The sequence below is a fragment of the Fundulus heteroclitus genome, chromosome 18 (genome assembly GCF_011125445.2).
Source record: "Fundulus heteroclitus isolate FHET01 chromosome 18, MU-UCD_Fhet_4.1, whole genome shotgun sequence".
In the NCBI taxonomy this organism is placed as follows: Eukaryota; Metazoa; Chordata; class Actinopteri; order Cyprinodontiformes; family Fundulidae; genus Fundulus; species Fundulus heteroclitus.
In genome coordinates this window covers 5,955,127-6,027,215 of record NC_046378.1, presented here as the reverse complement: position 1 = coordinate 6,027,215, position 72,089 = coordinate 5,955,127, and the positions used below count along the sequence as shown (strand labels likewise).

The 72,089-nt window shown below is 41.4% G+C and overlaps 3 protein-coding genes across 3 annotated transcripts in view; 2 read left to right on the top strand and 1 right to left on the bottom strand.

Annotated features, from left to right (window-relative positions):
• LOC105933185 (histone H3.3A) overlaps nucleotides 1–3,764 on the bottom strand; it is a 9,501-nt gene extending 5,737 nt beyond the window's left edge. The window contains exons 1-2 of the mRNA XM_036149930.1: nucleotides 3,755–3,764; nucleotides 2,693–2,698 (exon numbers count right to left, since the gene is read on the bottom strand). The gene's annotated coding sequence lies outside the window, so the exon portion shown is untranslated. The remainder of the gene's footprint in view (nucleotides 1–2,692; nucleotides 2,699–3,754) is intronic.
• The window catches only part of nop53 (NOP53 ribosome biogenesis factor), a 13,328-nt gene extending 3,457 nt beyond the window's left edge, over nucleotides 1–9,871 (top strand). Inside the window, exons 5-13 of the mRNA XM_012872608.3 lie at nucleotides 2,386–2,582; nucleotides 2,818–2,873; nucleotides 2,979–3,074; nucleotides 3,793–3,894; nucleotides 3,980–4,147; nucleotides 7,449–7,624; nucleotides 9,203–9,269; nucleotides 9,598–9,674; nucleotides 9,772–9,871. Coding sequence (XP_012728062.3) covers nucleotides 2,386–2,582; nucleotides 2,818–2,873; nucleotides 2,979–3,074; nucleotides 3,793–3,894; nucleotides 3,980–4,147; nucleotides 7,449–7,624; nucleotides 9,203–9,269; nucleotides 9,598–9,674; nucleotides 9,772–9,832 — 1,000 coding nt within the window. The 3' untranslated portion in view covers nucleotides 9,833–9,871. The remainder of the gene's footprint in view (nucleotides 1–2,385; nucleotides 2,583–2,817; nucleotides 2,874–2,978; nucleotides 3,075–3,792; nucleotides 3,895–3,979; nucleotides 4,148–7,448; nucleotides 7,625–9,202; nucleotides 9,270–9,597; nucleotides 9,675–9,771) is intronic.
• A 7,961-nt stretch (nucleotides 9,872–17,832) lies between these two features.
• LOC105933218 (gap junction delta-2 protein) lies at nucleotides 17,833–51,732 on the top strand. The gene is made up of 2 exons (XM_012872655.3): nucleotides 17,833–19,203; nucleotides 50,509–51,732. The coding sequence occupies exons 1-2, from the start codon at nucleotides 19,133–19,135 to the stop codon at nucleotides 51,356–51,358; spliced, it is 921 nt and encodes a 306-aa protein (XP_012728109.1). The 5' UTR covers nucleotides 17,833–19,132; the 3' UTR covers nucleotides 51,359–51,732.
• Nucleotides 51,733–72,089: the final 20,357 nt, after the last annotated feature.

Here is a 72,089-nt window from a genome sequence, read left to right as displayed (position 1 = left end):
AGGTGAGGTGGGTGCCTGCTGTAGCAAATTAAGAAATTAAGCCAATAGGTGCTGTTCACTATCAAGGGTAAAACGCTGGCGCAGAGTCCGCGGCTCACTATTTCGGTCTGAAAGGTAGGGATTGGTTAATGTTTACTGGCCTGCAGCTCCCACAGAGATCAATATTTTTACCTCCTTTTTCTGTGTATATATATATATATTAAAATGTACAAACTCTGCTGAGTTTGCCCCCATATAGTCCACGGAGTCTTCTACACTAAGATATTCAGTGGTTCTGAAATTTTCATGGACGATAAACATATTGGACATTTAAACATTTTGTTTTGCAACAGCAGAAAAACCCTGAGGTCAGCATAATAAACCATGTTTGCTTACTATAACTGGATTCCCTCTACTTTAGGTTCGCTCTCTCCTGAACCAATTTGTAACGTCTTTTTGTACGGTTGTTCTTCTGTTTCTTCTTCCATTTCCGCAGCTGTTAACAACCATCTCATACCCGTGTAGTTAAACTACACATCTGTTTATCTGCAGTATTTTCATGGATCTTAGAAATAAGCTAATTTTGTGCATCGTGTATTTTATTGAATGTTTTTTCTGAAAACTTTTCTTTCACGCTGCTTCCATTGATTGTGTTTCTGGTCCCAGTTTCAGCAGATCTTTGATTTGACTTTGGTTGATCAACCCACAATAGCTCTGAGCCACCCCCTGTTCACATTTCCTTACTGTGTAATATAGAAATGTACTACAGGTATGAACTGACACGTGGTCAGTATGAAACGTCCCACAGTAGACGGCTCCATTTTGGGTCCAATAAAGGTCTGAAACAACCCAGACTGGAAGGGATAGTATGGCATTGAGAAACGCCTACAGAACATGACGGACTTGTCTCATACAGCCATCCTCGTGGATACGTTTGATGACACAAAAACTCGTCAAATCAAATTTAAATGGTGGCTTACCTTTTTAAAAGTCTCTGAGCAAAGTCTTCCCTGACTGCAGTTGTCAGCAAACAGCCTTAAATCGGAGGCACCCGGACGTTCGCTCAGTTCTTTCCTGAAAACCTTTCAACACCTGTGTGGGAACTTTGTCCATTTTTAGCGGCTCATGCTTCAGCTGTAAATACCGTATTTTTTAGACTGTAAGGCGCACTTAAAACCTTTAAACTTTCTCAAAATTTGATGGTGAGCCTTATAATCCGGTGCACCTTATATATGATTAAAGTTGTGCTTACTGACTGATTTTATGTGGTACAATGCACTCAAAAATGTCAATGTGTAAATACGATTTGGTAAGCAACAAAGCTGCTCTGCTCAATGGATATTCAAAGCATTACGGTACACTGTGTCACTACCTGATCAGACCCCTGAGCTGTCTACAAGACTGCCTGACTGGAATGTCTAAACTAGAAGTGCATTAACATAAGGCAGCCTGTGCCCAGAGTATATGTTAGCAGCAATAAAGTAGGTTAATTCAATTTAAAAGTTGCATTTATTCTGGCTTTATGTTAGAAACAGGGCAGTGTCGACCAACTACTCTGTCCTCCAGACAGAGATGGAGAGCTCTCCCTCTCAGGAGAGAGTGGTGTTGGAAAGTGCAGCAAAGCAGCATACGTGTGTCCTACGCTCTGGTTAGCTTTTCATTTTAATAAGTCAATAAATGCACACCAGAAGCATAATATGGGCGTACAACGCATGTATTTATGCTACGCGACAGGTAAGAAATATAATCCGAAAAATACGGTACATATAACAGTAGTTATCGGCTGAGATGCCTGCCATAGAAGAAAAATCACAAATTCTTTTTGCTGTTTGTGGACTGTGTGCGTTTGTAATTGACGTCCAATAAGTCCACACGATGGGAGGATCTGTCATGGCGGCATGTTGTGCCGGCTGATTTAAACGTGACGGTGAAAATTTTGTTTTCAGTTCCACAACTCAGGACGTTTTATAGATTTTTTGATCAACCAGCCCATCATGAATCAAACATTTTCAGTTTATAGTAAATAATCCAGGTTTTCCTTTTGTGCTGATCTTTAGAGCTTCTAAAACAGATAAAGCTGCTTTTCTACTTTCAACTACTTTTATTTTTAGGACCGTTGTGATTTTGTTTAAAATGTTTTAAAGGGTCAAAAGACATGAATACTAGAGGGCTGAGGAGTGGTGTGTCCCGTGATGATCTCATCCTTGCACTTCCAGTATTTCCTTCTGGGAAATGTGAAGACAGCAATCAGAAGGCTCAGGAGTCTGTTGTGTGAACAGCATCCTGGGATCTGAGGAGTTAAAAACACAACGACCTCGTAGCTCTGCGCCTTTCTCTCTGCTCACAGCTTCTCCGCCCCGTCCTCAGGCTTCACCGACTAAACGTGTCCCGCTTCTCCCCCGTCAGCATCCTGGCCTACCAGCAGCCAAATGCCAAGAAACTGCGTCGGATCGCCCAGAAGGCCGAGCAGCTGGCAGCCAAAGGTGTGGTGCCGCGGCGGCAGAAACGGCTGCTGAACAGACGGCCCGTCGACAGGACCGCCAAGAAGGCAGAGGCCAACAACAACCCAGACCGAGAGTATTATGACATATGGGAGCAACAGCGTGAGTGTGTGTGTGTGTGTGTGTGTGTGTGTGTGTGTGTGTGTGTCCGTCCAGTGATGATCCCATCCTTGCGCTCCCAGTATTTCCTTCATGGGAATGTGAAGACCAACCTGGAGCTCAGAGTAGTGTTGTGTGAACTCTCCTCTGGGATCTGAGGACAGAAAATGATGCCATGAAGTTTAGTTTTAGGGTTAAATGTTTGAACGGGAGCGTTGAACTTCTCCTGTCTGTGCAGCCAAGGTTACTGCTGATCCCTGGTATCTGCAACAGACTGGGAAGAAGCTGGTTAAGGTGAGACTAACCAGGGATTGGCTTTTAACTCTTCATGCGGTTCCTCTGCTGTTAGTCACATGTGTGTGAATGTTGGTGGTAAATGATGGCCGTATGTCCGACCAGCGGCCAGAGAAGCTGAACGAGAAGCCGTCGGTGCTGCCGGCTGTGGAGGTGATCGCTCCAGGTGGATCCTACAACCCAGACTTCTTTTCCCACCAGGTAACCCAAAACTTATAGTTCACCACTAGGTGCATGATTACAGCGACGTGCAAAAACTTTTACACCCTTTGAACCTTTTCACATTGTTGTTGTGTTAGAACCGACTTCTCAGATTACATCATTGGTACTTTGTTGTTGCCATTTGTTTGGTTTTTAATTTTGTAAGATTGACCCCCCCCCAGTCAAGGTTCACTGTGCAAAGTCTTTGTTCTTTCCACCATAATTTTCCAGACATTAAGGTATAAAGGTCATCCTAAGGTCTCAGTCACCCCCTGGTGGTCACAGGCATATTACACATCAGAACTTTACACGTTAATATGTTGTATTTATATTCACACTGGATGTCTTTATGGTGGAACAACCAAAAAACTATTTCCCATTTTACACCATATACTTTAATTGGTGTCAGCTGATCTTTGATGTCCTACCCATAAACTTGTATTCCTTCTTTAAATGACAATTTATGTTTTTGGCTGCACAAAGCAGCACTATGGCAGTACAAACATTTGACATTATTTTTGTTAGATTTGACGAATGTGGCGACTGACAGCGAGCATCTCTTTGCAAAGCTCAGCGTTTTAGTGAGACTAGCTTCTTCCTCCTCATATTTAGCTGCGACATAATCTTCTGTTAAAGTGTAATTAGAACCGGTATGATGCTGTAAATGCTTCACTGCTGACTAAAAGTGAACCACCTGGTTATCACCCTGTAAACCCAGGCGCTGCTCCAGGAGGCCCATGAGGTGGAGGTCCAGAAAAAAAAGCAAGAGGACAAATTAGAGCGACAGCTGGCTGTCAACAGAGAGGACAAAGCTACAGAGGTGGGTCTTATAATCCTGCTACCAGTGGGTTTTACTCTGGCTGAGCTTTCACCTTTTTATTTTAAATTTATTTTCATTTTTTTAGGAGACAAATCTTCGTGAGCAAGTGGAAGGTTTGGTGGAGGAAGAGGAGAATAACGAAGAAGAGGCGGCTCCTTCAATGGAAGACGATGAAGCGGCGCTGGCGGCCATCGCAGTGACTCAGAAGAAGACGGAAAGACAGATAAAGAAGGAGAGGGCAGAAAAAATAAAGGTATATCAGTCATTGATGCTTTATCTGCTCCTCCAGTGAGGTATCACGCTGATTAATGACGGGCTGGAATGTTTATAATCATAATCAATTTATGCTTCATATGTGATAAATGCAGCGAGGTGATGGAGTAAAGTGCTTTGTGCAGCTCTTTCTAGCAATAAAGTAGATATTCAGTGAGAACTTTTCTCATTTATTCACAATAAATACCCAAACTCAAATTAGAATGCCAGAACTTCTCTGCGCTATTAAAGCAAGGTTTTTGTTTTTATGTGAACCGCATTCCATTCTTTGTTTTGCATGTTATGTTTTTTGTCCCTAGAAAGGTGAAACATTGTCAAATACCTTGCAAAGGTGCTCCATGTTCTGCTGAACCACCGCACCTTGTTCTATTTGTGAAAGCTGGTTAATAGTCGCTAAATGTGGAACTCTTTGGTTGTTGATTTGTTGAAGTAAATTTCAGTCATTCAATAATTACATTACATTATCCTGTTGGACTAGTATATAATGTCAGGATGGACTAAGGGGAATCCAGAAAAAGACGAACTGAATCTGGGAATTTTGAAAAAAATGCATATAGGGCCTTAGGTGTCTGTGCTGAATATCTGCAAAATACTGCAAAGCTTAAAAGTACGCTGCTCAAAAAAGAAAGGGAACACTTAAACGACACAATGTAACTCCAAGCCAGTCACACTTCTGTCTCCTAAAGAAGCAACACTGATCGACAATCAGTTTCCCCTGCTGTTAGACACCAGGTGAAACTAGAGGCAGTTAGCAAGACCCCTTCAGTAAAGGAGAGGTTCTGCAGGAGGTGACCACAGACCACTTATCTGATGTTTTGGTCACTTCTGAATGCTGGTGCTGCTTTCACTGTAGTGGTAGCATGATATGGAGTCTACAACCCCCACAAGTGGCTCAGGTAGTGCAGCTCACCCAGGATGGCACATCAGTGCAAACTGTGGCAAGAAGGTTTGCTGTGTCTGTCAGCGTAGCGTCCAGAGCATGGAGGCGCAACCAGGAGACATGCCAGTACATCAGGAGACGTGGAGGAAGCCGTAGGAGGACAACAACCCTGCAGCAGGACCTCTACCTCTGCCTTTGTGCAAGGAGGAACAGGAGGAGCACTGCCAGAGCTCTGCAGAATGACCTCCAGCATGTCTACTGAGGGTCATTGATTTCCATTGATCATTGTTTGTGATTTTGTTGTCAGCACATTCAAGTATGTAAACAAACAATGTATTTAATGAGAATATTTCATTCTTTCAAATCTAGGATGTTATTATAGTGTTCCCTTTATGTAAAAAACCCTATAATATGGCTCGATTTTGAATACTATTCTACGTTTTTTTTCATTTATGCTTTTCCCAATTCCTGTGAGTCATTCATATGTTCTATGATTTGTAGATCTGACTAAGAAATTTATTATACTGTAATAACCCTAAACTCCCAGATGCAAAGAGGCAATATTTTATCTGCAAACATTACACTTTGCCTGTAAATCTGACACACTCTGCTCCTCATGCTGCTTTATTATATGTTTAGTTTGTTACAATCACAAAGTGTGGATACTGTGTTTATTACATGCTCCATCATCTTGGGGAAAGTGTATTCGGGTTGAGGACAGGGATTTCAATAGTTGGTTGAACCCTGTTGGCTTCATAGAGCTGGGGTCAAAGTTGTTGGTTGTCGTCCTAAAGCATTTCTAACCATTTTTGTCATTCCCTTTCCACTCTGTTTATTCAGATCATGCTCAGTGACGCTTAGGCTGAGAGGTTTGTTCTGTTTTTAGATGCAGTTGTTTAAAGGAGAATCAGTCTCAATCAACATATTTTATCTTTATCAGTCTCAGGTGGAAATTATCTTGTCAGGGAGCATAAATGCACATTTTCTCCCAACCAATGAGAAGAATATATTGTGAAAAATGGATTTACTCCCAGAATTCCCATATTATCTTTCAGATGTAAACTGAATGATTATATTGGATAAGAGAATCCGCAGCATTTAGTCTCCACACTAATATAAAGTATGAACACAGATGAATTGAGGTATAACTACCTAGAGGGAATTAAGAGAGAATTATCTTTAGCTGATAAAAGATTTGTCTTTATCAAAGGTATTCATAAATTGTGCTCTTCTTCTCTCTGAAAGTCAACTCAGGGTTTTCATATACTTATACTATATTTTCTAAATGCTCGTCTTAAATTTATGGACATTTGAGAAGAAAAGTAGGGAAATGATCCCAAAGCGAGCAAGTCACCTGTGGTCACCTTGACCTGCTGCTCAGAAGCAGCTTAGTTTGTTCCCTTATCAGACGGTGCTGCCACCTCTTTAAGAACACGGTTTGGACCTCAGCAGGTCCGGTAGTCCACCCCTCAGACTTGCTGGTGGTCTCTCTCCTGCTGTTGGCCTCAGAGTGTCTTGGTGATCCGTTCTATCTTGCTGAGATTTTAAAGAAGACTGCAGTAAATACAATGACAGTCAACTTTAAAACAAGTGGGTCCGACTGGTCTGGAGACTTTTGGCACATCTTGTTTGGTGTGTCTCAGCTAGTTCCTCCATCATTGTCCATCCGTCTGCTTCTCCTTTGCTCTCACTTTGTGCTAAGAGCTCGCAGAAGTCAGCCCACCCTGACGGCATCAGGCGCAGACAATCAAGACGTGTTCAGAAGATGTTATCATGCTCTGCAAAAATGGATCTAAAAATAAGTAAAATGTTCTTAAAATTTGTGTTTTTGTCCTAGATTTGAGAAGGTAAATAATATTATCTGCCAATGGAATGAGTATTTTGACCCCTAAAATAAGATAATTTGACATCCTGCACTTGAAGTAAGATGATGGAGATAGATTGTTCCTATTTTAAGTGCAAAAATCTTATTCCATTGGCAGATCATCTAATTAAACTGCTCAAATTAAGGACAAATACACTAATTTTAAGAAAATAGTTTTTCTTAAAATGAAAACTTTTTAGTTCCGTTTTTGCAGTGTAACAGACGAGACAAATGTTTTTTTCTTCTAGAGCTGCAGAAATCAGTTTATGGTCAGCTCTGAGTCTTAGTGAAAAAGATAATTTACTTTAAAGACCATCAATTTTGACATGTATTCACATGCATCTAAATAACCGGTTTGCCTTTAAAACATTTGTAGTTTTACACTTTGCATTATATCATCCCAAGAGCTGGGAAACTGTTCTGATCTATGCTGTGTGAGAACTTATAGAAGCATGTTTTTATTTCTTTAGCGTGTCTAAATGGGTTTAGTTAACCCACCAGCTAAGCCTCCCGCTCCTCTTTTCCCACCCCCACCAGGAGCAGCAGCGACTGGCCAACAGACGACAGACTGAGCAGCAGCAGCAGCTCTTCCAGCTTCGCTCCATCAAGGCCTCCATCAAAAAGCAGGATCAGAAGACCAAAGACAAACAGATGCAGCGCAGAGCCAAGCAGGAGGCCCAGAAAGCTCAGCCCAGGCGTCTAGGAAAACTCAAGTACGTCACCTTAGAACCTTTAAAAACAGATGTTTGGTTTACAGATTCATAATGCACTGCTTGAAGCAGCGTATCCAGCAAGGACACGAATAGATGCATATGATGGCAGGTTTTCTTTTTGTATCTGTGCAGAAATGACTCAGAAGCAGATGTTACTTTTTATGTTAATGCTAATAGAGGCTTTTGATAGAAATCTCACAGAACTCAAACCTGTTCACAGAAAGTTAGGAAGTTGCCTCGTGTACGAAGGGGACATCACTCTAGAGTTTAGCCCTATATTAATAATGTTTTTAGTATTATTATTTTTTTTACTTCTTATTGGGATATACTGGTGCATCTAAAAAGAAACCATTCAATATTCAACCATATCATTGCTTTAAGAAAGTGAAGCATTGATGATATATAGATCTACACAGAATGAGATTTCAAACCTTTCTTCTAATTTTTATGATTATAGCTTGCAGATGATAAAAGCCTAAATTTCAGTGTCTCAAAAGATTAGAACATTACAAATGATGTTTTAAATAGAAAGCTTCTAAAATGGTATGTTGGTTTCTATGCACCTAATACTGGGTTGAGGCTCTTTTTGCATGAGTTACTGCGTCCATGCGGCACAGCATGGATGCAGTCAGCCTGTGGTTCTGATGAGGTGTAATAGAAGCATAGGTTGCTTTGATACCCGCCTTCAGGTCATCTGCATTGTTGGCTCTGGTGTCTCTCATCTTCTACTTGACAACAGTTCATAGATTCTCTGTGGGGTTCAGGTCAGACCAGTGTGGTAAGCACAGTAAACGTCGGTCATCAAACCAGCGCTCGGTACCTTTGGGCAGTGAGCGCCGGTAAAAAGTCCTGCTGGAAAATGAAATCAGTATCTCCAAACAATTTTGACAACAGAAGCAACTTCCAAAATTTCCCGGTAGATGTCTGTGTTGACTTCAGAAAACCCAGAGGACCAAAACCAGCAGGTGACTCTGCCTCCAGACTCTGGGACCGTGATTTCCAAATTAACTGCAGTTTTCTTGTAACCCATGTTAAGGCCTGATCTGTGCACCATGGCTCCTGATGCATCGACTCCAGCTTCATTTGCTTGAAAATCAAACGATGCCCGTACCCAGACATCGCCCCGTCTTCACAGCAGTATTACTATTCAGTAGTCCATGTCAGTGACTTGTGTTGTGAAAATAGTCGATCCCTAGATATAATTGATACTACAGAAACAATTTCAAAAATACTAATTTGTATCAAATTCAATGTGAACTAACCCGTTTGCACAGATCGTTGCCCGTCATGCGATCACAGTGCTGCAATAGCAGAGAAACTTAGCCGCTCATGTCAACAAGAAGCCGCTGTGGGAAGTTTAACTGTGCTAACATGTCGATTTTAAAGCCAGCAAAACCATCATTAACTAAACAAACACAAAAGCGTTGCTTGGAGGAACTTTACCTATCAGGCAGACTGAAGAGAAAAACACGCAATGCTAAACGATGACACATGCTTTTCTCTAATTTTTACTGTACATTCTGTTTCTTTTTGTTTAGTTTTCTAAATTATTACTGATATTGTTACTTTATTTGACAGATTCCAGGCTCCAGATTTGGACGTGCAGCTAAGTGACGAGCTGGCTGGCTCCCTAAGACAGCTCAAGGTACTTCACCAACATTTATTATTACTTTGTGCTTATCTACCTCCACCTGTCTTCAGGACATTGCTTTCTTTTCTTTGAGTTTTGCTTTATTAAGTTGATGTATTATCTCCACCACCCTACTGTCTTATTCTAAGCTTTATCCTGATCTATAATACAGTGAAGACCCACTTTGTCAGCAGGAACCTTTTTTCTACTTTTGCTTCGTTCACTTAGCTTGATCCTTAATGATCCTTTTCCGGAATAAAATTTTATGATCAGGGAACATTTACTGTTGTGACATCAGTTTGTTTCTGGACTTTCTTTCACTTGTCATGTTATGACTCTGCAGCCAGAGGGCAGCATCCTAAAGGATCGCTTCAAGAGTCTGCAGAAGAGGAACCTTATTGAACCCAGAGAAAGAGCCAAGTAAGGCCCTCCCTTTCACTTTTACACTATTCAACTATCCAGACTGATGTGTATTTATAATGTGTAAACGGACTAAAACATACTTTTTCTCTTTCAGGTTCAAGAGGAGACTAAAGGTGAAATATGTGGAGAAGAGAGCCTTCAAGGAGATCACATAATCAACCAGCAACAAAGTTCAATAAATGTCAAAAACAGCACTTTTGAGTGTTTATTTTTTATTTATTTTTTAGAAAATTTCCATATCCTTGAGTTAACTTCTGGAACTTTATAACTTTAAATGATCCTATAGTACACCTTTTGCAATGTTCTTCTAGTTAGGGGCCACTGCATTACAGAGTCGGCAGCAATAACAAATATTACCTAACCAATCCATCATTTGAACCACCAATTGTTGCTGTTCGTTTCTTCGGAGTGGTTCATCCTTTCACACAGAACTAGGGTTCTTGGTGAGAACGACACACATTAGATTTTTTTTTTTTCACTAGAGAAAGCGAGAGCATTTAAATCTGTAATAATCACAGATTTAAGTAACTGCAGCTGCTATACTGAATAAAAACCTGTTCACACTTTGCCACGTTGCAAACCAACACATTGTTGCATAATGTTGAAGCAGATGGAAAAGGGGACAGGGTTTTCAAATGTTTTTCCAAACAGAAATCTGAGAAGTGCGGCATGCGTATGTATTCACACCAGTTTACTCTAATGCCCCTAAACGGTAACAGATTGCCACGTGTGTCATTTAATCCCACAGTAAATCCAGCTGTGCCGTAAAGGCCTCAGAGGTTTGTTAGAGAACATTTGAGAACAAACAGGGTCATAAAGGCCAAGAAACGCAGCATATCCATCATCCAGAAATGGGGAGGGTATGGCGAAACCACAAACCCACCAGGATATGGCCGTTAACCTAAGCCAGGCCAGGCGAAGACTGCGTTACTTAGACAAGCAGCCAAAAGGCTCACTGTGACTACAGAGGAGCTGCAGAGGTCCACAGCTCAAGTAGGAGCATATGCTGACAGAGCATTTATTATTTTGGATTTCCCTGAAGGATTTTTCACATGGGATTAAAAAAAAAGAGTCATTTTTTAAATGACATGAAGTCACGGACACAAATTTATTTTCCATATTAAAATGAGTTAGCCAACTTTGGGTTGGGGTTTGAAGTCTTTTTCAGCCTTTTATTTTTTTCTTTTCTGTCACCAGACAGATGGTTTGAGAAGGCTGGCAGGTGATAATTGGTCCCGACCTGCTAGCTTAAAACCATAATTGCCTTCAGCGTCCTGATGGTCCCCTGGAGCCTGGAGCTGTGCCAAAGCTTCTTATCCATTAATCGGAGTGAAAATGTAATCTTTTACCTTCTGAGTCCTATAAGCCCCTCCCTGCAAATGAAGCAGGTTAAAGTACTCGATCTCCTGCCACTCAGTAAAGTGTGTAGCCCCTTTTTGAACTCGGTCCAGTTTGCGGCTTAGCTGCATTTTTACACCAATTACCTGCTGACTCATAAAGCCTCAGCTTGTCCCCAAAGGGCCCCCCCCCCACCCCCCCACCCTGACCACAAATTATAACTGGATTTATTACTGTTTCACTGGAGATGGGACCTGTGAGAACACTTACAGTCCCCATGATGTTTACTCGTATGATGGAAAATAATTTGAAATGCCTAAAAAACTTCATAAGATATTGTGGTTGATGGTGACTGGGAATTTAACTGATCAGCAGCTGGTAATTTCTTCCCCTTCCTCTCTAAAACGGTCTCTTTATATCCCTTGTGGTGGAGTCCAGAGAATCGACTGACTTGTGAACCACAACTTTACTAGTTTTGGGCCTATTTATACCAGTTTTAATCCCTGTTTCCAGTATTTGGTTGTTTCCCCTCAGGTTCAGCATGGAGCAGAGGAAGTATTTTGGTGTTTATTCACAAGAGATGCTCGGATGGAGAGGGGAAATAGACATGTTGCTTCTGTCTTCTTTAAAGAAAACCAAAAAAAGCAAAGTGCTTAATTTGCTGATCTATCTACATGCCAGCCCTCATGTGTGGTTGTCAGATATTGATCGTGGCTGAGAGAATGAGATCCTGAATAGAACTGGCTGAAACGAGCTTCCCGCCGTAGGGGTGCATGGATTCAGCCCTAGAGATCAGGTGAGGAGCTCCGTCACACCGGAGGCAAATCAGAGTGGAGCTGCTACAAAATGTCTCATGAGGTCGCTCAGAGCATCTGCTCAGGATAAATCCTGGATGCTGCAAACTTTTGGAGGTTTTCCAGGCGCATCACAGTGGGAGTATACAGTAGAGCAGACCCAGGACTTGGTGGTTAGACTGTTTCCTTTCTAACCTGGTAATGCTGTTGGATTTTTTTTTTTTTTTTTTTTTTTTGAGAATGATCTGGACAGTGTCACTATTGCTACAGATGGCTGGGTTTTCCGTTATTGTAGTTTTTGTACCATTTACCATATTTAAAGGATAGCTGAACGGGTGGAAAAAATACGTTTTTATGGTCATCTAAGATAAAAAAAAAATAAATAAAAAAAAGATCCGGTTTGAATGAGACATCCAGCTAAACCTTTGACATGTCAATAGACAGTTTTCAAACCACAATGTATGCTGAAAAAAGAGCCCCATTTCATAGGAATATCTTACAAACTGTTGTTTTTTTTTATATTGAGCCCTTTGCAAACTGTTACAGTCATCAGACCACCTCACAGCCAATGCTGATGTATGTGAACCACTCGTTCCTGTTGATGCATACTGTGGACGTACCAGGGGTCATATGGAAAAACTATCCAACTATGCCTAATTTTGCTACTTTGCATTTTAAATATTTGAGTTATTTGCTATATTTCCTGTTTAACAAACTGTACAACTTTTCTTTCAAGATCATTTTCAAAACAATTTACATTTGAACCTACTATCCCACAGAATATTACAAGTGGTTGTTGATTTACAGTCCAGTTGAAATTTGATCTGCAAGCGGGATCTAAGCAGGATGATAACAAATACAGGTCTGTTGTGTCGGCAGTTCATATGGGCCTTTTCCTACACATACAAGCAGACGATTTAAGTGTTTATCTAATTTGGATGGGTCAGATCATGCGGTTTGGCACATCCATTGATGAATCTAACCTCCCGCTGGCCTTGACTGGAAATAAGGATTTAACCCTAGCAGCAATATTTCAGTATTTTCACAAATCATGTGAAATATTTTTTTTTCAATATGGTTTATACACTGTCTTTCAGTCTTTACCAAAACACTAAAACCTCCTAAAGAATGAAAAGCATAATTTTGGCAGGGGCTTCCATTCTTTTAGGTGTTGGATAAATATCCTAGTGTCTTGTTCCGCTTGTGCCAGAGACAGATTGCAGGAAAGACTTCTTTTGTTTTTCCACTTTCTCCCCTGTCTCTCTTTATTCCGCGCTCTGTTTTGCCTTCCTGTCCTCACGTGGGAGACACGGTGCAGCCAGACTGTCTTGGCATGGGGCAGGCCGGATTACGTGTGTGTGTGTGCAATCGCTCATTACAGAATAGATTACTACCCGTCCGGTCTGAGGAACCGCGGGTGACGAAGGAAGCCACGACAAAACCGTCAGCAGGACAGCATGGAGAGGAACGATGTGACTGCAGCGTCTGTATGTGTAAAGGAAAGATGTTCTGAGAATGAAAGTAGTGGTGCGCTTTAAAGCCACAGCCTTATTGTTATCCCTCCTCTCTCACCCCCCCACCCACATAGTGTGGTTTGGCACACGCAACGGCACGTGAACACAATGAGCTTTGTGCTGCAGGACAAAACAAGCCTGAAATCACCTTCGCATAATTAGGTTCTATTGTGTAAATGATCTGTCTGAGATTAAACTACAAACACAAACACATTTGCACCAACTTCATTATCTTATTACTTATTACTAGAAAATATTGTGACAGCTTTTTCAATTGCACTTTGTCAGTAAATAGTGTTTGACATCTGGGTTTAATGTTGTCTAAATATTAAAGAACCAACATTTCTGTGTGTTTCTTGTTAATAAGTCACCATTTGCTCTCTTAATTATTTAATGTTGCTCAAGGTACGTTTTCCCTTTTTTGCCAATTTGATCCCCATATTTTTATCCCTACTTCCATTTTGTATCCCGAAACAAACCGTTTTGTACACATTTACAGTTAAGCCTCAAATTATTCATCCTGGCATATATATACATCGAACATTATCTTAAACGAACCAAGAAGTTCATGATAGGAAATACGAAAGACATGTCCTTTTGTGAAAATATCTCATTTGTTTTCATTTTTATTTCATTCAAAGCAGTGTGTGAAATATTATTATTTATTATTATTATTATTATTATTATTATTATTATTATTATTATTATTATTATTATTATTATTATTTATTTATTTGTCAATAACAGTTGTAAATATCTGTTGGCATTAAAGCATCAATCCTGTATAATTAGTACCCATTATTTGAATGTTCCCAGTGGTCTTTTGCTGATTTGTTCTAGCTGATAAGCTCAAGTATTTTAGGTTGGAATACCTCCGTGCCATCAACCTCATCTTCAGATCATATCCAAGTCAGGACTTCCAGTAATATTTCATATGGTGAAAATCTAAGATTACTTTAAACCTAAATCTGCCAAGGGTATAAATAATTTTGGGATTAAGCATATTCTAACTATTATATACATGTTTTCTTTATCTCTTCTGTTTAAGCATTTAAATATTATGGTGATAATTTTCTAGAAAAATGCTCAAATCTCATTTACATTTTAACTTGAATAGATTTAGTTTTCTGAAAACTTTACATCCGAATTTGGGGCAGCTGACTTATGAAATATGACAGATCCCTGATTAGATCTAAACCTTTGGCTCCTGGAGTTGGGCCGGGTTCAGCTCAAGTTCAGGAAGGCCCCTCATGTTGGCCCACCTGCAAAGAGGAACCTCAGGATCAGGCACCGTGGCTGGAAACATTGGCATGCTAATTCCTGTAGTGCGATATGGAATGTCACCTCACTGGTGGATAAGGGGCCAGAAATGTTATGCTAGCTTGAGAGTTACCAGATAGTAACTATTGGACTCACCTCTACTCACAGCTTGGGCTCTGGTACCCAACTCTTAGAGAGGGGCTGGACTTTTTCCTACCCCGGAGTTTCCCAAGGAGAGAATTGTCCGGTGAGAATGGGGATACTCAGTAGTTCCCGGCTGAGTGCCTTGAATTCAGAGTTTTCTCTGGTGAGTGAAACTCACCTTGCAACTTCAGGTTGCCAGAGGGAAAGTTCTGGCTGTTGTCGGTGCCCCAGAGGGCACTTCATGCCCATGTAGGAAATAACGGTGTTACTGGAGGAGTGTTCCTATCCGGGAACTTCTTGTGGAGAAATCTGTCTAAGTGACCTTCAGTTCAGTCCTCCTGGTGAATTTTTCTTATGTTCCGAGTTGTTCGCTGCTGACTGTAAAGCAGCCAGGATGAGAGTACGCTTCTCTACGTCTAAGGCCATGGTTCTAGACTAGAAAAAGGTGGACTGCCCCCTTGATGTTGGGGGTCAGCCTCGCGCAGAGGAGTTTGATATTTTGTTTGTGAGTGATGGTAGGATGGAATAAGAGATGGGCAGACGGACTGGTGTTCTGGTCTATTGTGGCGAAGAAAGAGCTGAGCTAAAAAGCACCTGAGCACCTCCCTTTCGGAGGTGTACTGGACATGTCCCAATGGGAGAAGACTCTGAGGAAGACCCAGAATCTGCTGGATGGACTGCATATACCGTCTGGCCTGGGAACGCTTTGGGATCCCCCAGAAAGAGATTTAGGATATCGCTGGTGAGAGGCATGTTAGGTTGTTCCTTCCTGGTCCTATGGCCATATCTTGTATAAGCAGAAGACAATAGATGGATGTGACTGTGCAAATTCTCACTTATCTGGGTCATCGCAACAGCAATCCGGCTTAAAATCGGAGGAAACCGGACTTTCACTCAGTTCTTTCTGAAAACGTTTTGACACCCCATATCCATAGTAGCTTTCAGAAAGAACAGAACTAAAGTCTGGTTGCCTCTGATTTGAGCCTGTTTACTGAATAGATGGATGGATTGATAGACATTCAAATACAAAAAAAAAAAAACATAATAGGGTGGCTATCATGGCAATAAACTAGACGTTTTCTGATCAAAACAACCTAATGAAAGACCCATTTTAGTTTTCCTTAAAAGATGCTGAGATGGAAATTAGGTATGTAGCTGTGGTATATATTTTTTAAAACCCCCATGTGTGAGAGTGTTTTTACAGCCCTATCAACACTATTATCCATATTTAGTAAAATAAGGTTTTCTCTTGCGTTTGCACCAATCATTCACATGCAAATACAGTGGTCTTTGAAAATAAAGAAAGGAGAAAAAAAAGCTATTTGCCAATAAACAATGGCAGATTTTTCAGGCCATATCACTACTTGGCCACTTTTGGTCAGAGGTAAAACAATAGGACAATGGGGCTTTTTGGACTTGCTTGGCCTCGCCTCTGTCAGTCTGCCCCAGGGCAGCTGTAGCTACTAACATAGCTCACCACCGTCAGGGTGTGAATGTGTGTTTGAATGGGTGAATGACTATACTGTAGTGTGAAGCGCTTTGGGGTCGTCAAGACTAGTTAAAGCTAGTACAAGCCATTTACCATTCACCATAAAGGTGTTTTCTATTTTCTACATAGTCGTAATATGCAGTAGGGAATTTGGTTTTGTAAATCCAGTAAATATCTGCCAGCAAGAGTTAAGCTGGTTTAATTAGGAGTCCTGATTTGTCATATTTCTTAGGATCTGTCTGGAAACTAACTGATCAGAATTCCAAAATAAAAGAAAACGCCGTGTGATAAATAGTTATGTTTCAGAAAATAACATACAGTTGTATCAAACTGTACAAGATGTAAGGACATTTATACAGTTATTTATCCCTATAATTCATACTGTAATTCATATATCCTTAACTACAAGAGAGAGGAATTAATGTGAAATGGTTCATTTACGAGGACAAGATGCCAATGCAGGTGTAAGAAATTGGAGTACCAAATGATGACCTGATGAACTGACCCGGAACTGTTTTTCTGTTTGTTTGTTTTTCCCAAATCTGTTTGCATTTTTCTGACTCTGAGTTCATTTTGAAATGGAAGCTCAAGAACATATAGTATCGAGGGTCAACAGTGTCAAAGAAAACAGGAGCTACAATCACTTTGGACGAATCTTCAGCATCTTTAGCCTGACACTTCCTAAATGATGGTAGGCTCCCCACAAGGACAGAGATTTATTTTCTCCAAGAACAAAACAACATCGTTATGTTCTTGCAGCCCTGGTCTGAGTGTTCTTTCAGCTCATCTTGATGCTTCATCTCCCGTGTAGATTTACTTCTTGCACGGTTACTTACAACTATCATGCTGCAGTGAGAGGGACCTGAAAGGGCTTCCCAACAGTTTTGCACTTCTTGTGAAGTATGAAATGTCCTAATCAAAGATAACTTTGTTCTTGTCAACATGAGTTAAAAAAAATACAAAGTTTGTATTTGCCTTTAGCCATGCTTAGGACTTCCTTCTTTGGAAGGCTGATGTTATTAACATTGACTGCTGTCGCACAGTAGCCATGACCGTATATTTCATTGGAATCCCACGATAGGTATAGACGCACAGGGGTTTCCTCTAAAACGGGACAAAAACATGTCCTTTAACACAAGCATATATATTCAGAACAGTGTAGCTGGAGCCAAAAAAAATCTGTTTTCTGCACCAAAAGCCTCGAGAAGCTGAAAACACAGTAGAAAAGCTCAGCTTTGAAACAAAAAACACCAAAAAATCTATGTGTGGGGACAGGGCCTAAAATCCACATGCGGAAGACATAACTTGTGCGCAATGCGCGCACCATGCCACGACGTTTTATTGACCACGCAATCATTAGAGCCATTGCATCTGTGACACTTATTGGCAGACCGACTTAATGAACGATGCTCGGCGACGCATGATTTCCCCGAATAATGTAGCAGTAGCGCACGTTTTAACCACTAATTGACTTCCCAACGTGGCCGCACGCACCGCTTCCCTATCCCTCGCGCTCCGACTCCCCGGTGGGAAGCTCGTAGCCTCAGCGCAGCGCCGCCTCTCGCGGCTCCGCGCGATCCGGTGTGAATGAGTGCGCGTGAGCACGCGGCGACGATCGGCCTGTCACTTACAGCAGGTGCTTGGTATGCAACGATGATGACAAAACCATAGATGGAGGCAAGAGAGCAGTTTGCTCTGTGTGTGTGTGTGTGAGAGAGAGAGGAGTAGAAAATGTTGTTTTATGCTGTTGGTGGTGGAGGAGAGACAGATACAGAGGAGGGGGGTAAACATGGTGATGGAGAGTGAGTGAGAGGGAGCGAGAGGGGGGGAGGAGCAGAGAGATGATTCCTCTCTAATCCTCTAGACGCACGCTCGGTCTGGCTGCCTCCTGGCTCAGAGAGGAAGAGGGAGACGGAGGCAGGTGAAGGCGAACGGAGAGAAACCAGGAGGGAAAAAGGGGGAAGGAGGAGAGAGAGAAGAGAAAAAAAACAAGATGAAGGGAAGAGAAGAAACCAGAACTGCCTCTGTGCGTACAGCACGCTGAGACGGGAGAGGAGAGCCGGAGAAACATGCAAGTCTCTGAGTGTGAGGAAGGAGCCTGAGGAAGAACACGATGCTTCGATCCTGCTGTTCCTGAGCCGAACCGGGAGAGCACGAAGGCGCAACAGGAGGAGGGCGGCCAGCAGAAGAAACCCTTTAAAAAAGAAGAAAAAAAAAGAAAGAGCAGATCAAGAGAAGCCTGGGGTCCAAAGAGAGAAGCGGCGGGGGGGAAAACATGGAGGAGAGAATCAGGAGCAAAGAAGCAGATCCTTCAAAAGTCTGGCTCACTTACGCACATGGACCCGAGCCCGACCAAACTTACTACGAGATGCTGTCAAAGAAAAAAGCGTGACAGGGTGGCGTGTTGGTGATGGATGTCCGCCTGCACGGAGCGCTGCTTCTCCAAAGCTCAGCGGGAGTAGATGAGAGCCGGGTTCTCCTCTAATCCAGGTGTGTGCGTGAGAACATATGGCAAAGCAGATGTTTGGGAAGTAAACGGAGACCAGGGGTCGCCAGAGGAGAAACGGAGAGGAAAGGGGAAGACACGCTCACGTGTAAGTGAGTTGACAGAGGATTAGATAGATATCAGGACTGTGTGTGTGTGTGTGTGTGTGTGTGTGTGTGTGTGTGTGTGTGCAGCTCGCACAGTCCGACCATCCAGGAGCTGTGAGGGCAGTATGAGAGTGTGATTGAAGCGAGTCAGAGCACCGTTACACCTGGAGACCCACCTGAAGCCCCTCTCTACCTCATCTCTGCACAACAAGTGGACTTTGAGCACTTTATCACCAGCACTGGTTGCATTCCTGCTGGCTGGGAAGCCCACTGGGGTGTCACTCCTGATTTCCTTAACCCAGTGGATGCCCACTAGCTCTCGCCATGGGAGAATGGACCATCCTAGAGCGCCTCCTGGAGGCTGCTGTGCAGCAGCACTCTACTATGATTGGAAGGTGAGTGGTGAGCAGAGCGCCAGGCAAAGAGTGTGGTCTACCCAATGGTTTTTGTTTCAGCCTTTTATGAGAAGACCATTCTATGTAATTCCTACTGTCATAATGTGAGTTACATGCAGCCAAAATATGAGCCACTCTTCACTGCCAATCGATTTTTCCTGGTTTAGAGTCACTCGTTGTGGCATGAAGGGGGCTTTAGCCTCTTTAATTCCCCTGAGTGACTTGATGGGAGGGTCATGCATGCTTAAGAGGCAGCATTAGTCCACATACATGCTCTGAGTATCAGGGGACGCCGAGCGGAGTGAAGACATCCCCCCTGAGACAACCTCTGTGCCTGCATTCACGTTTCATTTCTCATAATGATGGTTTTGTATATATATATATTTTTTTCCATCTGGTTCCACATCCGCTTCGGAAGCCTCCATGTTAAATATCCATCTTGTCACCGTTTACTAGAACATCCACCCCACCCCACCCCCCGCCTCTCTTCCCCAGTTCAGTTTATCGAATGAAGTCATTTTTCCTGAACCTAAAAAAAGTGAGTCAGTCCTCGGTCACTGCCGCCATGATTTATGCATTGTACTACATGCAGCGATGTCTTGTATATGAGTGTGTAAAAGTCATTCTCGTTGGATCGCAATTATTCATGACAGTTCGGCATCAGAGGAAAATCCACCAAGTAGGTATAATTACAACGTTGCATTGAGCAAAAGACTTATTACGGAGGGTGTTTTAAGGACGTCTGCTTCGCTATAGGTTCAGCTTAAGTTCACAAGGAGCTGGATTTGTTGTGTAGATCAGTCCCTTATAAAGCCACTGATTTACTCTGGTTAGTAGGAGTTGTCAGCTATGCAGAAAATCTTATCATCTCATTCATACGTGGAAATACACCTTATTTTCATAAAAAAAACTTTCATATAAGTAGATCTTCTATATTTCTTTTGGGACTTGCTTTGTAAATGTGACAACACCGTGAAGCTGAGGTGTTTTCACCGTCTCAACGCCCGATGCCAAGTTGGCAGCTTGTCAGACATGTTTTCTGTGCTTTTTATTTTATGAGAAATGATTTGTCAGCATTTACTTGCGCTCATTCATGGCACACTGGAAACGCACTCGTGTTGCTCATCAACCTGAGTAGTCACACTGGCTGCAGGGTCTGAGTGAGAGTGAGAAAGAGAAGAGACAGGAAGAGGAGGTTGCCAAGGACAAGATGCATCTAAAAAAAAAAAAAGATGATATATCTGCGAAGGCTTTAGCGAAGAGGTTTGGTTGAAAAGTACGAATCAGGAGAATCGGGAGAATGAGAAGCAGAGGTTTGGCAGCATTAAAGAGCCGCCATTCACAGAGTGCAGTGAAGAGAGCAGACACATGCATTAGTCCGCTAGGCGTTGGTGAGAAGCCAGTAGGACGGTCTTGTCATGAGATGGTGCTGGATGTCATGACCCAAGCAGAACATCTGCTGCCAAAGAGAATCTTCACACAGATCCAGTCCGAGTGCAAATGCCTGAATAAAAAGGGATGAAACTGCAGTCATTTTCTCACACGCTTACCTGCAGCTTCTGTTTGGTTTCGCCTGATACGTTGGGGTGGAGAATGTGAGACTGTGTATCATACAGCATGTTTACAGCACAGGAAGCTTTGTGCTTTTACGCTTCTTTTAAATATTTCCTCAGTTTTCGTTTGATGAACGAGGATGTTATGGAACGTGATAGACATCTACAGACTGAAGTATAAAAATGAAGTATAAAAATGGCTGAAAATGGCAATGGTTGTTTGGCATGGCTTGCCACCCAGGGTGACCAGGCATTTGGGGCGGCAAGAGAAGCCGACATATTCAAAGAATAACAGTAGATATACAACACATTTGGAGAGTCATGAAACCTTTATTCTATTTGTTAAAACATTTTCACTTACATTTTTGTGTTTCCAGGTGTGAGAAACACAGTTTACAGGCTGGTTGAATCTGGACTGAAATAGTATACAAGGATTATTGTAAACCAACTTTAGTTTTATTTTTTTTATATACATTTTAAAACATAAACTTTTTGTTTCTTAATAGTTCTTTGAGATTACATTATAACAAATAAATGGGCTTTGTTTTGAGAAACTTGTGCATGTAGAAGCAGTTACTGACCCAGGAACTCCACTGGTCAGGGGTTAAAATCCTTTTACAGATGTTGCTTTCAACAAGTCAGGATTAAATGTCTTGATTATAATTGCGAGTAGGTTATGATTTGGGATGCGCCAATCTACATTTTTTCACTTCCGACCTGAATCCTGATACCTGAATTTGAACATCTGCCGATAACAATACTATTCTGATACCAGAGCTCTGTTAGCATGTGTGTTTCAAACAGCAACTCTAGACAAGTATAAGGTCAGAAAAACAGCAAATTGGTGCATTCAATTATGAAGTCTGAGTAGCGCACAGTATGCCCAGAGGGCCAGAGGTGGGGAATCCAGGTTCAGAAAGTAAAAAGCCGGTTCAGAGATTAGTTCCAACCATTTTCATTTCCAACTCCACAGCATCGACAGGGACTAAACTCACCTGAGTTTAAGTGAACATGATGAAGGAAAACCAGACAAGGTTTTTACTTTCCTGAAGCCGGATTCCCAACCTCTGCCACAGGGTCTGCCCCCTGGCTAAAACATCCCCGTACCCTGTAATGAAGAGCTATTTCAGATGTTTAGGTTTGTTGTTGGTTGCGATGGAGCTTCCGCCTCTTGGTCTAACGACTTGCAAACGTATTGTATGTCGCGCCTTGCTTTGCGGTAACCTGACGCCGTCAGATAGATTTGCTTCGCATATCCATCTGGAAACCTTCCGTTGAAGTAATTTTGGGAAGGGGCGAAAATACTGGTTAGCTGATTGGCCTATGTTGGTGATAGACAAGCCAAATAAACCAATCAGATCAACGAAGCATATGACGTACTCGTCAACATGCTTCGTCGTCGCTCTGTTACGAGCGACGACGAAAACACAACCACAAGCCAAGCTACTCTTGCTGCTGCAGGTAAAGGCTCGTTAGCTCAGCAAATAAATACTCTGTAATTCCGATAAAACTTGCTCGATAGCCACGCTAACGCTAGTTTCATCGGCTGAAGCCGCCATGTTCTTTAGACTGAACTGTCGCGCTTCCCGTTGCGTCACACCTCAACCCGCCTCAAAGCCAACGCTGATTGGACGTTCGTTTGGTGAACAGCTCCAAATTTTCTTTAACGGAGAGTAGCCAGACTGATCTGCGAGTGAAACCTTGAAAGCTCGCGAGATCAGGATGGTCTCACGAGGCTAGCTTTGCGGTGCTTCTAGTGTGAAATATTTCTGCACAGTGGACATGTTGTGATTAAAAGTTGGTTAGCCACAGTGCTAGGCCCAATGGACCTTTTAGCATCTTAAAGCATATACTATAATGTCTTCTACTTTTATGTTTTATGGTTGGATCTGACAAAGGTGTTATTACTCATAATGACACCTGTGGTCTACCTATTTAATTTTAAAATGCCATCTGAATTCCACAGGGTTTAACAGAAATGATGCATTGAGTATTTTGTCAATTATAGAACTGTAGATAAATAAAAACTAAAAACTGCATGTTTTTCATTTTTACAAATAGAGTAAAGGGGAAAGCAAATTGAGAGCTCTGTGTTGTGGCGCATTTATTGACGCCTTTAACGTACACCGGATTAGTCATGTTGAAGTGCGCTGAAAACAGAGTGGATCGGGATTTCTGTGGATTTTAGCTAAATGCAGTTATTTTTTTGCCAGCAGATGGCAGAGCAGACCAAAGGAGACATAAAAATGTAGATTTTTTTTAAAAACAATTTCAACATACTGGCTTAGTGTTCTTTTTATATATCATCACTGAAACCACTGTCCTTATAAAGGACGGGATTGTGGGTCGTACATATATTTTTCAATCTCAAAAATGAATCTTTCCTTGTCTATAGAAGAATAACTACCACAACAGCGCAGACGACCAGCTATGGGAGCCGGAATATAGTGCCATTTCTACCGATGTTCCATTCAGGAGCGCCAGCGCTCTAAAAGGGTCTCTGGATCGCTTGGAACGTCGACCGTCGTCATTGTGCATAGCCCTTCACAGTATTTACAAACCATTTATGTCCTGTCTGTCTTTTTATCGTGTAGAGTGTTGTTAGCCAGCCCAACGACAAGTCTTTATTAGTCCGCTGTCAACATAACGTGGCGACAACTAAATAACTACTTCCTCATTTCAAAATAAAAGTCTCAAACCTAGAGACAGGATGGCAGGCGTGCTTTCATATTCAGGAACAACATTAGCAGCTTTGTTTTTATTTCACCAGACATAAACGTTGTAAAAGGTTCCGAGTCAGACTTCACTTTAAACAGAAATATTGCGTTTTAATTTTAGGAGTTTGTATGGCACGAGAATTTCTTATCCCCTCATCCAGTCAGATTATTTAGTAAAGGCTCAGCTTTTTTTTTTTTTAACTAAATCGGTTACCCTGATTTTCTGCTTCTCACGGGGAAGGCATTTAAAAAAATCTAAGCAGAGTTAAAGCTCTCCTCTCTCCTCCAGGCAGAATGGATAAAAAGGGGACATGTGACTTTATCTTGTAAAGTTTGATTATTTGATGCACTCCAGTCACTTCAAGTGACAATTTGAAACAGGTTGCCATGTTTGCCTGTTATTTCTGAGTAAATGTCACGTTCCTGAAGTAGCAGGCCTCCCTGGCATCTGGCATTCTGTTCTGCGCCGTCGCCTGCCGACGAGAATTTCCATAAATGCACATTTAAAAGACGGAAACCCATTGGTCCTCGCCCCACTGCCAAATCCAGGCTTTTGATTGGTTAGCAAAGGTGTTGTCCCGTTTTGGAAGGAGCGGAACAGGTTGCTGTCCCCGAGGCGATGCCAGCGTGTGGTCTCATGAGCGAAACACAGCAACAGACCGCGTCTGAGTCATTCATTACATGCAACACACACACTAGGGTGAAGGTAACACTCTTTTGTGTACGACGGCAGAAGGCTCCTGAAATTCCCTTCTTCGGTCATAGCCCATGCATCTGTAGACAGGCTGGAGTCCTGGCCGCTTGGGTTTGGGTATTAACCTGCCAGCAGAGATATATCGCTGCTATTACAATCAGTGGGCTCTCTGATGGGCTCTCTGATGGGTTTTGACCCATCTGAGGCTTTTGGTCCAGACAGCCTGTGAGGATCAGCAGTGATAAAGAACGCTGGACTTAACTACTTCCAACACATTACTCACTGCTGCCTTCCGTAGCTTAACTCCCCCGAGCCATATTCCCATTTATGAGCTGCCACTGGTTAAACTGGAGCTGTCGAAACAGGCAGTTCTAACCTCCCACTCCCTCATATTGATCTCCAATAATGGGGCAGAATGATGGTCCCGGTAGAAGACGGCCACGAGACTTAGTGACAGCCTTTAAACCGACCCAAATGTTAAACAGATGAACTCGTTGGGAACACTGGCTTGAATGCAAAGGAAGCAATCAATGATCGAAGGACCTCATTGACTTCTCTGTCTGTTAGGATAAAGCCTTCTAATGGCTGCTCGAATATTTACGCTCACTGCAGCTTGCTCAGTGAGAGGATCAGTGCTTTGATACTCTCCACACAAGGAATTGGACTTACAGGAATTCTGTACATTCAGAATGACTACAATGAAAAAGTCATTAACCAAATCAATCCAGGCATCGTCGTCTGGTACTTTAGTAAAATCAGTGGGCTACATATGCTTCAAAGCTCAGTAACTTTAATGACCAATACAGTAGAATCAGAACAAGCTTTATTGGTCATGACTGTGTGCACAATCAAAGGAGTTTGATTTTGGTTACTCCCCTCACAGCGTACAGAGATTAGGTATATATTGAAGTTCAGCAGTAAGTACATGTGTGTTTTTTTTAATATGTAAAGAAAAATTTAAAAAATGAGGTTGTGAAAGTGCAATAATGCTTATCTTGCCCCACATAGTCAGTGTAGCTGACTACTCCGGCTGTGGGGTTGCGTTCATCAGAGAAACAGCCTTGGGGAAGAAACTGTTTCTGTTGCGACTTGCTTTAGCAAATAGCGCTCTGTGGCGCCGACCTGAAAGTAAAAGTCTAAAAAAGTTTGTGTCCAGGATGTGTGGGCTCTGCAGAGACGTTAGCTGGCCTTTTCCTGGCCCTGGACACATCCAAAACCTGATTGGAGGGAAGGTCAGCTCTCTGAGGAGCTTTATGTCCGTTGCAGTTTGGACGTCTTCTGTTTTGTGGGAGGGGCCAAACCACACAGTGATGGACGAATACGGGTCATATTGATGGAGGGCCGTGTAGAAGGTGACCAGCAGCTCCTACTTGCGTTGCCACAGGAAGTACAGTCTCTGCTGGGCCTTCTTCTGAACAGTGTCCATGTGTGAGGAGCAGCCCCTGTCCTGAGGAAGGGTGGTAAGGGGGCAGTGTGGGGGAGTTCTCCACAAGTCCATCGTCATTGTCACAATCTTGACCGGGTTGACGGGGTTCTGGGTGGTTCTCATCTGCAAACCTTAGGAGGTCTGTTGAGGTGCAGTCATTTGTGTACGAGAAGAAGTGGAGTGGGGAGAGAACACACCCCAGGGGCTGGGGGGTATCGGTGCTGATCGTTCCTGAGTGGAGGATGATGCTGCCCAGCCCCACCCCTGTCAGTGGATAACCTGCCAGGGACCTGGTTATCCACTGACAGGTGGAGAGTGGCACTGTAAGCTGGGTGAGCTTCTGGTGTAGGATGTCTGGCTTGATGGGGTTAAAGTCCAGACAGGATCCTGGCGTACTTTGCAGACTCCATCATCTGCTGACCCGTTATCCCCCCTAAACCCACTGCAGGGGGTCCAGCAGGGAGCCTGTGAGGTCCGTCAAATGCTGAAAACATCAGTCCTCAAAGGGTTTCATGACCACACATGTCAGGGCCTGTAGTCATTTAACCCCGTGGTGTTGTGTTTCTAGAAGACCGGGATGATGATGGAGCATTTGAAGCAGGAGGGGGAACCTCACGCAGCTTCATAGACCTGTTCAAGCAGCCAGGGAGTTGTGCCTTATCAGGAACGTGGCACAACTCTTTCAAAATGACCCCATATCTGATTTTTTTCCCCACTATTGTTCTTTTAAAAAATCTATGTGGATGAATTCTATTTATTGATCAGGATTTTCTTGTCCTGACACTGATCTTATTAGTTTAAGAATACACATCAGCTGATGGATGTTAATAAAATGAATGCTATCAAATCTTTGCCTGTATGCTTTGTACCGTAAAGATGCAGCAAGATAACACGCTGCATCTCGTCAGAGTTACAACTCCCTCAGCAATGACTGCTGCAGTGTCTCATATTTGTCTTCCTATTCTTCATTTGCATGACAACACAAATATTTTAGTCCCAACCTGACAAACCTCTGATACCCGGACACATTTTAGAAGTTGAGTTTCCAAGAACCCAAGCCAATACCTGGGATCGAATCAAGACGGTCCTATTTATAGCTAACCTTAACCTTTTTACGTCTTACATTTCAGCAAAGAAGAGGTTCAACCCTTTATTTACAGTAGAACATCTCACATTTTCTCTTTGGTCTAGTAGTCACAAGCTCTGTCTCTCTCCCTCTCTCTCTCCCTCCCTCCCTCCCTTTGAGGCTAAGCCTTAGTGTTTTTCTGCCTCTACTTATTTTTGGCTGCCTGACACGTTGTTTGTTGTCCCGTGGATTTCTGTTAACCAGACACAGAGAAATTGCAGGAACACGGTGCATCCTCTGTGGCAGAAAGACAAAATAATTTTGGCTCAGCAACATTGTTGCTACGGATAACTCGCAATTACGCAAGACGGCGACTGCTCAAGCGGGCGTCAACGTACGACCTGGCTAGTGGGACTTCATTTCATGAAACAAAACAAAATAAGTCTTCATCGAATGCGGCTTTCGAAAAACCCGAGTCACGCATTTGGATGTTCGTTATAAACCAGGCAGCACGTTTTTGAAGGCGTTCTGCCTGGTTTCTCTTTCAGCAACATAGTGCGGACTTATTAGTCGCTTTGGTTTTTCTTTTTTGGTTTTGAGGACTCAAACCACTGAGCACATGTTATATTTATAAGAATTTGAAAACGTACTGATGCAAGCCTGCTCAAAGTTCAATGCTGAACAGCGTTTCCAGACACTCTTACATGATCTGACAAAGTCTTTGTTTGATGTGCACTGAAGCCCGAAAACAGCTTATCAGGGCTTGGTGTGCATTTAAATTAGTCCATGCAGCTTCACGTCATTTAAAGCAGTAAATTTAGAGCTACTAAAATAGAACAAGTATTGTAAGGTTTCAGCATCAGTCTGCAGACTTTTATCTTTTAATGGTTATATTTCCAAAGAAGCTCAATGTCTTCTGTAAAAGGCCTACAAAAATATCCCTACTGATTGCACGATTTCTCATTTTATCAAGTTTTTACTATATATACAATCACAAAGTAATGTATTTTATTGCAGTGATAGACCAGCACAACGTAGTAAGTAATAGTGCAGTAGAAGGCATGTGATTTTTAACCTTCAGATGATTTTTGAAGGCTGAGAGAACCCACACTCAACGATAAAACATCGTGGATAAAACAGGTTTGCCTGTACAGCGTGAGGTGTCCGGTCAGACGGCGAGCTCAACACCCATGAACAGGTTTCACTCAGGATCATTAAGATGTCAGACAGGAAATCTCTGAAGATCAAACATGAGTTTAGAGTAAATAAACATGGACGACGAGCAAGAATAATGGCGATAGTTTGTGGACTGATTTTAACGGAAAAAAACAAAAACAATAGGCATTGGTTAAAGGGGTGGCGGCCCTATGATATAGAGGTGGACTGTGTTTTTTGTTTCGCCGTTTCCCTAACCTCACTTTCTGATTGGCTGTACGTCACATTCAACAGGCTCCGTGCTCGTTTGTCCTCAGGGAGCACCACACATGCTAAGATATCGGACCGAGACAATCCAACATGTTGATAATCCCCGATTAGAGGTCAGAGCGGTCCCGACATCCTTCTGAGCAGACCAGACCACTCGTAACACACCACACACGCGGCAGGAATACCTCTTAAGGTTATCTTAGGAGCCTCGTTGAAATCGAGATCCAGCCTTTACAAACCTCTGAGATCTTCACAGAACCACTGTATTCATACTGAGATTAAATTACACAAACAGAGCCTATCAATCACTTAGCTGGACTAAATCTTATTTTTCGGTATAGTAAAAAAGTGGGAGTAAACACATTTGCATGCCACATGTTTCAGATTTTTTTTTTTTTATTAAAAAATGAATAGTTAAGCAGTGATTTGTGTTGGTCTATCACATAAAATCCAATTAGATAACGTTTCCCGATGTAATGTGAAAAGATGTAATTAAATTTAACAAAATGAAACATGAATACATGTGTAAGGCACTGTGTTTCTCTCGTGCGTTATTTCAGTACAAGCTAAAGCCACTGAGCCTGTGTTTGGTGGCAGGGTACATCTCTGACATCATGTGACCTTTAGCTCATCAAGCTTTAATTTAGCTGTCCCCTGTGGAGCCCTCATAACGCTGCACGGCTCTGATGGGGGGATTTTCTTCATGCGGAGCTTGGCCTCATCTTGCGAGTGTTTTTTTTTTTTTTTTTTTTTTAGATTACAGGAAAGCAGAGAGGGGCTGTCATATCTCTACTCTTCGGGCAGATTCCCCTTAGGGAGATTGTTAAGAAGACACTCTAAGTGAAAAAAAAAAAATCTAACATCAGCTCACTCCATGCCTCCCTGCCTCTGCTTTCACACTTCCTCCATTCATATCGTGGCGACTCTCGAGAGTAAAGTCATCGGTGTCTCAGCGCGTTACGATGACCTCACATGTTCCATAGGGAGATTATGAGTCACCGATGGGAGGCAGACGCATGTCGCTCCTGCACCTTCTCACTTTTTTAAAACTAGCCTGCAGAGGACACCTATTATTGAAACTTAAATTATGCACGGGATCTGGCAAATAAATTCTCAACCCAAAGATGAGTATATTATTAAGCATGCCTTTTGAATGTGCTTTAGTGCTTATGTCTCAGCTCAGAGTGGGATTGATCCACTCTGGCGCTGACACTGGACATACAACGTTTGAGGAAACAAGTCCCGGGAGCAGGAAGCAGCTGCCGTGAAGCTTTTCAGACTGAAGTATAACAGTCGGCATCCACGGCGGCCGCCGCAGAAGCAGAGTTGTAATTGGGGAAGAAAATAATTATGCAGCGCCATGCTCTCGTTTGTTTCTGCATACGCTTAATTATTTCCATCTTTGTCGGCCTAATCCAAGGTCAGAGTTGATGTAATGTTTGCATGCAGATGTTTTTAAGCTTGTAATCTAAGTGTGTGTGCTCATCTGGCACAATGATGGAGGGATGTACTTAAGCTTGCCTTTCATCTGCGGTAAAAACCACCGTCAGAAAAGTACAGAGGTAGTCAAATGTATTCAGCCTCTTTTGCTCTGATGCTCTTAAAAATCCAGTGCAGCACACTCACCTTTTGAATTTACCTAGTTAGATTAGAAAGTCGACCTCTACGTAATTTAGTCTTGGTAAAAAAAAAATGCATCTCTTCTATGTAGGCCTCTGAGATTTTTTTTTGGGAAAATCACAGAAAAAAAAGCACATCACAAAGTCCAAGGAACATATCAGACAGGCCAGGGATACATTAGAGGCAGGGTCTTATCATAAACTGTACCCCAAACGTTGAGTAGCTCACAGGGCATGGTCCCATCCGTCATCCAAAAAATGAAGAGTAGCAGACAACAAAATCAATCCAAACTTCATTCATAAAGCACTTTAACAAATGCAAACCTACCAAGACACGGTGGTTTAGGTGAAAACCCGTGAAAGAGGGTCAAAGAGAAAAGATAAAAGATTCCCATGCAGGTTGCCACATGGCATGTTGGTGACACAGCAGATGTGAGAGAAGGTACCCTATAAGGTGGGACCAAAACTGATGTTTTTCACCCTACATGCAAAATACTTGGTGAGCTGGAGATTAGCACTGCACATCATCCTTAAGCCACCACCCCTGCAGTGAAACACGGTGATGATGGCAGCATCACCCTCTGGGAATGCTGTTCTTAAGGAGGGACATTAAAACCGTGTCAGTGTCGATGAGAAGCTCAATGGGACATCCAGTGGTCGTAAGAATAGGCAGATATAGATGTAGAGAGGAGACATAAAGTACTTCCCAAAAATCGAGGTCTAGGTGCAGCAAACAGTAGCTCTATAAAGTCGTGATTTGTATGGCTGAAAGCAAATGCATGCTGCGTCTTTACCTTTTTGGTCTGCAAGATGTTTTTCAAAACTGTCATTTTTCTTTCCTTCCTTTTTGAGGAGACAATCTGTGCAGCGCAGCACGCAAACTTATTTATATTATGAGGAACTTGCTTCATAGCACTAGAACATTAGGATAACTAATAATGCTAGGAAATGACACAAATAATGGGAAGACTGCGTTTGCCCAGATTTTTTGAGCCTCACATTTATTTAGCTTTCATGGCCAGGTTTTCAGCCTTCCACCGGCACATGGTGCTTCAAATTTAGTCAGGTACCTCATAAATCTTGCGAATAACCGATGTTTCCTTGCTACAGTACATGCATTCATTTGCAACACACCCACGTTTGAAAATATGTCCCTATTGGTGAATTTAACCTCTTAGAAACATCTTAGGCCGTAGCATTGATTATCAGCGTCCAGGCTCTGTTGGATCATTAATATCACTTATGTGCCAGACACCATATGTTGCCTCATAAGTACATTTTCACAGCGGTGGCATGCGACGTACATGTCTCCATGTAAAGAAGCTGAGCAGGTTCCATTTTTGTCATGATACTGAGTTATTTAAAATGACAGCTCATGAAGCATCTCTTCTCCTGGGGCTAAAAAAAAATGAAGACCATCTCTGGCCAGAACGGAGATTCTGCTGAATTCTTGGTATTTTGAAGCTACACAGTGACACGCTGCACCCATCTCCATTCCTCAAGGCAAGAATGCTCCAACTCGTTCATGTTTTATTGTTTTTGCTTGTCAATCGCGACCTTCCAGTGCAACCACTTGAATCCTCAGTTGGATCGCGGTCTGGACATTGACGAGGCCGTTCCGACACGTTTAAATTTCCCTTAGACCACTCAAGTGGCGCTTTAGCAGTATGCTTCAGGTCATTGCCATGCTGGAAGGTGAACCTTCATCCCTACAAAATGTTTGGAAAGAAATGGAATACAGAATCGCCTTGACACGTTGGAGTTGTACGTCTAATGAAATAAATGATTAAAATTAGCTTTTTCCCGTTTATTACACATTTAATACTGTTATCTGAACTATTGTTTTTTGAAATATGGTGATTTTCATTTAATGGTCTGTAACGCTCTTTGTCTACACTACTGTCGATTCTCCTCATGGATTAAATTGGGACATTTATTAGCCCTCCCACGCGTAGAAAGCCTCAAATTCATGATTTTCTGCAGCAGCTTACCCTCATACAGAAAACCACAAACAGACTCATACAGAAAACTTGAACAAAATCAAAATTTTGAGTACATTTATTCTGGAGGAAAACATCCTACATTTAGGATAAAGGTACTTATCCTAGCAGTACCTTTAAAACCTATTTAACTGAAGCGTTTTTATATTCATTCTTCACTTTTCTAAGTTGATCGGCGTTGTCGGGACACTATCCACATGCTAACCAGTTGTTTGAGTGATGGCAGAAAGAAAAAAAGGCTTCTTTGTCCTACAGTCACAGATGTACACATGTGGAGTTTGCTAAATTCTTCCGGGGCTTTGCCCGACACCATGTGTTTTGCTCAGATGTGATTCAAATTGAGCTTTTTTGGCATGAAATACTCCAGGTGGGATGAATATGTTAAAACCCACCTCATGTCCGCTGTTAGTGGGATCTGTGATGCTGTGGGCCTGTGACCGCCTGGGAACTCTATTAACCCTAAATCATGCTCCGACCTTTACAGGGGTGCAAAGAAATTGCGGAGAGCACTATAAATCAATGAATCCAATTATCATTTCTGAGCAGTCTTTTATTCCAGCTGCTGGGTATCTTTCCCACAGCATGACACCACCACCACCATGCTCAAGCAGGAATATATTGTCAGCCATACCGAGAGCAGCACTTATTCAGCGTTTTCTACACATACGACTGGAAGCTCTACCCACCCCTGTAAAGTAGTAGTTCTTCAGGATAGAGGAACATCTTCTTATATGTTCACACGTACTGTTCCCTGCAGCAGGCAGGAGGTTTACCCCGGCTGACCTCTATCTGTGTTTTTCCAAATAATGTACCATCTGTAGGTTACAGTCCTCCGTGCGTACTTGTTCAAAGTGCTTCAGCATCAGACACCAATGGAACAAAGACTCCTGCCGGGCGGTGCCAAAATCATCTTTAGTGCACAAACGCATGTAATTCAAACAAAGCCCTGTGAGGCTATATTTTAATGAAGAAAAAAAACACTTTAAAGTCAAGCTGAGCTAAAATTATGAAAAAAAAAGAAGCAAATGAAGTTACATAAAATATGAAGCCTAAAATAAAAACAAATAGCCAGCTTTGATCCTAATTTGGTGGTGTTGGGGTGGTGGGGGGGGGGGGGGGTTGCAAAGCTGTGGCTTTTGAAGTTTTCTCAGTTGGGCCTGCGTGTGCGCGCTCATGGCAGTGAGCTTTATTTAGACAATCTGCTTTTATTACACATGACTCACAGCATTTCTGCGCAGGCATCACAAAGCTGATGCTCCCGTTTCGTCTGATTGATCGTCCCGTTTGTCCGTCGGTGTTTGGATGAATCCCCTCCACTTTTTCTTGCCTCTTTTGTTTTATTATACCGCCCCCCCCCCCCCGGCACTTTATCTCCCTCCATCTTTCACTTTGAAGATTAAAAGGATGCTCGTTTGCTGCTGATTTATTCTCTGCTCCCCCGCAACTCCCCGTCTCCCCCATCGCGACACTTAGCCGGGGTCTTTAATGAACAGGGCCAGAGTGCGAGAGCCTGCTCAGTGCGACTGAATCCACAATATATCAGAAGTCGGGATTGCACACCAGGCACACACACACCATCTCCAGCAGGACTGAATACTGTACAAAGCCCTCTGACTCACTGCCTCCTCTCACATATGCACACACACATGGGCGCGCTCCTCTCATGGCCAGATGGCGGTCCAAATATACAAACATGTGCGTAAGCGAACGTGCAACACAGTTACTATATATATATATATATATATATATATATATATATATATATATATATATATATATATATATATATATATATACAGGCATCTCAGGGGCAGGGACGTACACACAGGCGCGCTTCCTCGCGCACGGAGACGTGTTGCCAAAAGTGTCGCAGGCCTCGTGTTGGCGTGGCGGATCACATGAGCAACCAGAGCAGACTGTGACAATGCATTCACACCTCAGCGCACACACTCCCCACACAGTGTCTTTTGCAGATTCTTCAATTAAGCCAAGTGAAGCCAAGCTTCGGGGAACACACTTGCTGTCAGCAATATGCTGCATTCACACTACTCTCGCAGCCAATTATGGGAAAAAAAAAAAAAAAAGAGTACTTGGTAGACAGCGCTGTGGTGTAAAAAAAAAAAGGATAAATTTAGACTTTTACAACCTGTAGAAAGACAGCAGCGGGACTGTGCTGGCTGCCGTTTACTACAAAAAGCTCTCTACCTGCAGACGCCTCTGTCTGATATGCCGGATGTATGCAGTGCGGAGCGCAGGTATTCATGCCTCTTGAACTACTCGATATTAGTTCATGTCAAGCCAGAAACGTTGTACTTTATTTTTTGTACAAGAGGAAAAAGAAACCCATTTATTTGAACCACATGCTCTGCAATTACAGCTTCAAGTCCTTTCGGATATGTCTTTCCCAGCTTTACACCTTTGGAGACCCCCCCCCCCTCCCCGCCAAATGCTTCTTTGCAAATCACAGTAGCCTGCCAAAGCATTCCTCCTCCTTGGTATTTTTCAGGTTTTGTTGCCTCACAACCTGTCATTACAATGGATTGTCTGAGAGTTTGCACCATTTCATTTCTAGAACATGCCGGCTACTTTGAAGATACGTTACTTTTTTATTTATTATGAAGCAAACAACAACTAGGAACCATTAAAACCATTAAACCAGTAAAACCATTCTACTGTAACTCCGGCTGTATGTTGAGAGTCGTTGTCCTGCCTGAAGATGAAGCTCCGCTCCAGTCTCAAGCCTTTTGCAGCATCCAGCAGGTTTTCTTCCAGGACTGCATTGTAATTATCCCAACCGACTTCCTTGTCTCTGATGACATATTCCCTGTCCCTGCAGAAGAAGAGCGTGCCCACGGCATGATGCTGCCTCTGCTATGTTTCATATTGGGGATGGTGCGTTCAGGATGTGGGGAGCTGTTATCTTCCTGACGCACTTTTGTTTTTCATGTAAGCCGGAAAGTTTAATCTTGGCCTATATGTGTTGTGGCAAACTGCTTCATTTGTTGTCTTATCACTCTCCCATATAAATCAGATTTGTGAAGTGCTCAGCTAATTGCTAGCCTGTCAAAAGATTCTCCCAATTGAGCTGTTCACGTCTGCAACTCCTCCAGATTTACCATTCTTGGACTAAAGCGCTCCCTGTCCTGCCAGTCAGGGTTGGGGAAACTGTGTTGGTTTTGTGAAGGTTAACCGTTGAGAGTAAACGGATTTTATCACACACATGACGTATGCTGATTGGTTAGGGTAAGCAGAATAAAAGAAGTGAGTTTTTCCTTCGAGGGAACAACGGCTCCTATCAGTGGCTCCCCAGATGGTTGCGTGTAAAAAACCATCTGCCTTGTCAGGTAAATGTTTGGTCTTCCTAAAACATTACCTCTAATTAGTTGGCACGACCAACACCATCACAATGATGAATAAAAATAGCTGTCCTGCAAATTGCTATTGTGTAACATCATATCTGTCAACCAACACGAGACTGCTATTGTGATGTAGATTTTCTGTCCTGTAAACTCTTTCAGTCCTTGTTGGCAATGCTGGTTTGATTTGAATGCGAAAACCAAAGAAATAATATTAAGTCAACTGATGATTCGCATAACATTTGCCAAAACACTCCACACATGGGCAGCTAGCACCTTGCAACTTTTATATACAATAAAATAATAATAATAATAATAATAATAATAATAATAATAATAATAATAATAATAATAGTAGTAGTAGTAGTAGTAGTAATAATAATAATAATAATAATAATAATAATAATATTTTGATCAATCCCAGTATTAAAAGCACCAAATACTACGTATACATCCGGCTCTGAAGCACTGAGAACCCAGTTATCCAGCGAAGACAGAAGAGTGCAGATGATCAAGCTGAATAGACTAAATTCACAGTAAAATTCATGTTAAACAGGAGGTAACTATGAACCTGAAATGTTCTTCCTGTCATTCTTCATTTCTCAGTAGTTTCCATTTTTAAAACAAATAAAACAAGGATTCTTCCTTTGGACTGTGTGTGTGTGTGTGTGTGTCTGGGACGTCGGCTGTGTGGCTTGTGTGTCATGGAAGCTCCCCGCATGTGCCAGAGCAGCTGATTGGGGCTGGAGCTTGGCACAGGAAAGCCGTAGTGGGTGTGTGGGTGGGGGAGAAGGCACGAACGTGATGACCCAGGCTCGGGATTGTCCAAAACCCGCTGATTTAATCCGGATTACTGCCATCTTTTCTCTCTTTCTGTAGTTCCCTCCATGGACCACTCCTCCTCTCCATTCCTCCCTCCCTGTCCATGCATGCAACCTGTTTGTCTCTCCTGCTGCTCTTTCTTCTTCTTGCCCCCCCTCACCTCCCACCACAACCTTACCGTTCCTCCAGAAAGCCAGTGCTCCTAAAACAGTTTCCGATGACGCTACGGTTTCCCATTCACCTGTAATTCCCTACTTTTTTTAATACATACAGGATAATCCCTCTGAATAGATTGACGCTTTAGATTTTATATTCTTTAGTGTCAAACATGTTGCCAAGGTAGCTGCAATCTCTGTCATTGTCATGGAGACCTGTGTGCACCATGCACTTGTGCTTTTGCACTGATTGGAGAGCAAGATGTGTCCAATCCGTTCTATGCCACCATGAAGGAAAAAGGTCTTTATCAGTTCAAATCCAAAGATACAATTTAAATTATCGGCATGCTTAAACAGGAATGCTTACAACATTAAAATGAGATAAAGCGTGATTAAAAAAACTTTTTTGTGTTTGTCGGGCACATGCAGAAGGATAAGAGTCACAAATTGACATCAGGCTTGTTGAAACCATGTTTACAGAACAGCATAAGGTATTATATTCCCTAAACAGATTTAGAATTAGCTCACCGCCCACTTGCTACATATATTGTAGTATTCTTTACACATATTCGTAATGGTGGAAGGCACATTAAGATGGCTACGCCTATGGAAACAACCATTGTTTCAGCGTGTTGGTGGGAAAGGGAAACGCACACACAGGGAAATTCATAAAATGCTTTAAAATGCAGAGAGATACAGAAATACAGCGGCCTTGGCTGTAGAGGCTGTTAATAGCGAGCCTGGTTAAGACACGTTTTTCAACTCATAACTGGAATCCTGTTGAGTTTGGGAGGTTGCCATTCAAAAATCCAATTTCAAACAGAGAGGCAAAATAAATGCACAATTTTTAAGCACTCTTCAGCTCCCTAAGCAGTGGTGAAGACCCCCAGGCGCTTTCCGTCCAAAAGGGTGGTTAGTTGGCTTACACCACAGGCTGCAGTGGAGATATAGCTGCTCATTAGTAAAGGGGTTTTGCACACATTTGGTCCTAAAATATCAGCAAAAGTTGAAATGCCATTTAAGCTTTAATATACCCAGACATGCTGTCCTAAACTGGACAATGCTCAAACTATTTAACAATTATTGTGATCATTTTGGTATAAACTCCTGAAATAAAGGGGCCTGCGGCATCGGCCCCTGCAAAAACCGGAATAGTACACATTTTTTATTGAATCTGAGCATGACTGAAGGTGTGTGTGTGGGTTGGGAGACAGATAAAGAAAGATCTTTCAGCAGGGAAGAGTGCAGCCTCCTCACTCCTTCTGTCCCTGGCCTGAAGCGCCGGAACACCCCTTCTGGTTGGATGCAAGTGTGTGTGTGTGAGAGAGAGAAAGACGTCCTGCATGAGGCTTGATTCAGTTTGATCCCCAGGAACCTGCAAGAAGAACTACAAGCTATTGATGAATCTTGGCAAAGGAACACACAGTCTGACGGAGAGAGAGAGGGAATGACAAGTGTCAGTTCATATTTGATCCTGACAGGCTTAGAAATGCCATCACTGTTGGTGCGTTGCATTTCTGGCATATGAGGGACTGACAGTGGACGTGTGCCCTCCCCTCCCCCTAAAATCCAAATTAACCCTTTAATTTTGTGTTTTTCTCTAAATTGTATTTTTTTTTATATGATAATGTGTACTAGATTTATAAGTAAGCTGGTTGCGCAGTGAACTGCTAATTCAGGCTGGTCATCGGGCTAAGTGAGGGGAGTCCGTATGCGTGGCTCTGAGTGAGATGCAACATGAGAGGCTCACTTGGTAATTATCACAGCGCCGTAAAGTAGGGACTGAATGAAAGAGGTTTAATTATTTAATGGTAGAGACCAACGGCAATGAGGCTGTGATGGAATGGAAAGTGACAGCAACAACAGCTGAGGATCTGAAAAGGATCAGCAGGTTGCCGATGACATGGAGCCTGTTTATATCCTCAACCTGGAGTGACTCTGCAGCCTGCATGAAGCTTAGTTCCTTTTTTAACTTAACCATTTTAACTCGTCCACAGCAATAATATAGTATTTTTTTTCTCCCCGAACGAGAAATGCAAAGTCTATCTTTTCCAAGAAATGTGTTTGACATTAGGTTGAAAAGAAAGTTTCGCTTTTAAACGACAGTCACGGTAGAGTGTGCATCTCTAAAAGGTGGGGGTGTGCCCTGGTTCCCCAAGCAGAATACCATTTTTGGAAAACTTCCACACCACATTCACTGATCGGATAGCCGGCGTAATTGGACCGACCTCTTTGGGCGTTTGGAAATAAACGAGCGTGACTCTCTTTGAGGGCACCCTCCGCCACGCTCTGACTGCTGCAACGAATCCGCTGCTGCTCTTTAGTCGACTTAGCTTCTCGTCGGCACACTTCGCTCTCCTCATTTTCATTTTCTGCCCCTCGCCTGTTGCCGTGGCGACTAGCAGAAGGAAGCTGAGCGGAGGGGATGGAAGTGAAAAAAGAGGGGGAGAAATCGCAGCTCTTCCACCACCCATCTTTTTCGTCCTCTCTCGTATTTGTCGTAATCTCCACAGCCGCGTCTTCCGCTCCTCAGCCTCGTTTATGCCGCTGATTCCTCGTGTCGTGTCTCTGCGGCCTTTGCCTCCTCTCTATCATTCACGTCCTCTGCCTGATCTTGCCGTCGTTTCTTCATAGATTATTGTATTTAGGCGCATGAAAAGCATCTCAACCCCTGCCGGTGTCTTCTAAAGCCCACTAAGCTTCTTTGGTGTCGACACATGTGACTGCTGAGGACACTAACACAATAAGTGTTCACCTTTTCAACATGCTTTGCCTTATTAAGCCTCTTTATGCCCAGCATCACTATGCTCCCACCAGACATCTTTTGCTTCACCTTTTTCTTGCTAATTGCGAAGCTAACCGTGTCCGAAGCTTCTTTGTGAAGTAAAATGTTAAAAAATAAATGGGAAGATTTATTGTAAACAACGTAGCAACTTCGTGAACTGCATTTTTATTGCATTTTAGTTTCTAAGTAAGGCAAGGCTGTTGATCTCTTTAAGCAAGGGCTCCTCCGTACATGCACGCATGACGGAAACGGAGGGATTTCTCCTATCAGATTCTCCAGCTGTCATTATCTCTTCACATCACTGCACGCGTCGCATTCTTCCGCGACGACTCGTGTGTCGGTAACAGGAGCTTTTGAGCGCGGCGGGGCAGGACCTCCGCCGTCAGACAATGGGGGAGACAAAAGCCGGCGGGTCAGGGATGTTCAATGGTTGGAGGAGAGGAGGCGTTCTTGGAGTTGGCACGACGCTTGTGCATAATCACCACCGCCTGTCTGCTAACAAAGGCAACACATTAGTGAGAGGGAACAACAAACACTGTCTGCTGTGAGCAGAGGGTGTAAGGGTGTCGAGATGTGTTCTAAATATAAAGTGTTTGTCACTCCTTTCAAGCAGATTTATAAAAATGGAACAGTTGCTACTCAGGGTTGGCAATAATCCTAAAAAAAAAAAAATTACAGAGATACACAGTCTGGCCAGACTTTACTTCTATGTTAAGGGTTTCGATTAGATTTTCAGTCTTACATGTTGAGAATAAGAAGGCAGCAAACAGCTCCTGTTTTTCCACATCATGTAACAAAGGAATTTAAGCAGTAGATATAGCGTGGTGAAAAAGCATTCGTTACAAAATTTCTTCTTTGGCTGCACTTAAATACTGTATGTCAAGTCATCAAACAAATGTTTGTATTAGACACAGATAAGCTTAGTACATGTCAAGTGCAGTTTTCAATTTATGGTTTATGGTATGAAGACGATTACCCAACCAGCCCGGCTCTTTGTGAACAAGTACTTGCCCTATAAAGCTAATTACTGGTTGGGTCAACCTTAATGTCAACGACTCCCTTCAAACATTTCTGATAACTGGTAATGAGTCATTTACATCAGTGTGGAAAGATTTTGGTCCATTCTTCACTGCAGAATAGTTTGAATTTAACCACACTGGAGGGCTTTCAAACATCAAATGCCTGTTTAGGTGCATGAGTTAGCGCCCCAATCAGATTTTCACACGCACTTTGACTAGGCCACGGCAATGTGCTTCAAATTTGCTTCTTCTGAGCCATCTGAAGGCGGACTTGAGGGTGTGCTTTGGATAATTATCGCGCTGGACAGATCAGTGAGGTTGGGCCCAAAATCAGAAACTGATGGACAACAGCAAACAGGCTTAAATCAGAGACAACCAGACTTGTACTCAGAGACTTTGTCAGTGTCTTTGGAACGCATTGGTGGACCGAGCTGTAAACACCGGGGAGCGCAATCCTGCCCTTCTGTACAGCGATGGCTTTTCTCTTTTGACAAAAATGAATTCTTTCACCCCTTTTTCAAACAATCTGTTCTTCCTGTCCAACATTGTTGTCAAAAGTGTGTCCTTCGTTCTTGAGGTGCAAGGGGACTGATGAGTCTTGGCCCTCGTGTGCTGTGCCATGCGTTTATGTAGTTGTTTGGTTTCTCCGATGGTTCTTTAATGTTTCAGCAGTCCACACTGTATCAGACCACCTACATGTCACTGTGGTTTGGGTGTTCTGCCTTTGAGGTGAACCAGTTTTTGTCTGAGAGTGTTATTAAGGCAGGATTTTTAGCCGGATTTTCACCCCGATCTCCCTCCTCCAAGAGGCGGCGATTATCTGCGTGTAAGAGCATTCGGGTCCACTCGGTAAATGGACTGAACTTATATAGCGCCTTTCCAGTCATACTGACCACACAAAGCTGTACACTAGAGCCACAGTCACCCAGTCACTCTCACTAACACGCACACATTTATACACCCATACGCAGCTCGATGTTAAGTGCCAAGGTGTTAAGTTGACATGTGACAAGGGGAAGCTGGAATCGATCCCACAACCTTCCGATTGCAAGATGACTACTCAACCCATTATTTAAATGTGAAAAGGAATAACAGAAAAGTATGATTGTTCTAAGCAAGATAGAGCATGGGTCTACCTTGGTCGGACTCAGTTGCGTGGAACTGCAAGAAAATCTGCCCGGCCATGTTAAAGGCATACTATGCAACATTTTTCAGTTAATTAATGTGCGAGAGTCGGTCTTGCTTTACGGCGAGAACTCCATGTGTTTTTGCCCTGCCATTCACTATATGCACGCGCGAAAGCAACAACAAAGAACCGCGTGTTAAAGTCAAATAAACATGCAAGCATATCGAGTTTTTTTTATTTTTATTATTCTTATTTTATTTATTTTATTTTTATTTTTTGAATGTTGGCGAGGCGGTAGCGTGAGTTTGGCCAGGCGGCCGATAGCGCTGCGGGAAACCCTGATGTTCATACCTTCACTGTGTTAGTCATTGTTTGTACTGCCGTTTTTTCGACTTTTCGTTGCGTTCGCCTGTCTGCTAAGCTCAAAACAACCGCGCCTGGCTTGACGGAGAAACCAGAACAGCTGAGCATCTTTATGACAGTGCACTTTTACTTTCGCCCTCTGGAGGGAGCCTCGCTGGAAAATCAACCCCTGTTCCATAGTATACCTTTAATTTCAGCCAGACATAATTACTACAACTTCATATGATCTGATTTTCTGTCGGCTTGGACGCTAATTCAGATTTGGTGTGTCTCAGCCTTTAGATGTTTTATGAGTGTTTTTGGTGTAATTTTAGTTGGCTGGCCATTCCTGGGAAGCTTCATTACTGTTCCATGTTTTCTGTATTTGAGGATGATGACGCTCACTTTGGTTCACTGGAGTCCCAAAGTCTTATAAAAGGGGATGGTGACCCTTTTCAGGCTGATAGATGTGATTTCTTGGTGTTATCATTATTGACTGAACCACAAATGTAGTTAACTACAGCTAAATCTCGGTTTAAGAAGCACAGATGTTACATTTTCCACATATAGTTATGTTGTTTTGTATTGCTTTTTTCCCCCTCTAATAATAAGTGACATTTCAACTAATTTAAAAACTGCATTTGTATTTCTCAGGTTAACTTTGTCTAATACTGAGCTTTGTGTAATGGTCCGAGATATTTAAGTGTGTTGGATATGCAAAAACAGAAGAAATTGGTAAGGGGGTGGGGAAAAATATTTTTTCATAGCACAATAAGATGAGCATTGAAATGAGTTAGTTGGTAATATCACAACATGAATTTGCATATTACCTGTGAAGGTTGTTTTTCTTAGAAAACAGTATATTGCAGTATATGCTGCGCTCATCATGTATGGTTCAGGGACACAGAAGGCTGAAGACTTTGCAGCTAAAGATCTGATCTAAAGGGAAATTACTCCGCTTTGTGTGATTTGGCTGACTCCAGCCTCAGGTCCTGTCCACATGAACACGGTAAATTTGCATAAACAATTAAGATAAATAAGGGTATCCACATGAAAGGATGCAACCAAGGTGTGATATTGCCAAAGAAACATGCAAAAAAAGAAAAAAAAAAAAAAACTGGGCATGCGCAAACAACTAATGAAATGAGCACAGCACCATAGCAGGGGATCAGACACAAGCATCTACCTCTGTTCAGCGTAATCTTTATGTAGGTTGGCAGGGTACATGCCGTGTAGAGCGGGCTTGTTAGAAAGAAAGAGTCTGAGGAAGCTAGCAGCCATAACAAAGCTACTATTTATCTCAGCATGAAGGCCCCATGTTTGTTTTCTGTTAAATTGAGGCGCACGAATTACAGAGAGAGGCGAAGCTACAACGTCATCATTTAAAGGAGCAAAATTTTATTATTTTAGATAGAAAGAATTATTTTGTGAAGAACTAAAGGGATCTTTTTAGATGGGCTATGGTTAAACGTCACTCACTATCTGTGTTGTTCTCCAGTGTGTTGTTTACATAGCTGGGCCGGCCGCGCTTGCACGTACGTGCACACGTGTGAATGTGAACAGCTGACACTCAGGGCTTAGCCCCTCCCTGCCCAGGCACAAAATGGTGGAGGGCACGGCTATCGGATCTAAACGTTTTCTTGCTAACAGCATTATAAAGTTATGAGTTACTTACGTCTTCACTAGACATGGTCCTCTGAAAGGTGAGGCTGTTTTGCTGTGTATTTACCAAAGAGGCGTGGTTTGATGCACATATTGTTTTGGTCTACAGACAGTGCTCGAAATATCGTTTATTGCTCCTTTAAGACAAGATGTGGCTCACATAACCCTGGAAAAAATAAAGGGATTTTGAAATTTATCCACTCTGGGATCCATTTCTGAAAATATTATTTACTGTGATACACTTAATCACATCTCCGTGGCGACAGGAGGCCTCAGTCTACTCTTTGTGAATCATATCCCAAACTATTGAATGGGCATTGCTTCTCAATTTTCTTAAAGCTATGGTTATCTCTGTTGCATGTCCACCTTTATTCTAAACCATACTGTTATTATGTTTGGAAACAACACTTTTGGAAGTGTCTTCTTTAGAAAAGATCTGTTGTGGCTTATCCTGTATGTGTGGATGTCAGTAGCCATCTGCTGGAAAACAGACAAGTCAGAAATCTTCCCCATAATTGTGCAGACTATGCCTTGGCTATGCCATGGAAATTGTTTCTTATAATTCCTTTTCTTATTGTTCATATATATGTAATTGTAATTCTGATAAAAAAAGTGTCCCGTTTTTATTAGCTGTAATTCATAACCATCATAATGAACAAAACTAAATTCTTGAACTACAATCGAGTTGAGTGCAACGATTTTATGCAATATATATTAATTTCCCCTATGGAGTAAATTACTGTAATAAATGAACCTTTTGATATTATTTGTTGAGATGCAATAGTATAACCTGAAAAGAAAGAAACCTATTGTTGCAACCTGGGAAATGTGCTTTATGAGAGAATGGTCCATTGAAAATGTAAGAAAAAGAAGCTCTGCGGCGGAGAGAAAAAAAACAGGTGGGGGATGCTGGGACGGCACGATAATCTACAGCTATGGCATTTAAAAAAAAAAAAACACCTAATGCAAGAATCCTCCCCTAGCCCTGTTACAGATTACATAGAACTGGGTTTGCATGGGGAAGCTATTATATAATTCATTTCCTGTGATGAGATTTTCTTGCATTGCTGGTTTTCCTTTCTACCGCTCACACTCCATCCCAGTACTGGCAGGTTTCTCTTTTTAATTTACGGACAGGATGTCTGAGCAACACTGGGGTTTTTTGGTTAACTTTATAATCTTTTTATCCCTGTTTGGAACTAATTCATCTTCAGCAGCAACTTGAGGTCTTCTCTCAGCTCTGAAGCTCTCCTCCGCTCTCTCTTCAGATTGCTGCTTTGTTGCTTGGATTTGTGTCTGCAGCGTGCGAGTGTTTGACCGCGCAGCACTGGCGCTTCTGTGCACGTGTGCTCATTAATAGCAATACACTCTCAGTTCGGTATCGTGAATTCTCTGCTCACTAAGCTCCTTAACGGTGTCGCAACAAGGGCAAAAGCATTTTCATTTTTTTGTCCTTTATTCCAAAACCCCCCCTGCCCGCCCGCCGCCACCACCCCCGTCCCCATGCTGTGATTACAGGTGGGCAGATTGGTGGTGACAAGTTTTTATTTTTCATTTCAGCAGCCGACACTGGTGAGCTGCCGCTTTTGATGAGGGTTACATGTGAGCTGCACGCCGCCGGACTGCGGACAGGATTAACTCTGCCCTTCGACTTTACATCTGTGCCGCACAAGTCTGGCAAAGCCCCTGCGCTGTTGGTAGATTACCCTTAAAACAGCCGACTGCCATCTAATGATTATCCGGCAGTATCTTAAGTGCAGCAGTTTAGGACTCCACCTCAGTCTAGTTCTTATGGTATCTGTATGGAAATCTAAGGAGACCTTATGATTGATTTCACAGGATAACCCCTTTTAGTTCTTGGTGGCATAGATTCAACAAAGTGCCAGAAAAAATTTCTCAGATACTCTGCTCCACGCTGTCCAGATAAGATGTCGCAATTTCTGCATATTTCTCTGCTGTAAATCCACGAGGTGACTCTCTTGCTGCATCGTATCCCAGAGGTGCTGTAACGGATTAAGAGATGGTGACAGTGGAAGCCATTGGATCTGAATTCACTGATTTGTTCAAGAAACCAGTTTGATGCTTTACTCTGCTGGAGGTACCATCTTAAGATGGGTCTCCTGTGTGCATAAAAGAATAGAGATAGTTGGCAACAATGCTCAGGTTGACTGGGGTATTAAATAATGCTTTGTTTTTATAAAGGGTCCCAAAGTGTGCCAAGAAAATATCCTGAAAAGATCAACGCTTTTTGAAATACTCAGACTCGCCCATCTGGCACGTAGAACCATACTGTGTTTAAAGTCATGCAAATTTTACAGTTTGAACTTTATTGTCCAAATGCTTTTGACTTATTAAATTGCTGTTATGAGTAATTTCAGGTTTGTGTTAAAAAGTGATTAGAAAGGTGTACCTAATTAAGTGGCCAGTAAGTGTATGCTAACGGTCCATGAATCTTTGTATGAAAGCCTGCTCAAGTTTATCTGCTGATATGACTTAAAACTATCCAAATTGTAACTTTATGTCAATAGTGGGGATTTGCAAGAGAGCATCTTATTGCACTTATTAAAATTTGTAATTTATTTAAGCCTCAACTAGACAGTACCAGTCAGTAATTCAAAGGTAAATGTGAGTTGTTATTCCGTGTGTAGCTTTGCACCATTCTTGGTCGCATTGTTAGACAGTCAGCAGGCTCACCGGCGTGCAAAAAGGCTGCTATCTAAAGTGCTCTCTCAATGTAAGATTTGAAAAATGAATGAGAAATGAATAAAGTAAGAAAAGAACAAAGTTAAAGTTGTCTGCCTGAAAGGTAACAAAAAGGAAGGGAGATAAAACTGTAGTCTATCGACTAACATCATAGAAGTGTGCAGAATAAATGTACAGATAGCATGTGAAGACAGACCATGTAAGGCTATGGCTGGATGGACACAGATTAAAATGCACACACGCACACAGGCTGAACTGAAGCGAACCGTTTTAGCTACAATAATCTTTCTGTCTTCCCACACCCTAACAGAAATAGTAACTTATCCGCAAACAAGACACCTCAGACTCACCTGTTGCTATGGGCCTGGAGGCAGAGCTAACAGCCAAGGAGGTATGCTGTATGCAAATTGTGTCTTAGGAGTCAATTGAAACTCCATCTTTAATGAATCTAAATTGTGGTTGCTATACCAACTTGACCAAATGTTGCAAATGCAAAACCCTAAAATGAGGAAAACAGCTATGCCGTCATCCCTTGTTCCCTCTAAACACTCTTCCTTTGTCTCGCAGAGCAGATAACACACTGAGAGTTATGAGGACAAATTACACGCTGGTGAGCTTGTGAGGACAAATGAGTGACTGGTCTTCATTTGGATCGTTTACTCAGACTGATAAATGCGATCTTGAGTTCTCTGCTGATTCCTATCAGGAAAAGTACCTTAACGGTGACACAATGCCCCTTTATCTCATTAGGACATGTCTTTTGTTTCATCTGCTCAAGGGATATCTTCTTCTCTTCCAATGGCAGAGTGTGCCGCCCTTTGTGAATCCCCTCTGATAGTTTGTAGCACATGCTTTATGCTCCTTGTAGGATTTACCAAATTTTCTTGTCTTTGCTTTCTGAATAATTCCCTTTTTAGATGACATTTTACATTCAATCTACAAGTAGGCTTCTGAAGGCTAGCTCACAATAGCTATGAGTATTCTCACAGCTTCTTTGCACTTCATTCTGTTATTTGGGATCAGATCTGTTCAAATATGTTTCTTTATGAAGCATAATTACATAAGGATTAAAATCCAAGAGAAAATAAAAAGCATGACAAACAGTTTACCTCTGCTGGATGATACAAATCCTTTTTGGACTGATGTTGAGAACTGATTAAAGAAGAGTTCAGGATTTTGAGTTGAAGTTTTGTTAAAGGATTATAAGCACTTAATAGTACTACATTAAATCTTTCTAATAGCATGTTGTTTTGTATAAATCCATGTCTGTTTGTCCTGGAGATGGAAGCTTATAGCCAGTCCAACAGGAACCAAAACCAAAGTGGACGTTAGCCGTCTTAAAACATCACAAAAATATCATTGCCGTTTAAGTCGATGCTATTTTATAAAACTTTTAACTGTCATTTGGCAGCTGTTTACACAGAATTCAATGATCCTGTAGATGGCAGCATTTCTTTTATATCCGCTCATCGCGCCCGTTGCTGTGTTCTATTCAGGCTCAAAAAGGACTATCAAAAAACTCACACTTGAGAAACCAGTGATTGGAGCGATGCTGTTTCTAAGCACATGAGGCCCATCCTCTTCTGTGGTGGAGTTGGTGTGCTGTTAATGATCTTCTTGTGTGAAACAAGCACTGAAGCTGAGCTGCGGCGAGAGCAGGGAACAGGTGGAAGAAAATCTAGAGAGATGGAGGTTTGCCCTGGAAAAGACAGGAATGAAGGTTAGTTGTTGCAAGACAGAACATGTATATGTGAATGAGAGGGACCCTAGTGGAGATGTGAGGTTATAGGGAGCAGAGATAAAAGAGGTGGACGATATTAAGTACTAAGGGTCAAAAGTCCAGAAATGTATCCCAGCAGGTTTGAATGGATGGAGAAAAGGTCAGGTGTGTTGTGTGATAAAAGAGTATCAGCGAGAATTAAAGGAAATGTGTACAAGACAGTGCTGAGATCATTGATGGTGTATAGTTTAGACGGTGGCACAGAGGAAGACACAGGAGGCAGAGCCCGAGGTAGCAGAGATGGAGATGTTAAGATTATCTTTCGGAGTAACAAGGATGGATAGGATCAGGACTGAGGACTTCAGAGGAACAGTAATTGTTGGATGTTTTGGAGATAAAGCCAGAAAGGTGAGACCAAGAGGTTTTGGATGTGTACAAAGGAGGGATAGTGAGTATATCAGTAGAAAGATGTCATGGCTGGAACTGCCAGGCAGGAAGCCTACAGGAAGACCAAAGAGGACATTTATGGTTGTAGTTAAAGATGACATGAAAGTAATTTGTGTGATGCAAAAGACAGAGTTAGATGGAGACAGATGACTCACTGTGGCGACCCCAAAAACGAAGAGAAGAAGACTGTTCAACCCTCTGTTTATAGCTGCATGTCATAATTTATCATTATTACATGATATTTTTGGAGTGGAATGTGTTAGAATATATTCAATTCAATATGATTTTATTTATATAGTGTTGATAAATAGCAAATGTAATCTTGAGACACTTTACAAAGTCAAACTCAATCAAATCATCCAGACAGATTGGTCAAAAAAGCTTCCTATCTAAGGAGACCCAGCAGAGTGCATTGAGTCTTGACAGGTCACATTCCTGAAAGAGCATGGAGCCACAGTGGACAGTTGTCTGCGTTGTCGATGGCTTTGCAGCAATCCCTCATACCGAGCAGGCATGTAGAGAGAGGAGAACTCCCCTTTAGCAGGAAGAAACCTCGAGCAGAACCAGGCTCAGTGTGAACGGCCATTTGACACGACCGACTGGGGGTTAGAGAAGACAAAAAGAGTACAGAAGCTCACAATGATCCAGTCATCTTTTCAATGCTAGAAAGGGTGATGGCAGATGATCTGCCCCCCTGGATGATGTCACAAAATGCCAGACCAGATGTACTATGAAGAGAAAAAAGACAGAGAGAACAAAAAGTTAAAAGTTCAAATAACAACAAATAATGCAAAATTAGAGAACAGAAGGAGAACTCAGCAGAGTGAGAGAAATAGGCTGCTGGAGGACATCAGGGTCTAAGCCTATAGCAGCATAACTATAGAGGTAGCTCAGGGTAACATGAGCCACTCTAGTTATAAGTTTTGTCAAAAAGGAAAGTTTTAAGATTAGTCTTAAAAGTAGACAGGGTGTCTGCCTCACGAACCAAAACTGGGAGTTGGTTCCACAGGAGAGGAGCCTGATAGCTAAAGGATCTGCCTCCCATTCTACTTTTAGAGACTCTAGGAACCACCAGTAGACCTTTATTCTGAGTGTAAAGTGCTCTGTTAGGAACATACGGGGTAATCAGAGCTCTGATATATGATGGAGTTTGATTATTAAGGGCTTTATACGTTAGAAGAAGAATTTTAAATTCTATTCTTGATTTAACAGGAAGCCAATGAAGGGAAGCTAAAATTGGAGAAATATGATCCCTCTTGTTGATTTTCATCAGAACTCTTGCTGCAGCATTTTGGATCAGCTGAAGACTTTGAACTGCATTTAGTGGACTTCCTGATAGCAAAGAATTGTAATAGTCCAGCCTCATTTAATCTTTCATTCTTAAATTTGAAGTGGAACAAACATTAATTAGGTTTTAATTTCTATGACATTAGTGAACAAATTGAAGTATAAATTAAATTGTGGATAATATCCTCATCAGATTTGAGTTTGGCACACAAGCTGTAATTCTTAAAAAGAATATCTGAAGTTATATTCCTGGTACATGTAGAAGGAAACGAAGTGTTGTTTGATTTAAACTAGATAAGTCATTATCTTTGTAAGCTTGGTAACAAAGCATCTCTTGAATCACTTTTGTCAACTTTGTTGTTTTTAAATGTGTTGTTTGAATAAACTTGACATTGACACGAACAACAATCCCATCACCCTACAAGATCCTAAAACAATGGCAAAGTGAATGTGTACCGTAGTCCAGTGGTTTCAATTCCAGTCCTCTGTAGCCACTGTCCTGCATGTTTTAGGTGTTTCCCTGCCTCCATACACCTGTCTTAATTTAGCGAAGAAGAGGCCTCTTCAGGTTGCGGAGGAAGTAATGCAATCGTTTGATTCTGGTGTGCTGGACCAGACACGCGTCTAAAACACGTAGGGAGAGTGGTCCTGACGACTGTAATTGAAAACCACTGTCATAGCCAAAGCTAAATATGGTCCAATGAAACGGTAATACAACTGGTGTTTTCTAGAAATGCACAACATGTAGCATCACAATCATATTCACATTATAAATGTGTGCAATCACATATCACAATCACAAAGGACTGCTTAAATGCAATATTTAGTAAGTGTTAACATTTTCTGTTGCCGTGCATTAACAATACACATGAGGATTGTACATTTGATCCGTCTGTTGGACTCTCTCTTGTCTTCATGATAATAAACTGTAGTGACCAACGTGCTAAAGCCTGCAGAGAACATAGGGAAAACTGTACAAATAGAAAAGAGAGTGAGGAAAATGCGGCTTAATCTCAATCATTATTGTTACAATAATTATCAATAACATCACGGATACATCGCCTCAAATATACAAAACCACACACTACTAAATCTGAACAAGGGATATCTTAAAGAGACAGAGATTGACTAGATCATTGTTTATTTCCTTTTTAATGATACAGTGATTTTAAAGATGATTTTTAATTGTTTTATTACTTCATGTTTATGAAGCTGTTGCCCTATTTATGTTGCCAGATGTCAAAGTCTTATGTCCATCTCAAAGGTGATGGACAATAAAGTTATCCTATTTTAAAAACGTCCTATTTATTTTCTGTTTAATAAAGTAATTGTATCTGTTATGACAACAATAACCTTCACCTGTGTGTGTGTGTCTTTGTAGGATATTGCTGACGGTTGTGGTGATCTTCCGTATCCTGATCGTGGCCATTGTGGGAGAGACGGTGTACGAAGATGAACAGACCATGTTTATATGTAACACTCTGCAGCCAGGCTGCAACCAAGCCTGCTATGACAAAGCCTTCCCAATCTCCCACATCCGCTACTGGGTCTTCCAGATCATACTGGTATGCACTCCCAGTCTGTGCTTCATCACCTACTCCGTCCACCAGTCAGCCAAGCAAAGAGACCGGCGTTACTCTTTCCTCTATCCCATAATGGAGAAGGACTATGGGGGAAGGGACGGTGCGCGGAAGCTGCGCAACATAAACGGGATCCTCGTCCAGCATGGTGGGGATGGTGGGGGAGGGAAGGAGGAACCTGACTGCTTGGAGGTGAAGGAGATCCCTAACGCCCCTCGGGGTCTCACCCATGGGAAGAGCTCCAAAGTTCGACGACAGGAAGGCATCTCACGCTTTTACATTATTCAAGTGGTGTTCCGAAACGCGCTGGAAATAGGCTTCCTGGCGGGCCAGTACTTCCTCTACGGCTTCAGCGTGCCCGGGATTTTCGAGTGCGACCGCTACCCCTGCCTCAAGGAGGTGGAGTGCTACGTGTCCCGGCCCACGGAAAAGACTGTGTTCCTCGTGTTTATGTTTGCTGTGAGCGGCATCTGCGTGGTGCTCAATCTGGCCGAGCTCAATCACCTGGGCTGGCGCAAGATCAAGGCCGCCATCAGGGGAGTCCAGGCCCGCAGGAAGTCTATCTGCGAGATCCGGAAGAAGGATATGGCGCATCTGTCCCAGCCACCAAACCTGGGACGTACTCAGTCCAGCGAGTCCGCCTATGTCTGACATAAATATTGAAACAGGAAGAAAAGGAAGGGGGGGGAGTGGGATGAATGTGCTGGGGGGAACATTATGGAGGCATTGGGGGTCAAACAAGACAATCTTTCTTTTGTGATGATAGAAGAAAACAGAATGTAAAACGACCAACAGTCGGGCTCTGCAATGAAAGTCTGTAGAAAGAGGCAGAGGATGGAGAACGTCACAAAGTCTAAAACAGGACTAAAGGTTTTTCTCTGCAGAATGGACTTAATTAACTCAGTGGTCTCATAAGAAGATCTTCCTGCCATTTTATATTTCTCTTTTATAACTCATTACCTGCTATCCTCTGTAACAGGTAAAATCAAACCCAGATGGGGCTAGAGAGGGAAGAATGAAAAAAACAATAGAGGCAAACAAAGATGGCGGTGGTGTTCTCTTGGGAAACTGGAAGATGACTGAGGATTGTGATGCATCTGTTGGTGCTGTTCATCTGGACTTTAGCAGCTTCTCTTAAAAAGGTGAGAGGAGGGGGGGGGGACAGGATAGGCAAGGGGACAAGGAGGAGTAACGGCAACATCATTAAAAGAGGAACGGAAGAACTGTCAGGGCCTTAACAGACCCTGATGGATGAAGACAAATGTGGTAGCTACTTGAGAGTGGGGTGGAGGATCAAGCTTTGCTTGAACATATGATAGAAAAGAGAGGAGTGGAGAGAGGAAGCCCTTTCCAATCCTCTCTCCATCAGAGCCAGACTGAAGCCAGGAGAAACGGAGCTGCCTCCGAACATTATGTCTTGCCTCCGCTGGAACATCGACACAGGCCAAACGGAGAGAGAAAGACTGACGATGTTTATGCTTTGTCTCTTGGCAAAAGATGATTTCAATACAAACACAGCGACGAGCTACCATAAACACTCTCTTCTTCACCTCCCCTCCATCTCTCTCCCTCTCAGCTCCACGGCTGGCAGCTGTAGAGACAGGGGGCAGGGAGGGATGCAAGTGACATAAATAACCCCTGCTGCTCTCCCGCTGCATAAACTTTGAAGAGTGAACAAATGGGCAGAAGGACGGTTAGTTTGAGCCTCTTCTAAAGCACAAACCACACGATCCTCCTTCCAGCATTTTGGCATGCTAAGAGACAAAGGAAGAAGAAAAAGGCAGAGCAGAAGGACAACTAAATGGGAAGGAGATCACCTTATTATAACTTTAAACAAACTTTCTACAACACATCACTTATATTTCTTTTTTTTTTTTTTGCTTTCAAAAACAATGGTGCCATCCAGATATTTCAATATTCTCTAACAATTACATAGAGTATGACCTGGTTATATTATTTATTCATTTATAGTATATCTGAATAGATTTATCTATCTTTGGAGATGGGTCGGATGAGTAGTCCCGTTTATTTCATTCATTTTACATTTTTTGTTTCGTGTGAGGAAACCTTTCCGTTTCTCACTGGTAGGGTTGATTCCTGAATTGTATGGGAAGTGGGAAGGGACAAGTTGGTGAGCTTTATTATGAAAGGCTGTGAGGATGTGCAGCTGATTTTTTACATGTTTACTCTTGGGACTAAACCGAAGCGAGTGCAGATCAACAGCATCTGTACAGTACAGTTTCCAACACACTGCCTTGACTTTTCCCCCCCCTTAAAATCAGCTGCCCACCTTCAGACACTTAAGGCCTGTGAGCCATTTGATAAAGGCATGTTTACATGACGCAGTGTTTCTTGAATGATCAAGCTTTGTGACAGTTAAGTAGCTTCTCTCTAAGGGGACCGTGGTGTTTTTCTGTCTCAGTGGATTTCATTTTGCTTTTCGTTTTCCTGACTGGATCTCAGCATGCATGCAGAGTGTAAGAAAATTAAGGAAGTGACATGAAAGACAAGGAAAAGGATGACAGAGACTGGTGCACCTTGATTGACGCAGACGAAAGAAGAGTGGCAGACTGTGGAAACCCCCTGTTGGGACGATGATTGTGTTTCTCGGCCCTCGCAGATATACACAAATGCATAATTTAGAGCATGGAGCAAACACAGTAGGAGCTGAAGAAACCAGATATAGAGACAGTTCCATGGACCTCTATATTCTAAAGAGGTTTTCAGCCAGGACTGTGCTTCTGAAATTCTTTATGGAGGAGGCTTCAGACTGAGAGGGGTAAATACAGTCAAATATGCAAGTCATCGCTTACTCCTTTTTGATTTTTGGCTTTATATTTGAGCACAATGGGTACCCTTTAACCTCACATTTCAGCATGTAATGTGGTCTGCATCTTCCAAACGGTGGTGTGTTTAATGTCCAACAAATGGCCCAGGATTTTAAGAGATTACTGGTGTAAAATGGGAATAAAACATAGGACTTCCAGCTGATTAAGTTTTGGTACATTTTAGTTATTCGAGATATTGTGGATTGGGTTTACAAACAAGAACAGGGTGCCATCAAATTTTATTTAAACTAATTTTCTTTGTCAGAAGCCTTTGTTTTGCTGCAAAACTAGTTTACTAGATTTTACCTAGTAATCGTTGGTCTATCGACTAGTAATGGTTGACATGGGGTTAATCCAACGTGCTGTTATGTTTTCAACCCAAAAAAACAATTAGCATGGTTCTTGTTTATTATCAAGGCTAACAAAGGGTTAAATAGAATTACAAATAACTGGTACTTCTAAAAGAAGAATATTTGAGACAAAGGGAATTTTTTTTTTTTTTAGCATAATTCTGTATTAAAACATTCAGATTAAAAAAGAAAGCCCCACAATGTCCATTAAGACCTTATTGCCAAGCATTTAATTTTTGGATAGAAAAATAGATAAATAAAAAACTCTGTATAACCACAACTCTCAAAAAGAGAATGTGAAATATTAGCTAACAAGCTAGCACTAGCCTGTGCTAGCTACTTAGCAGGTAAATCTTATTGTTGTTGTTCAAGTATGAACTAAAGTGTTATACTGTATGTTCTTGGCTTCATTTCACTAAAATAGTAAATTTATATTATTGCGCTAGTTGGATCTCTCACATACACATGCAGGGTAAACTTTTTATTGTTTGTTTTACTGTTTAGATGTAGCTGTTTTTCAAATTATTTTATGAAGTTTTTCCCCCAAATGGCCACAGCAAAAAAAACAAAACAATTCTATGGCAACAGATTTTTTTTTGATAAACTACATCTAATTACGTATTTAAAATAATTGAGTGCCATTATGAGCCCTCATCCCCTCAATACAAACTGCCGATTTTGTAACTCCATAAATAGATGCATATATAGGCATGAAAGGAACTTTCTGACTCTTATGCAATTAGGAATCTTGTAAATATAAATATATCTGATGATATGCGCACAAAATTCAGCAGAGTAGTTAACTGTGCCTGTGGGATTTATCTACAAGCAGGATGAAAAGCACCAGGGCAAAAACAACACTTAATATTTATTAGATCAGGATCTAAAAAGCCTTGATTGGAGCGTAATACTCACAGAGGGACCACTGGTCTACATTTATCAAGCAACAAACTGTACAATGCACTTATATATATATATATATATATATATATATATATATATATATATATATATATATATATATATATAAAGCGCTCATTAGCTATCAACATTTATGTGAGCCTTTTATGCTCAAACTAAAAACTGTCAGCTGCACACAGACCCTGCTCTTCCCACTCCTTTACATTTCACTTTGACCTAACATTGTACATTGGAAAGGCAACAATTGGTTTTTGCTAATGCAGCAGCAGAGATCCCCCCCCCCCAAGCTTGTATTCTCCATTCTTCACCACTGTCATAATCTCCTGGATTCTTACAGGTGATTATCTCCAGATTTAGTTTCCTCCGAGGATGTTTATGGGGCTCAGTGTCATCGGTACGGTCCTCTCTGCATGCAATAGGAAAGGACAATTTCTCTGACATGACATGCTGGAATGTCTAATAATAGAGGTTGGGTTACCCATTACTTACAGTGCTTCGAGCGAAAGCTTAAGTAGTGACCTTGAGCTTAAAAGCCAAGCCAATGTCCTGTGCTATATGCAGCTCCGGTTGGAGAGTGTCTTCATAGAGCAACCCTGATCTAATAACCACAGACTACAGGTCAGCGCTGGTTTGAGTACTATTTTTACTGAATGGCACACGTACACATCAACATGTACTCTTTCTGGGGGGGAAAAAATATATCTGAATGTAAGAGCAGGCAGTTTGGGTTCAACTTGTGCTCTTGGGTTCTGTGGTTATGTCTGGTTTCATTCAGGTCCGAAACACAAACAAATCCTTAGAGTGAGGAGACGGAGGGCCATAAATGTGTCCTGCTTTTCTTCGGTTTACGTTTATCCAGCGTTCATTAGTGACTCAAGCCTCCTGTGGTTACACAGTCACTGAGTTTATCACTTTCACTGTAAAAGCCAGCCCTCAACAGTCTACTACTCTCCGACACTCTGCTTTTCTATTTGTCAATGTGAATTCAATTATGCAACCTTTTTAGTCTCATTTGCTTCTCTTTTTGACTTGTGGGTTCATTTTGTTGTCTGTTGCTCTTTTTGTGCAGTGGCATATCAAAAAAAGAACGTTATTTTTTATCTATGTAAAGGAACCTTTTTTTTTATTCAAGGGTAGAGAGTTAAAATAGAACAGCAGAAAAAAAAAGATGTTTTATTTCCTTCCTTGCCAAAGTGATATGCAAAGTTTAGTTCATTTACAAAGATCTTTTTAACTGCATGTGTAAAGGCTATTATAAGCATGTTTCTATGTTTTCTTCTACAGAACCTTTAAGGAAAAACTTTTATAGTCCAGATTATGGAGTGAGACTTTTATGTCTTGATGCCAAGTGTGTATTTTAAGGCTTCAGGTCAGTTTGATCCCTTCGCTATTTTGTTCCTTTTTAGTTATGTTTGATGCCCGACTTTTTCGGGTTTGAAATGTTGCTGCCGGAGGGCACATTGTAATTCTCTCTATTCAATTCATAGTCCAGTAAGTGAGTGATTATATGAATCCAGTGAATGGCATCTACCTGCAGGAGATCACTCTCCATTATTTGGGTTAAGTTTAGGGTCATAATCTGAGACATTTCAACCGAGTCGATTGACCTGATCAGAGATCGTAACAAATGTAAATAGTTTTTCAAAAATAATTTGTAATTTAATTAAACTCTACATGGGATTTTAGCATTTTATGCCTACATCTGAATTCTGAATATAGTGAACTACAAAGAGAAATAAAGATCTCTCGTTAGTGCAAAACGGAGGTACAAACTGGCGAAGGGACGCACTGACTAGGAGCTGTACTTAAAAAATCCGATTGTTCAGACTGCACAGAGCCAGGCATATTATATCAAAAGAGTGAAATTAAAGCTACCTTTCCCCAAAAATATATAAACAACCTGTTCATACAGTTAATAACTAAGTTAACCTGTGAAATTTGCACATTAATATATAAATGTATATAAATCTATATATACCTTTAAAAGAGTTGTAGAAGAAGTTCTATATTCATAAAACAGTTGCTGAAATGATTTACTTTCAAAACACAGGGTATATACCAATTTACAGTCAGTATAAAGGTAAAAGACTAGCACTGATAGATGTCAGACACTAGAACATTCCAGGATTTAGCTTTGAGCACAATCTGCTTTTTTACCTACAATTTGCCGTGTTTTTAGTATGAGAATAAATCCTCAGTGAAGCACCCTAAGGACAAATTATTAGAGTACTGTTCACAGACAGCAGACTCAGGAAAGAAAACAGTGTTTATCTGTGAAACCGCTGTTTCCACTTACCATCAAATCTTGCACTAAGCCAACTCATGTAAACCGTCCTCAAGCCTGAGCTTTTGCTCACTGGTGCTTTTTGAGCTTGGACTCACTGAGACACATTTCCTTCAGTCCAGCTAAGTACTGCCCAAGTATACAGGTCATGTAGCAATGCAAGCCTCCTTAAAAAATAAAATAAAAATCAGGCCTTTTCTTCTTGACTGTTACTAACCAGTGAGCTTATTGTTTCATAGCCTGCAGCAGGTAATGTAATTTTCATCCATCTCTTCGGTGACTTTCTATTGCAGCAGAGTAGCAAACAATTTAAATCCTCAGGAATGTGGCAGAATGAGCTGTCTCATTCATTAACATGGATCGTGCTGCTCCTACTACGTTACTCTTTAATCTACTGCCGGGAGGACCTTAGATGAACTTAGTAATTACATTATGTAGCCGATCCTAAGGGCTCTCAGCAAGTTTTAAAAAAAAAAGCCCATCATTTAACATCTAAGGGCTTCTTATTCATTGCAAACTAAAAAGCCATATTAAAAAATGAAATCAAACTTGACTCAGTAAATCATTTCGAAGCAGCACAATGTGAGTCAAGGTTAATCACAATCACATGTGGTCAGACATGGGAAGTTTTTTTCTGTATTTAAATTAAAAATTAGATATCTTGTTTCACACGAAAAGCTTTATTCTGTGCTTTGATTAATGAAAGAAAAGTATTTTAAAAAGCTTCTTTATACAAACATTGATCTTCATATTTCATTATACCGTCAAACAAAAAAAGCTCCCTCCTCCCCTCTACAGCCGTGTCACCCAGTGCCTTGCACAGGTGTTCTTACCCCTCGAACCTCTCTACATGTTATCAGGTTGCAACCACAACCCTCAGTGTAATTGGTTGAGATTTTACGTGATGGACCAAGATAAAGTAGTGCATAATTTTTTTTTTTACAAATTAAAATCTCAAAAGTGTGACAACCATTTGCATTTGCAAAGGAAATATTTGACAATCCAAACACATTAAAATGCTGTTCTCTAAACCATCCAGTTCTAACTCTGGTTTTGGTTAGAGTGGCTTTTCTTCACTGAAGGTGAACCTCCACTTCAGTCTTTTGCAGTATTGTCTATAACTCCAACCATTTTCCCACATCAACCACACTATGATGCTGCCACCGCCATGTTTCACTACGGTGCAACATTGCTATATTATGTTGCATGCAAGCCATAAAGGTTTATTATTGGTCTAGTCTGACCAGGGAACCTTCTTCCATGTTTGCTGCTTGCCCCTGCATGGCTTGTGGCAAACTGCAAGCAGGTTTTCTTATGGCTTTGTTTCAACACTGGTTTTCTAGTTGGCACACTTTTGTTTGGCTAATAGTCGTCCTGTCAACATATTATCCCACCTGAGAAGTACACCTCCTCCAAAGTGACTATATGTTTCTGAATGCTAAAAAATCTGCAAGTGAAAGAACCAGAAAACAATTTCCTTCCACTTTACCTTCATGTGCTGCTTTGTAGTGCATAGATGTCCCAATCACGCGTCAAAATCCTATTGACGTTAAAATTTGTTAAAGTTTGTAGTTGTAATCTAACAAAATGTGGAAAATAGAAGGGGTTTGAATCCATTTGCAAGGCTCTGTAAACTTATGCTCACAGGCTAAATGTTAACCCTTCCCGTATTCAGGAAGCCACCCTCCAGGCTCTCGCTACCCCACCATGATATCAGTAGTTGTTATCTTATTAAGCTTAGTGGCGGAGCCTGTGAGAGTGCAGTTTGAACCGCTTCCCAGAGCTGACCGAACAGCTCCTGTAGAAATTCAGATTTTTAGAGTTTTATGTGACAATGATCCTGATAATACCTCGGGTCAGGTCTCACCTTTTTCTGACCATGACGTCACAAGCCCTGAGCGCAGTACCTTTGTGTCATGGCACAAATGTCAGATGAATGAAGGCCTGAATGGTTCCATGTGAGGGGAGCTGGGGAGCAAAGTGAAATGTGGCCAATGTTTGGCATCCTGAGTGATGAATATTTAGGATATATGAAAGAAGAGATAGATTTCAGCCCTAGGAAATTACGTGTATCTGTGACATCTTTTTTTGATGTAAAACTTGGACTGAACTCACAAACGATGTACTGCACACTGAAACACGCTCACACTTTGTGACCTTCATTCAAAAGATTTAACGTTCATGACTGCAGATTAGATGATGTAAGCAACGGACTTTTGTTGAAAGGTCCACTGTATATTTCTGACTGGTGTACTGTATGTAAAGACTGAATAAAACCTTGAATGTTATTTCAAGCCTGAGTTAAACTTGTGTGTGTACTGATTTATGACCTTTAAGTGCCAACCAGTTGTATTGCTGCTCCTTCTAAAGATGTGCAATAAGTATTAAAACAGAAGCATATTTTCTTGCGGTAGCATGATCGCAGCTTGAAAAAAAAAAAAAAAAAGAAATCACAGTTTTCAACAGAATCACCTGTGCCACACCTGTTGGTACCCCCCAACACTTTTATCTTGTCAACACATTCAATTATGAGTCACCAAGTGTCCACGACAACCTTTAGATACATGTCAACTAATTGTCTTCGTTAGGCATGTCAACAAAACAAATCTGTCTTCCAAACACAAACATAAAGATGTTGGCTATGCTGAGCTCTCCTGGGACTTTAACCAGAACCGTGTGTTTTGGACAGATGAGCAACGTCAAAAAATACACCTGCATTTTTACCAATTAAATGACAGATAACCAGGACTGGGGAGCTGTCCAGGGTACAGGGGTGGTTCGAATAGACTTAAATTGTACTCAAGTAACAGTAGCACTATTTCAACATATTTAACCTCAAGTGAAAGTAAAAAGTGGCCAACCAACAAATTAAACAAGTAACAGTAAAAAAGTAAGAAGGCTACGTAAGTACTGAGTAGCTAATCATAACATCTGATTTCATTTTTTTTTTTTAAATGATGTGATTGGACAGACAAACAGATAAATATATGTACAAACTGGGGTATTTTAAAGACTAATAAAGTAATTAAGAAAAAATGAGTTCAGGCAAAAGTAAACAATTTTCTAAATCATTTTTTGAAATAAAATGTATGAAACCGATACAGCAATTAATGTGTATACACTATATTGCAATAGGTGTTCGGTCGTCTGCTGTTACATGTGCATGAACTTTGATGACATCCTATTCTTAATTTATAGGGTCAAATTTGTTGATTGATCCTCACATCAATGTACAACTATTCTGTAAAGTAAAAATCATCCTCAGGATTTTGGGGAGGTCAGGACTCTGTGCAGGTCAGTCAAATTTCTCTACAACAAACGTTATACACCTGCAGCCGTAGACGTGGTTAGAACACCTGAATCCAGTGAATAGGTCGTGTGCGCCAATGTTGTTGGCAACATAGATTTATATATGTTCCAACAGTGTAAAAATCTTCCAGTGACTATATCTACTTTTTACTGCATGTTCACTTGACCTCCAAATAGCTCCATGAGGTCAGCATTCTACTCCTAAAAGTACATTTTGTTCAAAAACTTTATTCAAAGAAATGTAAGTAGTTACTACCCACCTCTGCCAGGGTGCACCCTGCATCTTGTCCAATGGCAGCCGGAAACTGACAACCACGGGGCTGACAATCTACATTCTACTGTGCATTTTGGTATCAAACACTTCAGATAGTTTTGGTGCGAGGCAAAGGATGGATATGTGGGAGAATACCCCATGCTCATTGCTGTATGGTAGTGTCTATGGTTCTATGAGCCTACTTTGCCTGGGAAGCTCCTGGTACCTTCTTAGACTTCATAGCATAAGTGACTCTTTGAAATCCGAGCAAGTTATGACTAAAAATTAAATGGACTCTTACCAGTAAACTGAACATGTGTCATTAATCTTTCTTTTAAGCAGGAAAATTATTAAAACACAATGTAGAATGAGCCCAGGAAAGGTCCACCAGAATCAACCGTCTTCCATAGCCATAGGACCTCAGTTTAATAGAAGAACTTTGGGGAGAACTGAAGAGCACTTCAAATGCTCCAGCCAGGTAAAATGTTGTAGTATAAGACTAGATGCAGTCCTACAGTAAAAGGGTATAACAGCATCGATGCCAGCAGTGATTATGTTGTAGATGCAATTACTTCTTAACGTGAACCAACCCACCCCCTACTCAATAAATGTATTCAAATTAAATGTTGGGTGTTTTATGTTTTATTTTTCAGTGGGAGGTTATACTGCAGCAATAAAATCAGAACTTATTTAATCATATCTGTAAAGTCACCTGGCACTGTATGTGATTGTTTTATAAAACGATATGTTTGGGACTGTGTTTTATCCCTTCACAATTTTAACGAGTGTGGAGAAAGCGCGAGTTAAAAAAAACAACAACAAAAAAAGCCATGATTCTGTGGTGTGAAAGGAAACTGAGCCCAGGTGACATCAGCTCATATTGATATGGTCTAAATATAGCAGACAGAAAGCAGTGCTTGCAGAGAGATGCGTGCAGCACAGCTGGTTGGCGTAATGACATTTCTGAACTCAGTAGGTGATTTTGAATCGTTTCAGCGGGATTAAAACCTTTCCGCCGTGTCACTGATCAAAGCACAGGAACCATATCTGCGTGTCCTGCCGCATGTTCTTCACAACCTCCTGTTTTCAGGAGCAAACAGTTCACACACATGTGCTGCAGGATGAGCGCATTCACACAACACAATGCATGGAGGTGTTTCCTATTCTGAAATCCACGAGCGTCTAAAACCCAACCACCCCTCTCTCTCAGGCGAGGTCACATGGTGGCTCCGCTCGACTAGGATTGAAAGCTTGTTGCCACGGTGATAAGCCAGTCGGTAATATCTCTAAGCACAGCCAGGATTAATCTGCCGACAGATGGTTGAATGCACGCCGTCACTTCCTGAAACAGGCACATGCACGGGATTCATATTCTCCTCCATCGATTCCACCACCATTGTCCCCTTTGTCCACATTGCCTCCACTGCTGTGGGCATAAATACACACGTCACCATCTAGCTCCTTCACAACTAAGATGAAGCTTCAAAACTGGACTCGCCATCGCAACGATCATGACATACCACGGTCGGCTCGCTCTGGTTGTTGTTTCCATTGCAGCAACTATTGTCTTAAACGCTACATCCATTACCTACCTGCACTGCAAGCCAGTGGGAAGAGGGTAAATCAGTGTGCATGCCTCACTACTCATCACTGCAGCATCATGATAGCAGAAAAGGGAGGGCGTTATTTCATGGGTTAGAGGTTCTGCACCTCATCCACACCAGGAGTTCTGGTTTCACTCGCCGCAGAACTTATAGATCTTCAGAGGTGAGCATGAAAGCCAGAACATACCATGCGTTTCTTTAAGATTTCACGTCCCTTATTCAGATTTGAAGTGTAATGTTTTCCTATTAACTGCTAAAAAAAAAGGGTGATTTTTGCACTTTAAAGTTTTTTTTGGGATGCTTTGGGGGGAGTTTTTTTTTACTTTTTCAAATCAAAGACAAAAAATAGTCAAGCATCCAGAAGAAAATGCATGGATTTTGATTTATTTTCACACACATAAATACCAGCTGTGGGTTTGTAAAAGATTCAGTCCTTAAGAAGCAGGCACAGATATCAAAATCTGCACCTGGGTCGGTCAAAGCAGTAGGCTGGGGTCACTGGGCACACTGGATGTCACTTTAATACTTGAAACTATGTTATCAGAACTCGGAAGCTGCGGAACTGCTTTGTGGGTTTGTGTAAGGCCGGGTAATCAAGTTGTGCAATCGCAAAACAAATGAGGTGCAGAAATGACAGTGATGTTAGGACCAGTGGGTACTACAAGTCATGTCATCTTCTACCATTAATGTTGTGGCAGTTCCCATTTAACTATTAAGAACTAGTTCTAAAGACAGTTAAACTTGGTTAAAATGAATTCATGTTCATTGTTCACCACCTAACCAACATGAACAAGTTATCGTTCTGATATATTTTCTTGGAAATTAAGCTTAACAATATTCATAGGTCATGAAATTACATCATAAACTAGCTTTACAGCTGGCTTGACTCTCATAAACTGTATTTCATAATGCCCAAATTCACGAAGCAACTGATCTCATTAATATGGTTTTATTACTTTAACACCTGAAACAAAAAAACAGTTTAAACTGTGTTAATAATCTCAGTCACTTTTGACAGTAACATATGAATTGTTATATGAACTGTTATTTTGGCTACTTACCTGTACAATGGATCTGGGAGAAGAGCTAGAAGTTAGATAACCATTAAGCTGCCACCTCTCTGCTCATCTCCACTGCAGCTCTAGATCATAACAATTAAAACTTGGATCCAAAAAAAAACCCTCTTTGTTTTATCTGTTAGTTCCTATTAAGGTTTGAGCATGAACCTAGAGTTTAGATTCATGCTTTTATAGGGAAGCCAAATACATTCTTGTCAACTTTAAACATAATAGAGAGGAAAATGATATCCTGTATCAAATGTGTTTTTTGTGCAGTCAGGAAAAGTCTATATCAGTCTGCAGCAGGGCAAGTTAGCCTGAAAGTTTTACCGTGAGAGGGCTGATGAAGACTGGAGTCTGTACACGTGTGAGAGAAATGTCACCGACTTGACCTCAGTAACAGTCAAGTAAACATGTTGGAATTTATTTGGCTGAATCTGGACACTGTCGTATGATGGGAACTCAATAGCGACCCACCTGCAAAAACTTGTTGCCAACACTAGACAGGACATCAGCTGTCCTGTCTAAAAATTATTTGTAACTGTCCAACATTATAAACATAAACGCACAACAGTGTGCATAATGCAGACTAAGTATAAACTAATGCCTGGCTAGCGATTCTAGATTTTAAAACTGTCAGTTGATTTTCAAAACCAGAGAGACCCCACACATGACGATCAAAAAATCATAGATATACCACGTTTGGTCCTGCAGTGTATGGTGTACAGTCCCACGGCATGGACAACACGTCACACACAAACAGATTTCACTCAGGAACATTCAGGTGTCAGACGGGAAATCTCGTAAAACCTCTGGAGATCAAACGTGAGTTCATAGTAAATAAACAACCAATGAGGAATAAGCAATGGTGACAGTTTGTGGACTAATTTCAACAGCAAAAACAGAGTAGCTCCTTCATCTCCCACATCCACCGGACTTTCTGATGCCCTATGGCAGTTGTTTTGTTTTCTGCATTCAGGATTCCCCTCCATGTTTCCATCACCTCGCTTCCTGATGGCTACACACCACATTAAACGGGCTGCCTGCTCATTTGTCCTTGGAGAACATCACACACACCAGGATATCAGGCCAAGACAATCCAACATGTTGAATGTCCCCGATCTGAGGTCAGAGCGGTCCCGATGTCACTCTGAGCGGAACAGATCACTTTTAACACACCACGCGGCAGGAATATCTCATAAGATTATCTTTAGAGCCATCATGATAATTGGATTGTCTTTAAGATTATCGGAGGGGGAAGATACGGACAAAAATTGGCATAATTATCTTGCCGTGTGAAGCAGGCGTTAGTAATCACTATCAAATAAAGATAAAAAAGAAGAAATGAATGAAGAAAGAGATGCTTGAATCTTTAAGACTACCGCTGCATGTCAAGCTTGTTAAAAAAGTTCATTTATTTCATTAACTCAAGCGATTAAGTGACATCCATTACAAAGACGGTGCTGTCCTGGGCTGGGGCAAAGCTGTCAGCTGTGCTGGACAAACTCACCAGTCAGCTAGCTCACCTGGAGGGAAAGATTGTGGATTTTTCTGCATACAACTTCAAAAATTGGTCCCAGATTAGAGCAGTGTGCACTTCAAGTTTATTACATTAAAAACAGCATTGATCGTGATTGAAGTTCTAAATAAAGTGAGCTCCACTCACGAACGCATTCATAAACAACACTCTCCACAGTGTTACTTGCAAGTGATAAACTCGTTTCAGCTGCCTGACAAAACCAGGCAGCCTCACAAAATGTGACCTTTTACTGAACTTTGTTTAGTGCTGGTAATGTTTAAAGTGACGTTCAGTCTTGACTCTTGGCCTGTCCCTGCAGACCATATGAATACAGCTGGTCTGTATATGGACCAAATTACATTCAAATAAAACCATTTGTTCCATGTTCTGTACTTGGTGTTTGTACATGTTCTTCAGTGAGCTCATTTTTGCACCTCAGCTTATTTCCAGGACTCCTGGCCTAGTAGGTTAGTACTTGTATTGTTACTTAGCCTGTGAATCCTTCTTACCATTGTCTTTTTCAATGTAGTGTCCACCACCCAAGTACACGAGTGGCTGTCCTGGGTTTGACTCACGGCTCTTGGACCCTGTCTCTCAACCCTATTTCCTCTCTGTCCACTTTGAAATAAAGGCTGCTTGTGCCACAAAAATTAAAAAAGTAACATAACACCTACTGTGAGTACAGTGATGATATGTCCAATTTAATATTTTTAGTCTACTTGCTGAGCATGAGTTGTCAACTCTTTCTCAGGTTTGATTATGGATCAGTCAACATGTAATAGTTTTTGTTATAATATTATGAAATAGCAATGTTTTCGAATGTTTTCAAACATAACATAGCATACATAGGAATAATTCAGTGAATCTTGAGGTTCACTGCACATCTAAGAGAACCAAAGTTCATCTTAAAGAATATGGAATGAAGTTAAATCAGCTTATCCAATTTAGTACAACATTTGATATGTGTTTGGACCCATTCACAATGCAAATCCTGAGTTAGACAAAACATTACTTGAGGAAATAACATTTTAAGGAATGATTTCCCAACTAAAAATCAATAACCTTTGGGACACTTGATTTTAATTAATTTGATTATTTCTCCATGAAATGATTAAGACTTGAATTGCCAATTTAGGAAGCTTTTAAGCCATATTGTGTCGTAATGAGCGGACTGGAAAACACTAACATTAATGTCCTGTATTGTCTTCGGGCACAAACGATTGAGACGGGAGCGGGACAAGATGGATTCTCGTGTGACTGTGAACACACAAATACAACATTACGATATACTGTAGGGGACAATGCAGGCAGAGTGAGTGTTTACCATGTGGAGGAAACCTTAGCAGGTAAGCTTTTGCAAGCCAGACTCACCAGTGTTCAGCATTGAACTACTCCATTTGTAGTCCTTCGTATTTTCACATTTTTGGGAATGTAGTGAAAACTCTGCTTTGCCATTATTTCCCCAAGACCGTTGTTAATAGCTGTGCTGTTTTATTTCTCCAACATGAAATAACCATTGCAAGCTTTTTAAGAAAAAAAAAAAAAATATATATACTCCTCGACAGTCAACCTTAGTCATTTCTAAAGCGATTCTGCGTACCAACATGGTGATTGGTGACAGAATGCAATATAGATATAAGCTGTCACATGAGAACTATGTACTGAAGGCCCCCAGGTTAGCACTAATGATGCTATGGTTAGCTTCAGATTACAATAACAATGTTATTTTACTTTTTTTGTTTTACTTTTAACAATGTTAAAAGTAAAACAAAAAAAAAACAACAAAAAAAAAAAAACAGAAAAACATTAGCAAGTCATGCACCGCTGTTCAAGAAAAATTAGCATGGTATCTCATTAAAATCGAAGCCCTTTTTTGCTTACCTCCACATGCTCGTGTAAGTTCAATGTTGAGTTTTTAAATGCAGAAAAGCCCATCTCTTTAGGCAAAGAGAGTTTACATTGTATTATATATCTTTTGCCTTTTTTGCACTTAAACTGGTCCCTTAAGTACTGCAGTAGTGGTCATAGCTAACAAAAACAATTTGTCTCGCTAACCTATGTTCCACTAGCTAAAATATTAGCTTTGCAAAAAAAATCAAAATGATCAAAATCAATACAAAATCAGAATAAATCAGTCTTAGCACTTTTAACAGTGGCGTGATAATCAGTTAAACAGCTTCCACTTTCTCTGGCAGGCGCGCATCTCAGATGCACGGGTGTGCTCATCCATCCAGGGCTATTTAACTGGTTTTCAAAGTAACATTTTAAATGAACAGTCATATACAAAATATCCATGCAAACAGGCAGTAGCATCTCTAGTTTTGATTTTAGACAAAACTTTAATTATTTGCTTGTGTAAATAATTAATTTGTATGATTTTATCTAGTTAAAGCCGACAATAACAAGAACAAGAACAAGCATAAGAATATAAATAAATAAATAAAATGAACTATTTGCTTTTCTAAAGTGAACAGAAAATGTGCCACAGTTATATCGGATTGCCTAATTTCACCTTAATATTTCTGCCCAGGGAACATCCCGTCTGAGAGCAATGCAGTTAAAGTAGTTCAGGCGGATGTTGTTTTATTGTAATTCAGGATGTCCCTGGTTCCCTGCAAAATCCAGACTAAATATAAAGCCCTTAATAACCAAGCTGCATTGTATCTTAAAGACCTTATATTGCTATATAATCCTAACAGAGTGCTTTGCTCTAAGAGCACAGGCTTGCTTGTGGTTCCAAGCATTTCTAAAATGAGAAAAGGGTGCAGAGATTTTAGCTGTAGCATCCTGCTTCACCAGCTGCAAGTTTGAGGAGCAGTTTTTTGAGGAGACATAGCGTCTTCTACACTACATTACGACAAATCCCAATCTTTATGTACCGTGCCTTGATAGCACATTGCATGCTCATCACATTTGTGGTGGACCATCTCCTGCCTACAGCTCCCATCTGAATAATCATTGAGCTTCAGTGAAAACAACCCCCAGTGGAAACGCGACTGAATCAAATATTTGAATTACCTCATTATACAATCAAGTTCTACTGAATCCTGCTGAATTTATTCATTGACTTGTGTAGAACTAAACCGGCTGCTGCGCTTGCCAAAACACACAGCTCTTTTCACACCATTAGAAAAACTAGCCTTACATCATGGTGTATGTAAAGTATTGGGTGCAGCCATGGGGTGAAACAACGACTGAACTGTATCAAAGTACAACACAGACTGGTAAAATCTCTGAATCCCATAATACACATTAACCCACTTTCATGCACAACTCCTGGGAAGGAGGAGTCACAGCGAGAATCTCTGTGATCATAAAGAGCCACAAAACTCTGAGCAGAGCAGGGTTCTCTCTTTTTGTCCGCTGTTCTCCAGGCTGCATTGGGGAGGAGAGACCCATGAATGTCTTGTTCTCGCTGGCCGAGACAGGCTGTCTGAGCCTCTGCAGAAAAGAATCCAAAAGAATAATAGATACTCAAAGAGGAGATGGTGTCTTTAGCTACAGCGAAGCATCTTAGCCATCATTGCTAGTTGTTGACTGAATGCAACGGCTGTGTGTCACACAGTCCAAACCGGCCCTTGGACCTACAGGACTGCATATTCTGAAAGGACTACTGAGGGTCTGAATGCTCTTTATACAGAGCTGATCGGAACGAGGCGGCTGAGAGACAAAAGGCAGGAGGATTAATTATATATGTTCACAATACCTGGTGCACAGCAGTAAAATAGATCAGAAGCTTCTGCTCCCCCGACCTGGAATACCTAGCAGTTGAGCCCAGACCTTTTAAACAGGCCAGAGAGCTCAGCTCTGTCAATATTATTGCTACGTGCAACCAGCCTAAAGCTAATGCTAAACTAGCCCTGGAGGAGTTTCATCAGTGGACTTATGAACAGTGGTCCAGATGCGGCTGCGATTGTAGCAGGAGATTTTAATCACGTGGCACTAAAAGCCGTGCTCCCCAAGTTCCATAAACTCATTAAGTTCCTGACCAGAGACAGTAATATACTAGATCAGGTTTACCGCAATATCTCAGGAACATATAAAGCTGTCGCAGCTCCTCACTTTGGATCATCAGATCACATCTCAGTGGATCCGATACCTGCCTACAAGCCACTGATCTGCAGAACCAGAACAGTATTTAAAGAGTGGGCTGATCTAGAGAATGATACATTATCTATGCTTTCTTATATTCACTTCTGTACTGATGCTGTCCTACCCACTAAGACTATTGTCTTAGGCAAATGGAAACATGCAGAATTGGAGACTGGGGGCGAGTAAGCAAATTTGCAACATAAGAAAGAAAACTGTACATGTCTTAGTTGGTAAAAAAAAAAAAAGCATAACCAAAACAAATGTATGTACGTTTATGTCTAAATATTTATTTAATAAAACACAGACTATTTTCAAGAATGAGAGAGACTGTGAAAAGTGAGACTAGCTTTGCTGAAAAATATGGATGGACAAGGAGTATGAAGAAACAAATTAGGATGAAGGAGAATGGAGATTACACATTTTTGTTTGTCAATAAGTGTCTTTGTGAGATCGCTGATCCTAATCTTTATCATTGTATAGAAAATAACAGAATACTTGTTTTCTCAGAATATTATTTCAGATGGTTGTTTATTTATTTGTCCAGTGAAAAGTGAATTATTGCTGTTACATGTTATTTTTTTTTATATAAAAGAGTCATTATTTCTATTATTATCTAAATCCAGACATTTTAAATTCATTTTGGACTTGTTGACTTGTGAAATGCTATCTGAAGTTTATTTATTATTTCTACCCACACAGATAAGGCATACTTTAAATGTGTTACACTTGTAAGTCTACTTAAAGTAAACAGAGTATATTTAAAGTGTTTCCTGACTGGGTCAAATATCCTCCTTTTTGCTAATTAAAATATGTTCATATGCTTGATTAACTACACACCTATGCATATTTGATCAAAATAAAAATGTTTGTTACCAGTTGCCTTTGGCACTTATTTATAGTATTGAATAGCCAAATCAAACCTGTTGTTGTGACAACAGATCTCATGGTGGACCTAGCGAGTAAAATTTGACTCGTCGTCAGTCTTTTTGCTTGGGTATCATTCTTGGCACTAGGTCTGAGTGGTGGGGTTCTTTTGCAGGTCCAGCTCAAATTGCTGCGACTTGAAAATCAAAACCCTTAAACGTAGCAATTCTCTGTAGACTAACTCCAGTTGTGAAATATCGGAGCCACATCCAGTTTAATCAAGATGTTCATCAGAACAAAACAGTTCCATCAAAAAAATAAAAGTAAATGGGACGTTTTGTTTTATAGAGAGTAAACCACATGTTAAAACACATGTTGAGTTAAATTGGTTTTTAGGCTTAGGTTTGGTGTCTTTAAGATTGTAGAGGTCCCTTTGGATTATCTGTTAGCTTCTCTGTGGCACATTAATTTGGATTTGTATGAAAGAATATGCCAAGAAAGTTACCCACTGCAGGAAAGATAAGGACTGCTTAAAAACCTTTAACTGGACCTTACTTCAAAAATTCTGGATAAAAAAAAAAAACCTTACAAAAGTGATAAACGTATAAGAACACTGCCTGAAAAGGAAAAGAAAGTGAAAGTGAAAGAAGAAATCAATATGAAGGGACAATCAGGAGAGAAATTAGAAATTAACAGAAACATTTAAAGTGTTTGCTAATATAATGCTGAGGCTGAATAAAGCGTGTATGTGGGAGAAACGGAGAGCTCTGCTGCAGAGATGGTGTAAGAGAACAGGGGAACATGCTGGCTGTTCTGCCTGGCTGACTCTGCTCTGTCTTCAGGGAGAGCAGCTGAGGAGGAGAGGAAGGGGCGAGGAAGATGGGGAGGAGGAAGTTTGAATGCAGAGCAGAGATGGAGGGAGAGAAAGAGGTCAGAAGAGGAGAGGGAGAAATTGGATGGTTTTAAGGGGAGAAAAACAGGGAGCAAGAGGCAAAGTGATGCTTCATTGCAGATGATGAACTGGCTGTCATGTTGTTACAGCAAAAGTGGCCTTCGGAGAGCTGGGACGGACCACAGAGCTGGGCAAATGGAGAGAGATGGGTGGGAAATATCCGTGATGATGAATGAAATAAAACAATAAAAGGAGAGGAGATAAAAAAAAAGAAATGTGGGCAGAATGAGGAGAATCTGAAGAAAAGCTGAACGCTAAGAGATAAGGGGGACAGTAAGTCACGAGAGAAGAGGGGAGGAGAAGAAGAAGAAATAAGGAGAAGGGATGGAATGGTGTCAGAGTGATTGTGAGATGGCAAGGCAGTAGCTCTGGGCAGGGTGAGAGGAAGTGATGCGTACGCTAACAGGAAGGAGCAGATCTCAGCGGCATGCGCCAATCAAACACCAGTCCAGTTCTCCCAGGCGCCCTGCTTGACCGCCAGCATGAACACAAAGATACTACCGACGTGGGCACACACACACAGAAACACACGCTCATTAAAAAGGTTTGCAGGGGATCCTGGATCCACTTTGTTAATTAAGCTGACATAAACTAAGCACCAGAAGAAGAAGAAGAAATTCCAGGGCAATTAAATGAAGGAGTCAGACACTCTTACACACAGATGTCTACTGGTCAGATAGAAAGATCAGTGATGTAACACATTGTTGAGATCATGTCTATTCCCTAAGGCACATTTCCTGTCATCTCATACCCAAATCCGAAAGTTGATTTATTGTCAATTCCTGACACTCTAACCACCCAATAGGAAATGCACTGTACCTCTATTGGGATTGAGAATCTGTAGGACAAGAGAAAAATATGACAAAAAATAATTTTACAGCACGTTGCAGTAAAAAACAAAAACCTTTTTTGCAATTACATTGTTATTTTGTCCTTTGACATTTTTTGGTATTTTCATTCCCTAATTTTTAGTCAGATGAACTAGTGTTGTTGCAACTGATGTTCTCTGTAATCTACTCATAGTCCTCTGTAAGGAAACGTAAGGACATGACTCCAATAAATATTATCTCGCAAATGGAGCTCAGTCATAGATTTAAGCGGGGTCAAAATCTGTCATATTTCATTGTTTGTGGAGAAACTGAATCCAAAAGCAGACGGTATATTCAATTCAATTCAATTCCCCAAAGGGAAATATCCCTTCTTGTGGACAGCTTCACAGTTGTGTTTCCAGTCCAGTGTGTTATCCAGGTGAACACTAAGGTATTTATACTCCTCCACCACTTCCACTTCTTCTCCCAGCATGGTAACAGTGTTAATACTATTCCTGTTTCTCCTGAAATCTACAATC

Excerpts from the sequence above, each read along its gene's own strand:
- LOC105933218 (XM_012872655.3), top strand. The coding sequence starts at position 19,133 with ATGGGAGAATGGACCATCCTAGAGCGCCTCCTGGAGGCTGCTGTGCAG. Across the intron at positions 19,204-50,508 it reads CACTCTACTATGATTGGAAG|GATATTGCTGACGGTTGTGG; the intron begins GTGAGTGGTGAG and ends GTGTCTTTGTAG.